The sequence below is a fragment of the Amblyomma americanum genome, chromosome 2, assembly GCF_052857255.1.
Source record: "Amblyomma americanum isolate KBUSLIRL-KWMA chromosome 2, ASM5285725v1, whole genome shotgun sequence".
Lineage (NCBI taxonomy): Eukaryota > Metazoa > Arthropoda > Arachnida > Ixodida > Ixodidae > Amblyomma > Amblyomma americanum.
In genome coordinates, this window is record NC_135498.1 from 205,470,177 (window position 1) to 205,542,265 (window position 72,089).

Below are 72,089 nucleotides of genomic sequence, written 5' to 3' on the forward strand. Positions count from 1 at the left end.
CTTTCTGATAACGGCCGGAGATACGCTCAACGTGCACGATTCGACTGCCAGCCGCACCGTTCGGCGAGTTGCTCTTGCCCTCGTCCACCACAGCGCCGCTTGGATACGGTAAGCCTCGCTTTAACCCTTCGCAATTTTTTCTAGCGTTACTGCGGGCGTTCCGGCTCCCTGCAGCCTGCTTCTACGACGCCGTGTGCAGCGGCTTCCTCTGCTTCCTAGCCAGGCAGGCGCCTCTATGCAGGCGCTTTCGCAAGGAAATTGCGGCGCGGAAAAGTACGGAATTAACGCTGGATAGCAGTTATCGCTTTTGGTTGCAAGAAAACAAGCAGCGCACAGTGTAAAGAAACGGTGTAACATGACCACTTGCACAGTGCATTATTACGCGCTGCATAAAATTGTTAACGTTGCGATCGCAAGACGGAGGTCCGAAAATCGCGTTTTGGGCAGCAACTGCGCAGTTTATCGTGTTCCCAGCGGTGGGCTACTTTTCGCCTGCGGTGCCGTGGGATTTGTGCACTAGAGCTAGACGTTTTTGTGTAGCAAGGCTCGGAAGTGCCCTCAAGTGTGACAGTGTGATCCCGCATGACATCGATATAGAACAAAAGTTATTTGTGTTCTGTATTTTCCAGCTGGCTCTCGGCGAACGAACTGGCTGAGCTGCAGGGCAGCTTCTACGCTCTGGGCGGCTTCCCCTGCGTGGCGGGCGCAATAGACGGCACGCACGTGAGGATCCAGGCACCCGGGCTGAACGAGGAGGCGTACGTCAACAGGCATTTTTACCACTCCATCAACGTTCAGCTCGTAGTCGACGCTTACTGCCGGATCCTCGACGTCGTCGCCAAGTGGGCAGGTGGAACGCATGACGCGCGGGTGCTTGCCAACAGCACCCTTGCCGAACGCTTTGACAGGGGATTGTACACCGGCCTGCTGTTGGGAGACAGCGGGTACCCGTGTAAGCCATGGTTGATGACCCCATTCCGGACGCCAGACACTCCTGGGAAGAGGCGCTACAATGCAGCGCACGGCACTACGAGGGCAGTGGTGGAAAGGTTCGTCAACGCGCAGTCAGCATACGAGAAAGTCTTGCCTGTCGGTTTTGCCTTTCCCAGTGCACCGTGCGCAGAAGTGAAATAATGAGAAGACCGTGCCGAGACGTTGCTAGGCATTCTATGATTATATCGTTGTTAAAATCATGCAATGGTATGAGTGCGTTGGATGATTCACCAGAAAAAAATGTCCGCACAGTCATTTGTACAATTCAATTGCTCATAGCCTTCAGTTACCTCCCATGTTATTTTTCTGCTGTTTATGTACAGTGGTTGACATTCACCATTTTGTCACAGTGCAAGCAAGTGGCGACTTTTGAATTGGTGTAACTGTACTGCCGCAGTTTTTAAGGCTTTTGTTTAGTCATTTGATTCACATGACATTATAATTGCACATGATAAAACATGAATCAGTAAAGTACGGCGTGAGGTTATAGCCCGAAGCATTCACAAAGGCTTCATATTAGTACATCTTTTCATGAACATGAAAACTGTGCAGTCAGCACTAAGGCTGTGTTCCTCCTACTTGCTGTATGTGTTCATTCCAGTTTTGTCCTCATTCAAACTCATGGCAACCAACACAAAGGATGGGACAGGTGAACAAGAGAATGAGCGCCGACCCATCATTTTTTGCCTGTTCCATCCTCGGACACTCTGTCGTGATTCTGCACGAGCCTGCCCAATCAGTCACCTGACCTCTCAGAGTGCCCTCATTTTCTGCCGTGATATAAACAAGGAAAAATAAAACTCGGTATACCTTGATCTGCACAACAGATAATTGCACTTGATGTCCTTCATAAGGCTTCCATTCAATGACCGAAGTGGCCAGATTTATGTAGTGTCTGAGGACACGTCGCTCAATTAGCGGTGGTACAAGAGCACTGCCGCAATCTTCTGTTACAGGACAATAGGGCAGCTGAAAAGTAGATTCCACTGCCTGCATGCAGAGCTGCGGATGGCTTCAGACCGATGCCCTGCCATCATTGTGGCGTGCTGTGTGCTGCACAATGTGGCAAAAAGTATGCATGCCACTGTGACGAAGCGTGCCAGGTGTCACCAGAAGTTGCGGCTGTGCCAAACTGTCAAAACGACGATGGCAGTGCAGTCCGCAGTGCTCTTGTGCAACAGCCCTTTTCTCACTGTGAGTGCAACTTAATTCATTGAAATCCTGAGGTGAAAGGCGTGGTGAAAGCATCTCAACATGCATATCTAGGCAAACTGACAACGCTACCTAATCTACATTCCTCCTAAATTAGCTGCTCTCCCGTGGCTGCAACGCATATTCTATGCAGATATCATTTTATGATCGAAAACTGGCAGCAATGGTCAGATAGAGGACACACTGCAACGAGCTGTAGAAATTTATTTATTTATTTATTTTCACATAGTGCAACCTTTATTGGGGCTATTGCAGGAGTTCGGTTAACAATTCGTGTAAAAACGGCTACATACAAAAAAAACTACGCACGCACGCACGCGCACACACACAAAAGATTGCACCTAACATGTTTGAATACATAGTGCAAACAATGTGAGAAACTGTAACTAATAAATTGATACAATGCGCAATGAACACAACACAAAAGGAAACGTCATGTGGCACCGATCGCTGTTAAAAATGGCTTCAATGGAAGAGACCGCGTTATGCCAGGAATTAAGTTCCAATGTTCAATGGTACCAGGAGAAAAGCTGTGTTTGAAATTATTAGTACGGGCAAAGCATGGCTCAACATTAAGGCTGTGATGACTACTCTGGGTGATCGGAGAATATCGGGTAAGATAAACGCTAGTTGTGACTTGATAAAGTGAATTGACGATGCAGTGCAAGAACTGCAGTGAATCCACATGACGGTGAACGGACAAGAGGGTTAGATTAAAAGCAGATTGACGGTATATGAACCTGATGGCTTTCCTGTGGACGGACTCAATTTGAATACTTTCACATTGTTAATGATTATTCCAGATGGGAGACGCGTATTCAGTTGCGGGAAGAATTAAGGATTTGTACATTAATAGCTTAGTTTGTTTTGGTGTGTTTTGGTGCATGAGGTAATGTTGTCCTCAAATAATAGAAGACCTGACTGGTAAAGCAGCGAATCAGAGACACACCACGAGGCCGTCGAGCCAGAAATTACAGAAATTACAAACATCCGTCTCAACATCTGGGAGTAAGGGCTTCCTGTAAAGCAAGTTCAAACTATAATAATCCTTGGACTCTTCCTTCAAACAGGAAGGACAAGAGACATTATAAAAAATAAAGACAACTGCAAACATGACAGTAAGACAAATAAGACAAATTTCTAACCAAAGGACACGAGTGAAGGAGAAAGAACTGTGCAGAACAGTACAAGCATTTGTACTAAGCAGGCTTCAGTGTGCACTCGCATACCTGAAATTAGTCAGCACTGATAAAGCCAAACTAGAGGGTATAATTAGACACGCATACAAGGTTGTGTTAAGGCTACCGAAGTAGACCTCCACCGACAGACTGCTGGGCCTAGGAGTACACAACACCCTAGATGAGATTAAGGAAGCACACTTAACAATGCAATGAGGTCAGCTTTCCCGCACCAAAGCAGGAAGGGCCATATTTCATCGCCTAAGAATAGGCATCAAGCTGCCACCACTAGACATCAGGACACAAATGCCTAAACGCATCGCTCAGGCAATACTAGTCGCGCCACTACCTAAGAATATCTGCTCACCACGATGAGAGAAGGAAAGCTACGGCAAAAGCTCTACACAGAATGTACAGCTAACATGAACAAGTGCTATATGCAGATGCCGCAGTAAACCCACAGAAACAAGCGTTCGCACCATCGGCGGTGAACACGCCAGGCAGACTGATAGTCTCCGGCACTACTAAAACGAGCCTCAGAAACGGCAGAACAGGCAGTCTGTCGCCCTTGCCATCATTATCATGAACGCGGGTACTATAATAAGTGATTCTAAATTTACCATACGCCATTACGCGAGGAGAATAATTTCTCGGGCGGCAATGAATACATGGGAGCAAACAAAAACTTAGAACTATCTTTCAGTGAAATATTTTATTTTATGTATGCACACTAGTAGTAATGGTCATTAAATATGGTAGTATTGACACATGCTTCCCACCCAACTCACTGCATATCTTTTCTTTAAAGGAAGCATATTTCATGGCAATGCTGGGCCAAGCAAGCTGTGATCCCTATTGCACGTAAGTAGCTTATTTTACTCTCACAACATATCAACAAGCCGCCGCGGTGGCTCAGTGGTTATAGCGCTCGGCTGCTGACCCGAAAGATGCGGGTTCAATCCCGGCGGCGGCAGTTGAATTTCAATGGAGGCGAAAATCTAGAGGCCCGTGTACTCTGCGATGTCAGTGCACGTTAAAAAACCCCAGGCGGTCGAAATTTCAGTCGCCTTTCACTGCAGCATCCCTCATAACCTGGGACGCTTTGGGACGTTAAACCCCCACAAGCCAAAGGAAAACATATCACAGTCAGAACACATCACAGTCAAAATGCATCACATTCAAAAATATCAGTCAAAACGTATCACAGAAACGTTATATCGCTGTCAAAACGCATCACACATACTGCGCATGAAATGCACAGTGGAAACTTGTCTACTCAAATCACAGAGCAACTAGAGAGGTACAAGGTACAAGTAAAACCGAAGCGGTGGCCTTGTGGTAGAGCATCTGCCTCGCATTCGGGAGGTGCTGGGCTCGATTCTCTTGGCCGCATGGTACCCACCGGTTTTCTAATAAGTACAATATTTCCCCCGGCCTGCTGCTCGGCTCCTTTGGGGTGAGATGCTTGGGAAAAGGGTCCTGGACCAAACCGTAAAAAAGGGCCACAAATGGGCTTTTACCGCACGAGGTGGATTAAGGGTTGCTTGACGGCGGAACTTATCTCTGATCCGTCAAGGCAACGGTTTGGTCCAGGACCCTTTTCCCAAGCATCTTACCCCTGAAGAGCCGAGCACCAGGCCGGGGGAAATCTTGTACCCATCAAAAAAGTGGTGGGTACCCGGCAGCGCAGGTGATCGAACCCAGCACCTCCCGAATGTGAGGTGGATACTCTACCACAAGGCCACCGCTTCGGTTGCACATGCTGTACAATAAAGATTATGCAGTACTTAAGAGAGTGCATTGTTGGGCGAGTCGGTCAGTCATGATGAACAGAGGGTGCTGCACACATATATACAAGTACATGCATAGGAGAGGTACAAGTAAAACATTATAGCTAAACACTTCAAAAGTAATGATGCTCGCCAAGGCACCCAGTGCCAAGTTTCTAAGTACAGAAAGTTTGTGAGCTCTGGCGCTCCCTGTGCTTTTGTTTGGCATTTTCTAAATCTATCTTCGCACGTTCTGTCTGGACCTGTGTCAGTTCTGTTAGTGCATCAGCTATGCAGCCAAACTTTTCAATTGTTTTAACAGCTGCGTCGTTAAACTTAATGAAATGTTCGGCTGCATGCACCATCTTAGTTACTACATCTGCTGCAGTCTGTGCTGTTGACTGGTCTCAGCTGCCCTTTTTTGTGCCTGTAGAGAAGCTGTCTCCAACTTAACATTCTCACGATTAAGTTGGATCACCTCCTGTAGGTGCCCAGCCTGCTGCCTTGACTGTGACTGCCGCCGGCACGGCTGCAGGCTGTCCTGTTGCTGCTGCTGATGGCCGCCGTGTGCTGCTGACTGGTGTGGTGTGTTGCTGCTAGTGACTGCTACTGCTGATAGGTGCAGCCTCGTTCATTGTCGGCTGGTCCTGCAGCTGGTGGCCGTTGTGTGTAGAAGCTTCTTCACCTGCTGCTGTGGCTGTCTGGCCATCCTCTGCATCTGACTGTGTGCTGTTGAAGGATAGTGGGCTTACTAGCACATAAGCAGCTGTGACGACAGTGCCTATGTCTTCTGCTAGTACCTCAGCAGCAGCGTAAAATGTGTCCTCGTCGACGGCATCAGGAACATGTCATATAATTGGTGTAGTACTCTGTGGAATCAGTGCCAGTGTTTGTGGTCTGCTGTCCAGATGGCCCTGGCTCAGCTGCATCACATGACAGCACCTGCTGGTTGCCTGTGGTGCCCCTGTGCAGATAAGACAAGCTTTCTTAGTGGTGACGTTAACTAATATGAATCCCAGCTGACTAAGTTGTCAGTATATATCTGTCATTAGAGAAAGCTGCCTGTCTGTTTGCAGAGCAGGGAATGGTAAACAATGCAATAACAGCCAGGAGAGAGCAGTTTCCTCATCTTTCCACTTCTTGTCTGCTGATTGTTGTTGCACTATTCGTCATTCTCTGCCATTAACCGACTATACTTTGTTTACTGAACTGTGTGACATAGCAAAATGAAGGAACATCAGCTTTTTTACAAAACTTAACTAATGTGAAGTAAAAGCTCATTAAATCAAGAACCACACATTGATGCCACCACATTTCAATTAACCGAAGTTCCAGTTGAATGTTCACCTTCTGCTTCTCTTTCCAGAAGGCAACAGTCATTACCTTTTGTTGTAATCAAACATGACGGAGGGCCAGGAAGGGTCAAGCAGTATGGTTCAAATTATCCAAAAGTTTGTTTACTTCCGTTAAAAATATCGAGCTTTCAAAGCATTAGTATGTACGTAGTGTGATGTACACCCTTTCTCACAAGTGCCTGGGGCACTGCAGCTGCGGCTGAGCCAAGTAAACCATCCTCCCAGTGATGATTTTGCTCCTGTTCACAGCGAAATTAGAGATTGTGAAATGGAGTCTGCTAGCTGCACTGTAGTGTCACCTCTACTGAAGCCTAGTATAATAAGCATCCGGACGACATCACCTCTACAAGAGCATGGCAATATCGTTGAGATCACAACATGTTTGCGCCACTAATTAACAGAAGCAGTGGCTGTGTACTTTGCAGAGACTTAGCTTGCAAGTGTGCTGCTTGCGGTTTCGTAAGGCATCACATGGAAGCATGTGGGCCTCGAATGTTTCTTCCACCTAGTGTTCTTTGCAAGCAAACTGCGAAGACTGCTATCATGACTGCTGGAATTTTGTGCTCTAAAGTGACTGCTTGATTATAACAATACACCCATGTTCACTGCTGCTTGGAGTAAACAAAGAATTCTCACTCGCTCAGGTCTATGCTGCATGACAGGCCCACAAGCACGGGGTTCTGAGGCCCGAGGACATCCCTGACTAATTCCAGCAGGGCTGGAATCTCGTGCTCATTCCGGCCGGCACCTGCAAACATTCATTCAGACAGTCATCAGTGCTTTTCCACCAAGAAAAGCAGTGCATAGTTGCTGTAATATCTTTTTGCATCACAAAATACTGCAGTGAGATTCAGTATAGAACATGCACATGAATGCACCTTTATAAAAAAATGCATTACTTTGAATGCAGCTGAAACACTGTCACGAAAAGTTAATTCAGTATGTACTCTTATCAGTATACTCTGTGCACCATGTAATTGATTGTCTCTGTGATGTGCCTGCAATGTCAAAATTGCAAATATTGATTTTCTGTGAATTATCAGATGCTTCATGTTGCTTTTGCATTCATTGCAGATACAAACATTGTATTACTGTTTTCTAATGTTTTCTTACCGACATATTTGGCAATGAATGCTTGATGAACTTGCTTCTGCGCAAAATAAATTTTACCTTCCCTGTTCTTGCTAAAGGTGTATTTATTATGCTCTGTTTTTTCGCATGAGGTATGTTATGGGAGTACGCATGATGCTACTGTACATGTGCTTGCAGAACAAGGCAAATAAAACGCAATCAAGTTGCTATCTGTATACATCACTGGCTGTCCGCGTGCAGCGTAAGCATTTGAATAGGAAACAGCAACATAACAAAATACGAAATGGTAGCAACCATGCTTTTCGGTGAAGTTATCACGCTTACTGCCTCTTTTTTTGCTGCACATTCCGCTAAAACATTGTACGCGCGACAGCCGGACACTCCACCCTCTTTCACGCCTTGTCCAAGCATCGCGCATATTTACGGCGCTGAAACCAAATTTGTCGTGGTTAACAGTGCATGTCCTCGTGGCAAGGGTGAAGGTGCGTGCTACAAAGGACGTGATGATCAAAGAAAGCATCGAGCATTTGATCTACCTAGTTGAGCGCTGTCTTTAAATGTCGCTGCGCCAAAAAAATATTGCGCCTGTTCACGGTTGCCATCGAGATATTCTGAGGTGGACAAAACTGATAACTACCTGAGTGCACAGTCCGATTGTTGTATGAAAGAAAAGAGTAGATAAACTTTTTACTTGCCAGTTTGCCGGTCGTGCTGGCGTGCCCACTGCAGTGCAGTCTTCAATTGCTGCTTCAGGTTTTGCCATTGTTTTTTACATTCTTTAACGTCTCTTCGGACTCGATGCCTGCAATTCAGTATATCAGTTAAACCTGCCCATGCCTGTTCGCGTTTTTTTTTCGAGTGATGGAGGAATTAAATTTGGCGAATAGTGGCGTTCTTTGCTCACCGACGAGACGAACTAGGTACAATTTCTCATCTTCTGACCAGTGTGTACTTTTCATGCGTTTGCTGGCTGGCTGTCCATGCTTGCTGACCGTTCACGTGCGCACAAAAGCGTCTCGAAAATCTCGAATGCTTGAAGTTCGTGCGTGGGTATCCCGACGTTTGAACCCGGCTCCGCTGCTTCTTCAAGGGCGACAGGGGGCAGTTTGGTTTGCAGCTTAAATTTAAAGGCCCAGTGGGGAGGAGGAGAAGCTTCGGGACGGAGAGCGGTGATACTGATACCAAGGGTAGGAAAAGGGTATGGACTTAATTCCTGCGACTGTGATTCAACCGGCTTCCGAGAGATATGCAGGGATTACTGCAGCATGCTGTTGCTTTTGGTTCTGCAAACTGCGGACCAAGTCCCTGTGCAGAGGTTACTTTCTGAGCGTTTTGCATTGTTCGCTGTAAGGGATCGGTGGATGCCCGCGGATTTGTTCGGACCATCCGTCTTTTTCTGACGGTCCCGCGTCCAGAAGCGGCGACTTCCTTGTTAATCCCCGTCGGTGTGTCGGGAAGAAGCGTGCATGCAGGCTGAGGCAGGCGGGCCAAGGCGACGGCAAAGCTAGAGAGGAGAGGGGACATTTTTCCCGTAACTCCCAGAGGTCCCCGTTTTGCGGCGACAGTTAATGCGGCTGAGCGTGGGAGACACGAGCAGTGACTCTGTCGAAACCGCCATACCCCGGCCGCCCCCCTTGTTCGTCTAGGTATGAGGGGTCATCACCGCCAGGCGAGACGGGTCTGGACGGTCGCGCTTGACTGAGAAGAATTAAGCGTAGTGTACGGTCAGCGCGGGCGCGGCTAGAAGACGCCGTGGCTGAGCCGCGGCTCCGAAGCCAGAGGACGGGGCATACCATCGGGTCCCGAAAAGCCGACCGCCTCAACGAAACGCATATAGATGTACTAAGGCGATGCCGACGCACTTTCAGAGACAGCAACGACAGGCTGGCACTGTTTTCCAGATTTTGTGGGAACGCCTGTCAACAATCCTCACGAAGACGAGTAGTTTGTTACTCTAGGCGGTAGCGGCTCGGTTGAGATTGATGGGCGCCGCCATAGTCACGGCTCAGCTATCAATGTTCAAAAAGCGCGGGAGTGTATCCGGATGTTGACATTAAATAGCGGTCATCTATCGGACAGCGCGAACGTCCGTCGCCCTCACAATCGACTTCCGGCCGATTCTCCATCTCGTTCCTTGTCGGCGGCTAAATTTCCGGCCTAGGTACTAAAAGTACCTACTGTCTGAAATAAGTCTGGACAGTAGTTCAGATTTTTCGGTTCGTGCAAGCACACTACGTCTGCAGGGAAGTCCAGGCTCATCTTAGGTTATAATAAGACGAGATTCGGACTTCAGTCTGGACTTAGAAACGTAAGTCGCCTTGCTTCACGGAGGGCTGCAGTGAAGAGAATTCTGAGCGTCCTTGCCGCTAACGACCTTTCAATAATGGAAGCAGACAAGGAGGGCGGCTTTGTTGACCTGCCACAAGGAATGTTTGCGGAAAAATCCCGGGAAGCTGTTTTGAAGAACTTCCATCCTATTGAATTCCAAGGTAAGATCCAAAGAAAGCAAGCTACCAGGCTTCTTAAGAAAATTAACCTTTGTTCTGTCGCGCTTTCGGTCTCAAAAACCGAGAGGGATTCTTTGGAGATGTTTATCGCCGGCAAAATGCACAAGACGGATTTCCCACTTCGCGCTATTTTTTCGGCGAGAGGGAGCTGGCAACATTTTGTGGGATCCTTCCTTAAACGACACCTCGACAAGCTTGCAGGCTGTGATCGTTACTTCATCCATAGCTCGAAGGATCTGGTTAAAGTTCTGGAAGAAGGAATCCCGCCAGCTTCTACGGACTTTTCTATCGATGTCGAGGACTTGTTTTACTCTGTGCCACATTACGGCTTGTTCAAAGCAATCAGAGACAAAATTGACGAACATGGTGTTGTGGACCTCCAGAACACCGCAGGCATTAGCACTGACCAGTTCCTAGAACTTTTACAGGTTTATCTAAACTCTACCGTTAGCCATCATGACGGGCATTTTATGTTCAGAAATCTGGCATTGGTATCGGATAACCTGTTGCTCCTAATCTGTTCGACATTTATGGCTTGTTTTGACAGGCCTCTGAAACAAGAGTTTTCAATGTAACTGGTGTTACATGTGTTTCTTTATGTTGATGACTATCTTGTGATATAAGATAACTGTTCTAAGCTTAATCTTGACGAAGCTGTTGCTAGCATTTTCATCACCTTCTCCTCTGAAGGGCAAGGACTGCGTTTTGCTCATAACGTGACAAGAAACACCAGCATCCAGTTTCTAGATCTAAAATTTCATTTTTCTGATGTTCATGTTTGCAGGTCTTGCAGTCCTTGGTCTAAAAAGTCTCTAACCTTACAAAAGTTACGAGCCCCTCGCTTCATTTGACTTGTCTGCTAATATATATATATGTGTGTGTGTGTGTGTGTGTGTGTGTGTGTGTGTGTGTGTGTGTGTGTGTGTGTGTGTGTGTGTGTGTGTGTGTGTGTGTGTGTGTGTGTGTGTGTGTGTGTGTGTGTGTGTGTGTGTGTGTGTGTGTGTGTGTGTGTGTGTGTGTGTGTGTGTGTGTGTGTTGCGACGATTACAACTGCAGCCCCACGCTGAGATTGTTTACATACCTGCGCACAAAATGTAATGCCCGGTTCCTTGGCATAAGACGCAAGGCACACTTTCCTTGCAGTAAATGTTGTCTACACTTGCTCATAAGTTGCATTTTTACTCGTTTATACAGTACGATAACGTTACAATAAGTGCTAATGATGCTATCGCCCGCTTGGGAAACGTTTCGCGTCAACCGGTGCTTCACACCAATTTTAACTGTTTTTTCTGATGTCACCAATGCTTTACTTTAAATATATTTACTTAAATATACGCTTGGACACTACTTGTAATATTGAAAACAGCCATATTTGTTGTCCACAGTCGATGCCAATGATTGCTGTCGGCTGCCAAGCTTCAGCACGTAAACTTTGCAGATAGGGTCACCTCGACAATGCTCCATTAATTAATAGTGCACGAATCCAGCGATCTAGGCGGTAGTCGCTTTGACGTCACTCTAGCCAAAACTACGCTCTACGGCTCTTTGTATGCGCTAAAACTTGTGAATTCGCCGTAAGAAATCACCGAAGTTGCGCATACGAATCTGCGCCGACTCCCTAGGCCTCGTCAAAAAAGGGGCCGGCGATTCGCCGTCAAACGAAATTTAAGAATCTGGGAAAAGTTCACCGCTGTATAATGCTAAGGTGTGAAGATATGAAATGGAGGAACTCGCCCCGCTTTTTTAGTTGCGGGTAAAGTAGACAGAAGCGCCTTTTTTCAGGCCGTCGTCTCATTGTGTAGCTTTCGCTCTGCCGCTCAAGCCCAGGCAACTGTGGCGAGCGACGAGCGGCATCGTCGTGCGGTGTTTCTTGCCCGTGTGGCTTTCCCCGCCATTCGGTCCTATGCGCAGGCACCGACTTAAAGCATATCTTTGCTGACGGATGTTACGTATGTCAGCGTGGCTGTCTCAACTTTGCAGGCGTGTGGAGTACGGTCAGTGCAGCGCCGCTTGCACCACTCAGCACGAGTACCAGTACGTGCATTGCTCCACTGTTGTGGGGTACCAGTTTCCGCTGCAATGTGGCAGAGTTTACGTTTGCCAAACTGGCCAATGTATCAATGACAGGCTATGGCAGCATTTCCGGTATCTGAAGGGTGAAATATGCGCTAATCTCCCCCTCCAGATAGCAGGTAAAGCAATGGTTTTCACCCGAAGCTTAATCAAACAATTATCGTAGGAAGGGGAAAGTCTAGAATTTCACGCGATATTTTAGAAGCAGCACACATGCGCAAACTTGGCCTTGACACCTGTGTAAGTAAGCCTTCTCTGGCTCTCCTAGAAAAGGAGACCCGGTTTGTCATTAACGAGTGATTGTTGTGTCACCCCTTTGCAGTCGTTTTTGCATTGTCATCTGTGATTTTACCATGTGTTATTCGTGTGTTTTTTATTATTTCTTGGCATTTCACGAGCAGACGCAATGTTTTGCTGCTATGCGTTTCTTCATAATAAACGTCAGTTGCTAGTTACCGCTTCTTCTGTCCACCTCGTCTTACGTCCTGTCTTGAAGTCGCGGAAAGGAGGGTCGTTGAGACTAACCGTGTAATTAGGATAATGAGTCGACGACTAGGATACGGGGTGATGGAAGTTAACAGGGAAGTGTACGAGGTCAGCCCCACCCTTTTGCACAGGATGGCATTCATTACGGTGGTGTCTCTGGCAAAAGGGTGGGTAGGAGGATAGGTCGCCAGGCAACAGCTTTTTTGGGGGGGACATAGAGCACTGAGGGAACCAGTGTAGAGATGGAAGAACCAAGATGAAAGGGACGATGGAACCATAGGAGAAGAAATAGACACAAGCTCCAGGGCCAGGTTAATTATGATATAGGTTTCATTAACATGCAAGGCGCCAGGAATAGACAGAAATGGGAGGAAATAGAAGAACAGTTAAGGCAGGAGGAATTAATGGTATATGCTTTAGTGGAAACAAATCTTAGAGACATGAAGCAACCACCCTGTAACCCAGACCACGCATGGGAATATTGCAATAGACAAAGAGGGCAGCAGAAAGGGGGGTTGAATCCGGGTATTCATTCATAAAAGTATGAAATTTCAAAGGGTTAAACTGGGATGCAAGAAACATTTATGGCTAAAAGGAGAACAAGGTGGGGGAGCAAACACTCCTTGGCTTTGTATGCCTGTGGACAGGACCTAATGCCAAAGAGGAAAACAGGAAAATGTTAGAATGTATTGCAAGCGACATTGATGAGCTAATAGTACAGGGCGAGATAACTGTTAGGCGGCATGAACGCACATATAGAAGACCTGGATGGCTACACAGATTCGACAGGAAGCATGCTGCTGGATATGTGTGACAGGCATGATTTAACTGTATGAAACAGTACCGAGAAGTGTGAAAGGATCATAACATGGGAGGCAGGGAGTCTGCATTCAACGATAGAATATACACTAATGTCACAGAGGATGTATAATAGATTAGGGGTAATTAGCATAGATGAACGTGGTTCCAAATGTCTAGGTAGTGACCACAAACGTATGAAGTTGAGTTTCAGAGGGGAAACCAATGTAGGACTGAAGCGAGATGAACAATCAGAAAGGAATATTTACTCAGAAAAGCAATTGGAAGCAGCAGCCAAACAAATTGAGAAAGTAATTTTTGTGGACCCAACCGCGGCTGCTGCGTTTTTATGGAGGAAAAGCGCTAAGGCGCCCGTGTGCTGTGCGATGTCAGTGCACGTTAAAGATCCCCAGGTGGTCGAAATTATTCCGGAGCCCTCCACTACGGCACCTCTCTCTTCCTTTCTCCTTTCACTCCCTCCTTTACCCTTCCCTTACGGCGCGGTTCAGGTGTCCAACGATATATGGACAGATACTGCGCCATTTCCTTTCCCCCCAAAACCAATTATTATTATTATAATTAAACAGAATGCACTTATACCAAATTAACTCGATTACTTCAGCTAGAGCTAGCTAAGGTGTGAGTAAAGCCAAAAGGAAAAAGACGCAAACCCAAGAGTTGGTGGGATGAGGAGGTGAAGAGGGCGATAGAGAAACGTCAGGAAGCGTCCAGGGAACATAGATATTCCAAGAAGACGGGGGAACCAGAAGCTGATGTAGACAGAAAATGGGATACCTTCATAAAGTGTAGAAGGGAAGCATCCTATTTGATTAATGAGAAAATTAGAAGAAAAGTTGCCCAACGAATGTCAAAAGTAAATAAAAAGGATAGAAGAGCAGCTCAAAAATTCTGTAAACATCTAAATGCAATTAGTAATAAGTCTAGGCTAGAGCAAAGGTTTATTGTTACAGATGGGATGAAGCCATGAAACACGTAGCAACAAGGATTACAGAAAAATTTAAAGAAATGTTGCGCATAATTTATCGAAGGAGGATGGACCGGTTGCTGCAATTGCAAACAGAGTGGGAAAGCGCAGAGAAGAAGGTTCTTAGCGGCACGTCAACAGGACCAGATGGTATTCCGATTATGTTAATAAAGAAGCTTGGACCAAAATCAAAGTAAACATTAATAAAGGTAGTGAATAAAATGATAGTGGATGGGAAAGTCCCCGAAAAATAGCGACTAAGTAGAATGATCATGATATATGAAAAGGGGACAAAGCTGACGTAACTACCGTATCATAACAGTGACGTCTGTGGTTTACAGGGTGGCGATGCAGATAATAAAGGACAGATTGCAGGCCTTGGTGTAGAACGAGGAGGTGCTAGTGGAGCTACAAAATGGGTTTCGTAAACAAAGGAGGTTGAAGGACAATCTGTTTTCATTGACCCAGTGTATAGAGATTGCTGAAAAGGAACACAGGCTTATATTGCTAGCAGTTCTGGATATTAAGAGAGCCTACGACAACGTCATTGATGAGTATTTGTGGGAAACACTGGGCACCTTGGATGTGGAAGATAGAGTAATTAATCTTTTAAAAGATATAATGATACGTGGCGGCTAGAAGCAGCAGTAGAAAGAGCAGAGGTAACCTGCTACGCAAGGAACCGATAGCTTGGAGTAGACTCTCAGCACACAAGCGCGCACCTCAGCGTCGTCTTCGTTACCAACCACTTCGTCGTCCTCCCAGCGTCCGTAGCATGACCCCCCTCGCGGCAAAAGCACCGTCCCGGTGCGCACTACACAGGCTAGCTGGACGGCGAGTTGTAAGGTTTGAGGCGGGACACATGGACGATGTCGGTGCGGGGTGCAGCGGCCGGAGATGGCGGATGTAGCGGGGTGATCTCGTACGTCACCGCGGTCACCGGACGTACGACCCGATAAAGGCCTGTATATCGGGGGAGCAGTTTTTCACAAAGGCCCACTCGGCGGGAAGGGATCCAGAGTAACACAAGGGAGCCAGGAGAGTAGGTGACTTCACGACGGCGACAGTCATGACGTCGTTTCCGATTGACTTGGGAGGCCGACAGCCGCTGGCGGGCGACAAGACGGGCAGCGTCGGCGCGAGCGATGGCGTCCCGAGCGTAAGGACTCGTGGAGGCGGTGGCGGGCAGTACACTGTCGAAGGGCAGCAAAGGATCGCGGCCAAAGAGAAGGTAAAAAGGGGAGAAACCGGCTGTATCGTGACGCGTAGAATTGTAGGCGAATGTAACAAATGGGAGGCTAATATCCCAGTCGCGGTGATGGTCGGAGACGTACATGGAAATCATGTAGGTGAAGGTACGGTTCAGACGTTCAGTGAGGCCGTTCGTCTGCGGATGGTAGGCCGTGGCGAATTGATGACGGATGGAGCGGGAGCGGAGGAGTTCGGCGACAGAAGGATGTAGACAGCAGTTTGTGGCGGGAGACGAGCAAACTCGGTGGATTGAAGGCGAAGTGATCTGGTGGAGTCGTCATTGCACAGGGGCAGATCCAATCGAAGAAGTCCTGGGGAACAGTCAATAAGAGCTGAATGGGCGGTTAAAAAGTCAAGGCCAAGGATTATGTCCTGAGGGCACCGGGTCAGGACGGTGAACAGAATGGGTATATGACGCCCGGCAATGCTGACTCTCGCAGTGCACATTCCAATCACGGCAGCGGGGCTGCCATCGGCGACGCGAACCGTTGACATGGCGGCAGGCGTTAAAACTTTCTTCAGACGGCGGCGCAAAGAAGAGCTCAGGACAGACACTTGGGCGCCAGTATCAATGAGGGCAAGGACCGGGACACCATCCACGAGAACATTCAAGAGATTACGTTGGGCAGCGGGGGTCAAGAGAGGATTTTCAGGCCGGGTCAATGATGCAGCGTCACCTCCGGGGGCTGCATCGGCTAGTTTTCCGAGAAATGGCGGGAGGTCGAAGGAGAAGGGCTGCGGCGTGTGGAGGGAGAACGGGAGCGGCGGCCTAATAGGGAAGGTGAGCGGCTGGACCCACGAGCGTGCGGAGCGGGCTCGTCAGGGAGCGGATCGGGTCGTGGTGTGAAGCGGTGCGGGCCGTAGTTGTTGCGGCGGTCGACGAAGGAGTAGGGGCGAGGTGGCGGGGACCAACGGCTGCGGCAGTGACGGGAGATATGTCCGACGCGAGAGCAGGTAAAACAGATCGGCCTGTCATCAGAGGTACGCCATTCGGCAGGATTGCGATATCAGTACCGAGGCGAGAAGCTACGACTGTAAGTGGCAGCTGCGATCACTGGAGGGTCCGGGCTCGCATGAGCGTTGTCCACGACGCGAGGAGAAGGGACGGCCAAGTTCGCAACCTCCTGGCGAAGGACGGCTTGGATGAGGGCCAAGGTGTTGTCCGGCAGTGGCAAGGAAGAAACAGCGGGCGTCATCGCCTCCAGTCCGCGGCGCACGATACGGGTTAAGTTAGCCGGGTCGGAAGGCTGCCGCAATGTTGGCAGATCTTCACAGGAGGAGCTAGCAGCAGTGTTCGGCAGCCGGTCAAAACGGTGAGAAATGCGCCGGTGTTTGGCTTGCTCGAAACGGCGGCACACCTCAAGAACAGAAGCGACCGTGGAACAGTCTTTGCATAGAAGCAGATTAAAGGCATCGTCGGCAATGCCTTTCAGTATGTGGCCAACTCGATCTGCTTCGGACATGTCTTTATTAACTTTACGGCACAAGGCGAGGACGTCTAGTGTGTAGGCTATGTATGGCTCGGAGGAAGTTTTGGAGTAGGACGCGAGGGCCTCCTTGGCGGCGAGTTGGCGGCCGATGGGTTTTCCGAAGAGGTCGCGGAGCTTCTGCTTACATATGTCCCATGAGGTCAAGTCATCTTCGTGGGTTTCGAACCACACTCTCGTGGTGCCGGTCAGGTAAAATATCACATTAGCGGGCATCAGCGTTGGATCCCACCTGTTGTGCGTGCTGACGCGTTCGTAAAGGGCCAGCCAGTCGTCCACATCAACGTCGTCTGTGCCGCAGAACGTGCCCGGTTCGCGGTGGTGGGCGACGACGACCGCTGGCGGTGTTGACGGAGAGGGAGATGGCTCGGACTCGGTAGACATGTTGGCGAGACGGCGGCCACGACGGAGAGCCAGCTTGAGGTCGGGGATCGAATTTAGCACCTCCACCAAATGATACGTGGCGGCTAGAAGCAGCAGTAGAAAGAGCAGAGGTAACCTACTACGCACGGAACCGATGGCTTGGAGTAGACTCTCAGCACACAAGCGCGCACCTCAGCGTCGTCTTCGTTACCAACCACTGCGTCGTCCTCCCAGCGTCCGTAGCAATATATAAACGTAAAAGAGTGCTCACAAATTGGGAAAAATGTGTATCAGGGCCTGTAGAGATACAGTGCGGGCTTAGGCAAGGATGTCCTCTGTCTCCTTTGTTGTTCATGTTGTACCGGCACGGGTTGGAGACCAAGCTAGAGAGGGCCGGACTAGCCTTCAATCTTTCTTTTTTCAATCAATGGGAATGGATTAAACAGTCATTAGCGGGACTATATACGCGAATGATACAGTGCTAATGGCTGAAAAAAAGGAAGACTTGCAGACTTTGATAGATATATGTGGTACAGAGGGAGATAGATTACGTTTCAAGTTTAGTAACGAAAAATCTGCAGTCATGATATTTAATGATGAGGGCGGCGAGCATAGAATACAGGGGTTCACGCGAGAAGTAGTTGATGAGTAAGTGTATCTTGGGGTGTGGATAAATAACAGTGCTGAGTATCTGACAGAGCATGAAAAATATGTAATGAATAAAGCCAGTAGGAATGCAGCTGTCATGGAAAATAGGAAACTGTAGAATTACATTAGGTATGAAGTGGTAAGAGGGATCTGGAAAGGTGTGATGGTTCCTAGCCTGACTTTCGGTAATACGGTCCTGTGCATGAGACCAGATGTTCAAGCAAGGTTCAAAATCAAACAATGCGGCGTAGGAGGCCAGTTTTGGGAGCACATGGCAATGCACCAAATCAGGGGTACAGGGTGATATGGGGTGGGCGTTGTTCGAGAGTAGAGAAGCTAGCATTAAGATAGCATTTGAGGAGCGATTGAGAAAAATGGGGTAAAAGCAGTGGGCTAGGAAAGTTTTCAGATAGATATACATAAGGAACGTTGAACTAGAAAATTGAAAATTGAAAGCGAACTAGAAAACTGAAAAGCAAATATTTGGACAGCAGTAGGGGGCAAATCAGCATCTATCGGTTAAGAAAAAGGTTAACGAAACAGACAGAGCTCTGTGGGAAACAGGGATGCTGACGAAATGGGCGCTGCGAACATATATATGTTCCCAGGTGTTCACTTCACTTCACTTCACTTCACTTCACTTTATTACCTTAAAGACCCCACTTTGGGGGTGTTACATAAGGGGTGGGAGTACAAATATGGGTTGAATATGGTTGCTTACATGATATTTATGAAATGCATATTTAAATTGTTCACAAAACTTGATTGGCAGGTGATGGCATCAACGTCGTGGGGAAGGCCATTCCAGTCTTTAGCAGTGCGAAGAAAAAAGGATGCGGAAAAAGTGACGGTGCGGGAGCGTTGGCATGACACTTGCAGTGGATGGCCGGTGCGATGAGATATGCGAGCGGGCGGTGTGATGTAGGGTGGTTGTCCGAGGGAACTGTAAAAAAACTTATGAAACAGACTAAGAGAAGCAATGCGACGACGATGGGCAAGAGTTGATAAACCTGATTGTCGTTTAAGTGACGATACACTGATGTCGTATGAATAGGCAGAATGAATGAACCTCGTGGCGCGATTTTGGACAGATTCTAGTGAACTGATGAGATATACTTGTTGCGGGCTCCAGATAGCAGATGCGTATTCTAGTTTTGGTCGAATTAGTGATTGGTAGGCGAGAAGTTTAATACTTTGAGGGGCGTGCCGTAGGTGACGTTTCAAAAAACCCAATCACCGGTTAGCTGATGCGACGATGTTCGTTACATGAGAGCGCCAGGAGAGATCCTGGCACAAGGTGACACCTAGGTACTTGTATGAGTATACAGATTCTAGTGGAACGTTAGCAACGGAGTAAGAGAAAATATGGGGGTTACGCCGGCGGTGAAAAGATACGAGTTTACATTTATTAGGATTAAGCGACATTAGCCAGTCATCGCACCAGGCATGCACTGTGTCAATGTCGTTTTGCAGCTGTGATTGGTCAAAGGTGTTGGAAATCGTGTGGTAAATAACGCAGTCGTCTGCAAACAGACGAACATTGCAAACCAGGTTTGAGGGTAAGTCGTTTATGTAGATTAAGAATAGGAGGGGAGCAAGTACAGAACCTTGGGGTACGCCCGATGTTACTGGAAGAGGGTTGGAGCTCTGGCTATTAACGAGAACAAACTGGGAGCGATTAGAAAGGAATTCTTCGATCCACAATAAGACGTTAGGATGCAGTTTTAGCATGGTTAGTTTTAGCAGTAAACGCCTGTGGGGAACTTTATCAAATGCTTTAGCAAAGTCTAGAAAAATAGCGTCAGTTTGTAAATTTAGGTCGAGGTTAGAGTGAACGTCATGAAGAAAGACGGCCAGTTGAGTTTCACATGACAAACCCTTGCGAAACCCGTGTTGTGAGGGATGAAAGAAGTTGATAGCGTCAAGAAAGTCCATGATTTGAGAATAGATGACGTGTTCCATGATTTTGCAAGGTATGCTGGTTAATGATATCGGACGGTAATTTAAAGGAGAATCTTTGTTACCGGACTTAAAGACGGGAATGACCTTTCCCACCTTCCAGTCATCCGGAATGGAACCTGTAGAAAGCGACTGTGAAAACAATAACAATAAGTACATTGCAGAAATATTATTAGTGTTGCGCAGTATTTTGGAGTTAATTTCGTCGACGCCGGCCGATGATGAAGTTTTAAGGTGTTCGATGAGCGAGGTAATGCCGGCTTCAGAAAACGCGATAGCAGGCATGCTGGACTCTATATCGACGGCGAAAGTTGCAGTTGGTGGGTGAATTTCATTAGTGAACACAGATGAAAAGGCGTTATTAAAAATGTCAGCGCACTCAATGTCATCAGCTTCCTCTCCAGACTCTTTAGTTAGAGTGATGGTATGTGCCGGGTGCTCACTTATGACCTGCCAAAACTTTCTGGGATTGGAAGTCAACAATTTGGGGAGGTCGTTGTGAAGGAAAGAGTATTTTGCGTAGCGAATTTCTGATAGGTAGGTGCGTTCGGCTGTATAGTATTTTTCCCATGCGCACTCGTTGTATTGCTTTAATTTTGCCGCACGGAAAAGGCGCTTCTTTTTATTGTCGAGTCTTTTTATCGTTTTGGTATACCATGGTTTCTGGCGGTCCGAGTGGAAGCTTATTTTGGGGATGTATCTATCGGTTAGTTCGCTAACCTTTTTCTTAAAACGGGACCAATTGTCATTTACTGAATTATCGTGAAAAGATGCTTCAAATGTTGTGAGATATTGGTTTAATTCAAGACTAAAGGCTTCATAGTTTCCTTTGTCGTAGAGGCGAATAGTTTTGTTTTGATTCTGGCGTCGTGATGGGTGGAACTCAAATGTGGCGTGGATTACTTTATGGTCGCTGATTTCGCGTAGATAAGTGATAGATGAGAGGGCTTCCGGGTGGGTAGTCAGGATTAGATCTAGGATGTTTGCACCGCGGGTCGGTTCAGATACCACTTGAGTTAAGTTGAAGTTTAGGCAGACCTCGATAAAATCATTCGCTTCCCTGTTGCCGACAGCTGTCTGTGTCTGCCAGTTGATTTCTGGAAAATTGAAGTCTCCAAAAAGAATGATATGCGCTTTTGGGTATTTCCTCGTTAATTGGCTGATCACGTCGTTAAGAATTCGAGAGAAATCGGAGCTGGTATTTGGCGCTCTATAACAAACGCCCAGCAGTACGGTTTGGGGCGCAGCGCGACAAAGTAGCCATACTATCTCAAGGTCTGATGGAATATTAATAGCTGTACACGAGAACTGATTGCTAACTGCGATGAAAACGCCTCCACCTCGAGCGGATGTGCGATCTTTGCGAAGAAGGTTAAAATTCGGTAAGTCAGCAAGAACTTTGGCAGTAAAATGCCAAAGAAAGTATCTATGATAATTGTACGGGAAGCTCTTTGTTGTTTGAGGCCAGGACGGGAGTTTTGCGAACTAGACATAGAGTCAGGTACCACGAGATGACACGTTGTGCGTTGCGTTTGGAGAGGACGAGGAAACGGCAGTACACTTGATACTTTCCTGTAAAGGTCTACACCCTACAGTGGAAAGCAGCGGGGTTGATTTACCCAAGGCATTGGGGTTTAAGGACAGTGAAGGGAAAGTAGATTTTAAGCGGTAGAAGCAACCATGCGAAGGTTATCTGATTGATAGCTAAAATCAAGACAAGAGTATAATTTCATAAGTCATCGCTTGGCGGCTTGAGCCACCGCCCAAATTAAAGGGTTCAGCCTCCATCCATCCATCCATCCATCCATCAGCCAGCCAGCCACCCACCCACTCAGCCATCCGTTCATCCGTCCTTCCGTCCGTCCGTCCGTCCAACCATCCATCCATCCATCCATCTATCCGTCCATCCGTCCGTCCGTCCGTCCGTCCGTCCGCCCATCCATCCATCCATCCATCCATCCATCCATCCATCCATCCATCCATCCATCCATCCATCCATCCATCCATCCATCCATCCATCCATCCATCCATCCCGCTCGTCTCGTTCGAGCGCAGTGGGGCTTTGCGGACACGCAGGAATCACGCGGTGAGCGGCGAACAACGCAGCGCAGTTCCAAAGCGCCTTCAGCACGAAGCTTGCAGCTTGCTGCCCGTTCGTTCGGCGCGGAAGCTATGCTGGCGTACGTGGCATCCGGTTTGTCGAGAACGATGTGCCGACAAACTACGACTGCAACTTTAGTCCTGCGCGTACCGGCAAGGCGCCTGGCAGCGATTCAACGTGGTTTGCCGCTCCGCACGTCCGTTTCACCGTACGTAGGAGAGCGATTTGTCTAACGGTCAGGGCGTCGCGCCGAACGGATGGTGGCGTTCCGTGTACCCCTTGGCAGTGCTGCAACACGCTTTCGCGTTCCACTGCTGAAGGCGAAGCTTAAACGTCCTTCAATTTTTTTTATGTCGCGCAGGCCAGTGGATGACACAACGGCCGCAGCAACTTTCCATACGTTCGCTCTGTATTTCCCCAAGTCCAGACCACTTCTTGGTCTTATAATTGCCACGACATCTCCCCTCTCCAGCACTGGGGATCTCGGAAGGCCTTTACTTTGACCTGGGCTCACCTTGGCATGTTCCATGTCATCATAGCGGTCCGACAGCTGCCGGTCCCGCTCGGCTTTTCGCACCGCATTCCTGGATTGTGTCTCAATCCACTGAAGCGAAGTTTGATCAAGAGTTTGCTTTCCTTCCGCATCTGCTTCTTGAAGACTCAAAACTTGCATCTCATATGGATCGTATCCTGCGTCCCCCTCCCCTCCAGTGGGAAAGGCCGCGGCAACGGCAAGAACATGCTTCAACCAACCAATTTTTCACACTGCAGTTGCTGCTCTCCGCCATTGGTGACAACGGCAAGTTCTCGGTGACAAGGACACACCCTCCTCAAAATAGCGGCCATGGAATTCACTACTTGCCAGATCTTCACTATAACCGGCACGAATCCTGGTTTGATAACCTATATCATCCATCGCCGGGGACATAACATGACATTCTACAAAACGTTCAGCATAAAAGGCCCCATCCGTACCGTTTTCACTTCAGTGGGAAAGGCAGCGGCAACGGCACCAATATGCTTCTAACAAGGAAATTTTTCACACTGCAGTTGCTGCTCTCCGCCATTGGTGACAGCGACATGATTTCGGTGACTAGGACACACCCTACGCAGGATAGCGGCCATGGAATTCACCGCCTGGCAGATCTTCATTATTACCGGCACGAATCATGGTTTGATTACCCATACCACCCATCGATGGAGACATCACTTGATAAGAAGTTCAGCATAAAAGGCCCCATTCGTACTGTTTTTACTTCAGTGTGAAAAGCAGCGGCATTGGCACGAACATGATTCTAACCAGGCAATTTTTCACACTGCAGATGCTGCTCTCCGCCAGTGGTGACAGCGACATGTTTTCGGTGACAAGGATAAACCCTCCTCAGAATAGCGGCCAGGAATTCACCGCCTCGCAGATCTTCATTATAACCGCACGAGTCCTGGTTTGGTTACCCATATCATCCATCGATGAAGACATCACATGACAAGACGTTCAGAATAAAAGGCCCAATCCGTACCGTTTTTACTTCAGTGGGAAAGGCAGCGGCCACAACACGAACATTATTCTAACCAGGCAATCTTTCAAACTGCAGTTCCTGCTCTTATTTTCGGTGACAAGGACAAACCCCCCTCAGTATAGCGGCCATGGAATTCAACGCCTTGCAGATCTTTTTTATAACCGGCACAAATCCTGGTTTGGTTACCCATATCATCCAAGAATGGAGACATAACATGACGTTCAGCATAAAAGGCCCCATCCGTACCGCTTTTACTTCAGTGGGAAAGGCAGGGCCAACCGCACGAACATGATTCTAACCAGGCAATTTTCACACTGCTGTTGCTGCTCTCCGCCATTGGTGACAGCGACATGTTTTCACTGACAAGAACACACCCTCCTCAAGATAGCGGCCATGGAATTCACCGCTTGGCAGATCTTCAATATAACCGGCAAGAATCCTGGTATGATTACCCATGTGATCCATTGACGGGGACATCACATGACATTCTACGAGACGTTCAGAAAAAAAGGCCTTCGCCAAAAAAGGTCTCCGCTATTCGTGACAGCGACGTGTTTTCAGTGACAAGGAGACACCATGCTCAAGATAGCGGCCAAGGAATTCACCGCCTGGCAGATCTTCATATTGTCACCGAAAAACGGGTGACGTAAGCAGGACTGGTTTGCTTGCGTTACTCATATGCGCAAGACGTTGCTGTGACGCGCAAGGCAGCAGGCAGCACGAGAGATGAAGACGACAAAGCATCCAGCCCCGAGATGGCTCAAGGCTTGCCAAATGCCAGGAAACGAAGTTTAGCCGCGGTATGGCGCCACTAGAGGAGTTACTAGTGTGGCATTGCTCCTCCTCTCTGAAAGACACCGACTCGGAGTGGCAGCAGTGGGAGGCAGAACCACAAGGGTAGTCGCACGTGTGTGGCGTATGGTGTATACACGCGCGAGGAGCTAGCGGGCATTGTACGGCTTCATCCGGGCGAAGTGGACAACTTCGGAGGTCGCCCGTCTAGGAGAGCGAACTGTTCCCAGGGGAAGAACTTCGTTGGTAACTTGACTGAGCTGGCGGAACACCTCGTAGGGGCCAAAGTATCTGCGTAGAAGTTTCTCAGGGCGTCCTCGAATGCGGATTAGGCTCCACACCCCGACTTGTTCGCCGGGTAGGTAACGCACAATTCGCTGGCGGAGGTTATAGCGTCGAGCGTCGTGAACTTGCTGGTACCGGATGCGCTGTCGAGCGAGTTGGCGGGCAGTCTCAACGTGACGGACAAATTGGGTAGCACCCATAACAGAGGGAGTAGAACTGCATGCAGCATGGTTGTGGCTTCGCGACCATGTACTAAACGAAATGGAGTAAAGCGTGTCGTTTCCTGGACCGCAGTGTTATATGCAAAGGTGACATAAGAGAGTATGGCGTCTCAGTTCCGGTGGTCCGCGTCGACATACATGGAAATCATGTCGGTGATCGTCTTGTTGAGCCGTTCGTTGAGGCTGTTCGTTTGAAGGTGGTAAGCGATTGTTTCGCGGTCACTGGTGCCGCTCAGGTGCATAACCTCTTGCGTAAGGGCCGAGGTGAACGCTGTTTCCCTGTCAGTTAAAACGATGGTAGGTGAACCGTGACGAATCACAATGTTTTGAATGAAAAAGTTCGCAATTTCGTCAGCAGTACCACGGCGAAAGGGTTTAGTCTTACAATATCGGCTGAGGTAGTCGGTGGCGACCACAATGTAGCGGTTACCCAGCGAGGACTCCGGAAATGGGCCGAGTAAGTCCATGCCGACTGGATGAAAGGGGCCCTGAGGTGGATCAATAGGCTGGGGTAGGCCAGCTGGCTTAGTCGGCAGCGTCTTGCGACGCTGGCACTAGCGGCAATTTATTACGTAACGCTTCACAACTGCAGCAACCTTGGGCCAGTTGTATTTTTGCCGTATTCGTGCCAAAGTTCGACAAAAACCCAGGTGGCCAGAAGATGGGTGATCATGGCTTGCCTGCAAGACTTCGTAGCGAAGGGCCGTAGGCACGACGAGTAGATAGACCGCTTCTGTTTGACTGTAGTTTTTCTTATACAGGACGCCGTCACGTAAACAGAACAACGACAGCCCGCGCAAAAAGATTCGCGGGGGAGACTGAGCGCTTCCTTCTAGATACTCAATGAGGGGCCGTAGTTCACTGTTGTCTCTTTGCTGTTGAATAAGAATGGACGTGGAGATGGCGCCAAGAAAAACAGAATCGTCGTTGGGGTCAGCTCGGTTGTCCTCGATAGAAGCACGAGACAAACAGTCGGCATCACTGTGCTTCCTACCAGATTTATAGACGATGGTGACATTGAATTCTTGAAGTTGAAGGCTCCAGCGTGCAAGCCGTCCCGAGGGATCTTTGAGGTTCGCCAGCCAACACAGCGAGTGGTGGTCACTGACGACACTGAAAGGGCGGCCATATAGGTACGGGCGAAATTTGGTTACTGTCCACACAATGGCCAGGCATTCTTTTTCGGTGGTGGAATAGTTCGCCTCAGATCGTGACAATGTGCGGCTCGCGTATGCGATTACGCGTTCGAGACCATATCGCCTCTGCACAAGGACCGCACCGAGTCCGATGTTGCTGGCGTCTGTGTGTAGTTTAGTGTCGGCTGACTCGTCGAATTGTCCAAGGATGGGCGTACTTTGGAGATGAGTGCGGAGGTCTGCAAAGGCTTGCTGTTGCTCCAGGCCCCAGAAGAACGGTTTGGAATCTTTCGTGAGTCGGGAGAGGGGATCAGCGATCTGGGAGAAGTTCAGCACAAAACGCCGATAATAGGCGCAGAGACCCAGAAAGCGGCGCACACTGCGCTTATCGGCGGGCACGGGAAAAGCAGCCACGGCAGCAGTCTTATCAGGGTCTGTGCTAACCCCTTTAGCGCTCACGATGTGGCCCAGAAATTCAACTCTTCGAAAGCGAAGTGACACTTTTTCGGGCTTCAGGGAAAGACAGGCCGACCGAATTTCTTCGAACACAGCGCACAGGCGTCTCAGGTGCTCTTCGAACGCGTCAGAGAAGGTGGCAACGTCATCTAAGTACACGAGAAAGGACTGCCATTTGAGATCGGCAAGAACGGTGATCATCATCCTCTGGAAGGTTGCAGGAGCCGAGCACAGGCCGAAAAGGAGCACCCGGAATTCGTACAGACCGTCCGGTGTAATAAAGGCGGTCTTTTACCGGTCGCGTTCGTCCACCTGGATTTTCCAATAGCCGCTTCGTAAATCTAGTGATGAGAAGCACTTGGCGTGGCGCAGCCGGTTCAGGGAGTCATCAATACGCGGGAGAGGATAAACATCATTTTTTGTGACCTTGATTAAACGTCTGTAATCAACGCAGAACCGTAGCGTTCCATCTTTCTTTGCTACTAGAACAACAGGCGACGCCCACGGGCTCGTTGACGGCTGTATCACGTCGTCCTGGAGCATTTCTTCAACTTGGCGCCGAATGGCATCACGCTCATTTGAAGAGATCCGGTAAAGTGGCTGACATAACGGCCGCTGGTTGGCATCAACTATAATTCAGGGCTTTGTGAGCGGTGTCTGCGTAACCTAGGAGGTCGAGGCAAAGCAGTCGCAGAAAGACTGGACAACGCTTTCCAGACACCGTTTCTGATTAGATGCCAGGTTTGGGTTCACGTCAGTTTTATGGGAGTGGTCGGTTCCTCCACTCATGCCGGGGCTCCGGACAAAGCGTGCTGTCATGCGAATTCGCCGAGTTCCTCGAAATACGCAACAGCGGTTTAGCCAGAAAAGCATTGAGGTTCACAGCCAAAATTGGTCACCAAGAGTTCGGTTCGGCCATTGTTCAGCTCAAGCATTCCTCGAGAAACACAGACTTGCTGACCAATGAGCAGCGACATGTTGGTTTCAGCGATGCCACGAATTCCGGTGCTGTTTTCGAAATCTACGGTAACAGACAAGGTGGATCTTGACGGGATCAAAACGTAGTCGTCATAGACGCGTAACTTAGCCCTGCGTGTCTCGGGATCACCGCTAACAGAGGGTTTACTGGAAAATGACACGACCAGCTCCTAAAGGTTGATAGCGGCATCGTATTCCCGAAGGAAATCCAAACCGAGTATCAGGTCTTTGGAGAACCCGGGCAGCATAGCAAAGCAACCAGGAAAAGTAGCACCGCGGATCTGTATTCGTGACGTGAAGACGCCAATCGACGTGGCCCCATGGCCGCCGGCGGTGCGGATTTGCGGTCCGGACCAAGGAGTCAGAACCTTTCTGAGGACCGTCGCTAACCGACTGCTCATTACAGAAAAATCAGCGCCGGTATCCACAAGGGCGGTCACTTCGCGGTTATCAGCGGTTACTGGGATTTCGGCAGACACCAGTCAGTCACAGCTCGTCGTTGTCGTTTAGGGCGTCGGGTGAGGTCGTCTGTGAGATCGTAGCAGGGAATCGTCGATTTCGGCAGAAACCAGTCGGTCACAGCGTGCCGTCGTTGAAGTCGTGAGGTCAAGTAGTCATCGGTCGGATCGTGGCCGCTGATCATCGGGTGGAGGCTCTTCACTTGGTCCAATAGCGGTGGGCCGATCCCCGGAGGACGCCGTCTTCAGTTTCCGCGATGTGGGGACGTGCCTCTGAACTGGCCAGAAGACGACGGGCGGCTTGGTGAAGAAAACCGCCTCGGGGATGGCCACCGGCACTGGCATCACTGCGAGGTCGATGGCTGCACTTTATCGGACAGATATTGCTCGATATCCCGCGGCCGTTCTCCGTAGCGCGGTCGAGGTGCGTCAGGGGGAAAACCCCCAAAACCCATTCCGCGGTAGGGGCAGTGGCAGAGGATGTGGCCGGGCTCCCTGCGGAGTGTTCCAAAGGCGCATGCAAATTGCTAAAGTGACTGCTTTGTATAAGAAAGGAGATAAGCTTTGTGTTTGAAATTACAGGCCAGTTTCCGTGGTTCCAAGCTTTTCTAAAGGACTGGGAAAATTTATCCACTCGCGAATATCATGCATTTGTGACAAACACCAAATAATAACAGATTCGCAGTTTGGTTTTATCAAACATAAATCTACCGAGACAGCATTACTAAGCCAAAAAGAGTATATCTTACAGTGTTTCGAGGAAAGAAAACTTGCCCTTGGTGTTTTTATAGATTTTTCGCGGGCTTTCGACTGCAACAGTCATAATTTAATTTTGGCAAAACTGTTCGACTACGGCTTTAGGGGTCGTGTTCATGCGCTTCTTTCGTCATATCTTGCACACCGCTTTCAATTTGTAAGTATTAATATCTGTCAATCCCCAGTAAAAAATGTAACTGCTGGCGTACCTCAGGGAAGTATCCTTGGACCGCTTCTCTTTAACCTATATATAAATGATATCGTTAATCAATGCCTGCATGCGAAGTGTGTTATGTATGCAGATGATGTCTCAATGTTTTTCTCATCAAGCGTATGTGGAGATATAATAAACGAGGCAAATAAGACACTAAGTGCACTCCATCTATGGTCCCTTAATAATCAGTTGAAAATTAATGTAACTTAAACTAAGGCTGTTATATTCAAACCAACAAATAAAAACATATTCTACCATGCGATCTTAACCTAGGTCTGGAAAAGATAGAAATTGTAGACAATAATAAAATATTAGGGGTATATTTCAACGGCCAGCTAAGCTGGGATAATAATGTTAACGTTGTCGTCAGTAAGCTTTCTCTTGTCACAGGTATCATTAACTGGCATCGTTACTTACTTCCATGCAAAGTTTAACTTCTCCTGTATAATTCGCTGTTTATGTCCCAAGTAAACTATGCGCGCGTAGTTTGTGGAACAACTACAGGTACCAATAAAAATAAGATTTACGTTTTACAGAAGAAGGCTCTACGTGCAATACTCAACGTCGGTTAAGATATAAACACATGCGACTTATTCCGCCAGTTCAATGCCGTAAAATATCTGAAATGTGTAATGTTAGGATGGCTGAAAGATATAAGAAGGACCTAAGACAAAATGTGAATTACTTGCGTGACACGGCACACCTTTCGCTAAATGTACAAGTTTACCCTAGCAGACACAGCGAACTGTAGCATATTCCAACATGCCGCACAATATATGGTACATATAGCCTAGCAAACACGCTGCCCAGTCTTTCAAATAAGTTTCATGCCGCAAAAGTGTATGTATCACGAGCAAGCCGCAAAAATATACAGGACGTATGTGCTACTTTGTAGATTTCATCATGCTTTCACTGCTTCCTTATCTCTTTTGTTCCATGAAGTGTTGATCCGATTTGAATAACCAATGAAAATTTTTTCGGCGCAGTATATTTTTCTGTTGCTTTTTTGTTATCATTTTTTGTGTACGCTTCATTTTCTCATTGTCTTTTCTAATGATTTTTGTGTATGTATGTTGCCTGCTGCCCTGCAATGTAGGGGCCGAGGGGCATGTCAAGCCAAATTTTCTGGCTTTTTCCCTCGACCCTCACCATGTATACATGGGAAAATAAAATTGAATTGAATTGAATTGGTACCAGAGTGGCCTATTGTTTGGCATACGCCAAACATGCGCTTTTCTCATGGCAGACCGGGACTCCTGCGGTACGGCGGGTACAGCTGCAATTGGATACCGCAGTGAAGGCAAAGGAGTGACGATGAAAAAGGCTTGCGCCACTCGCCCAGGACGGCTTTGTAGTGCTTCACTGTATGTCATCACGTAGGGCGCCGGCTGCGGAGATGGTGGCGGCTGAACAACTCGCAGGACTTCATCCCGGACCACGTCCGGTATGGCTGCGACGCTGATCTATGGAGCTTCGAAGCGAAGCTTCTCGAGTTCTTCGCGTACCAGGCTCCTCACAAGCTCTCGAAGCGGCTCAGAGGGTAGCGACGTAGGCATACAGTGGTGAGCGGCTGCTACACTCGCCTGACGACAGTAGCGCGCGCCACGTTCCTGCAGAGAACGCTCTATGCTTGTTGCCTCCTTGGCAAAATTGGACACTGTTCTTAGCGGGTCACGTACCAGTACGGCAAACAATTGCTCCTTTACGCAGAGCATTAAGTGGCGTACCTTCTTGGCCTCGGGCATACCAGGGTCGGCGCGATTGAAAAGTCGCGTCATGTCCTCAATGAACATGGAGACGCTCTCGTTCGGCTGCTGCGACCTAGATTGCAAGGCGATTTCAGCCTTCTTTCGTTCGCTCGTGTTGAACGTGGCTAAGAGTTCACGGCGGAATACCTCCCAGTTAGTGAAGGAAGCCTCGTGGCTCTCATACCACATCTTGGCCGAGTCCTGTAGTGCAAAGTAGACATTCCGCAATTTGCGTTCTCCGTCCAGATCGTTGAAACACGCCACACGGTCAAAGCTGGCCAACCAGCTTTCGACGTGCTCGAACTTCTCACCGTGAAACGATGGGGGCGACCCAGGTGTGTGGAGGACGAACGGTGGGGCATTCCCGGAATGCTGAGTTGAGTTATCTGGGTAGCCTTAGTGGACGTCATGGCCCTTGCCAATGTTGTGAGTTGGCGGAACTCGGGGTGTAGGCCTCGCAGGCGGCGGCTCGCCTTGTGGACTTGTGTTGTAGCCACGCGTTGAGAACTGACGTCAAAGGTGTCATCGAGGTCAGCGTACATGGGCCGTTACCCAGCTGCCCCACCAAATATATCACCGAGAAACGGTTGACGTAAGCAGGGCTGGTTTACTTGCGTTACTTATACACGCAAGACGTTGTTTGGACGCGCAAGGTAGCAGGCAGCACGAGAGATGACAACCAAACATCTAGCCCCGAGATGGCCCAAGGCTTGCCAACTGCCAGGAAATGCAGTTTAGCCGCGGTATGGCGCCACTAGAGGAGTCAATAGTGTGGCAATATTGACCGGCACGAATTCTGGTTTGATCACCCATATCATCCATCGACGGGGACATCAAATGACAATCTACAAGACGTTCAGCATAAAAGGCCCCATCCGTACCGTTTTTACTTCGGTGAGAAAGGCAGCGGCAACGGAACGGACATTATTCTAACCAGGCAATTTTTCACACTGCATTTGCTGCTCTCCGCTAATGGTGACAGCGACATGTTTTCGGTGACAAGCACAAACCCTCCTCAGGATAGCAGCCATGGAAATAACCGTCTGGCAGATCTTCATTATTACCGGCACGAATCCTGGTGTGATTACCCCTATCATCCATCGACGGGGACATCACATGACATTCTATAAGACATTCAGCATAAAAAGCCCAATCCGTTCCGTTTTTACTTCAGTGAGAAAGGCAGCGGCAACGGTACGAACATTATTCCAACCAGGCAATTTTTCACACTACAGTTGCTGCTCTCCGCCATTGATGACAGCGACATGTTTTCGGTGACAAGGACAAACCCTCCTAAGGATAGCGGCCATGGAACTCACCGCCTGGCAGATCTTCATTATAATCGTCAAGAATCCTGGTTTGATTACCTTTATTATACATCGACGGGGACATCACATGGCATTCTTCAAGACGTTCAGCATAAAAGGCACCATCCGAACCGCTTTTGCTTCAGTGGGAAAGGCAGCAACAACGGCATGATAATTACTCTAACCGGGCAATTTCTCACACTTCAGTTGGTGCTCTCCGCCACTGGTGACAGCGACATATTTTCAGTGACAACGACACACCATCCTCAAGATAGCGGCCAAGAAATTCACCGCGTGGCAGATCTTCAAATAAACCGGCAAGAATCCTGGTTTGATCACCCATATCAACTATCGACGGGGACCACTTATGACATTCTACAAGACGTACAGCGTAAAAGGCCCCGTCCGTACCGTTCTTACTTCATTGGAAAAGGTAGCGGCAACAGCACGAGCGTGATTCTAAACAGGCAATTTTCACACTGCAGTTGCTGCTGCCCGCCTTAGGTGACAGCGACACGTTTTCGGTGACAGGGACAAACCCTCCTCAGGATATCGGCCATGGAATTCTCCGCCTGTCAGATCATTATAACCGGCACGATTCCTGGTTTGATCACCCATATAATCTATCGACAGGGACATCAGATGACATTCCACAAGACGTTCAGAATAAAAGGCTCCATCCGAACCGCCTTTACTTCAGTGAGAGAGGCAGCGGCAACGGCATCAATATGCTTCTAACCAGATAATTTCTCACACTGCAGTTGCTGCTCTCCGCCATTGGAGACAGCGACATGTTTTCGGTGAGAATCCCTCCTCAGGAAAGCGACGAAGGATTTCGCCGCCTGGCAGATATTCATTATAACCGGCACGAATACCGCTTTGATTACCCATATCATCCATCGACGGGGACATCATATAATATTCTACAAGGCGATCATCATAAAAGGCCCCGTCCGTACCGTCTTCACTTCAGCGGGAAAGGCAGCGGCAATGGCACAAACCTTACTCTAACCAGACAATTTTTCACACTGAAGTTGCTGCCCTCTGCCATTGGTGACAGCGACATGTTTTGGTGACAAGGACAAACGCTCCTCAGAATGGCGGCCGTAGAATTCACCGCCTGGTAGATCTTCATTACAAACGGCACGAATACTGCTTTGTTTACCTATATCATCTATTGAAGGGGACATCAGCAGACATTATACAAGACGTTCAGCCTAAAAGGCCCCATTCGTACTGTTTTACTTTAGAGGTAAAGCGCAGCGGCAACGGCATGAACATTGTTCTATCCAGGCAATTTTTCACATTGCAGTTGCTGCTCTCCGCCATTGGTGACAGCGACCTGGTTTCGGAGACAAGGACAAACCCTCGTCAGGATAGCGGCCATCGAATTCACCGCCTGACAGCACTTCATTATAACCGGCATGATGCCTGGTTTGATCACCCAAATCATCCATCAACGGAGACTCCACATGTCATTCGATCTGCTAGACGTTAAGCATATAGGCCCCATCCGTACCGTTTTTACTTCAGTGTGAAAGGCAGCGGCATCGGCACAAACATGCTTATAACCAGGTAATATTTCACACTGCAGTTGCTGCTCTCCGTTATTGGTCACAGCGACATGTTTTCGGTGACAAGGACACACCCTCCTCAAGATTGCGGCCATGGAAATCACTGCCTGGCAGATCTTCATTATAATCGTCAAGAATCCTGGTTTGATTGCCCTTATCACACATCGACGGGGACATCACATGGCATTCTACAAGACGTTCAGCATAAAAGGCCCCATCCGTTCCATTTTTACTTCAGTGGGAAAGCCAGCGACAACGACACGATAATTATTTTAAGGAGGCAATTGTTCACACTGCAGTTTTTGCTGTCCGCCTTTAGTGACAGCGACATGTTTTCGGTGACAAGGACAAACCCTCCTCAGGATAGCGGTCATAGAATTCTCCGCCTGGCAGATCATTATAACCGGCACGATTCCTGGTTTGATCACCCATATAATTCATCGACAGGGACATCACATGACATTCCACAATACATTCAGAATAAAAGGCTCCATCCGTGCCGCTTTTACTTCAGTGAGAAAGGCAGCGGCAAAGGCACCAATATGCTTCTAACCAGATAATTTCTCACACTGCAGCTGCTGCTCTCTGCCATTGGTGACAGCGATATGTTTTCGGTGACAATCACTCCTCAGGAAAGCGGCCATGGATTTCGCCGCCTGGCAGATCTTCATTACAACCGGCATGAATACCGGTTTGATTACTCTTATCATCCATCGACGGGGACATCATATAGTATTCTACAAGGCGACCAGCTTAAAAGGCCCCATCCGTACCGTTTTCACTTCAGCGTAAAGGCAGCGGCAACGGCGCGAACATTACTCTAACATTTAGAAGTACGGAAAGCTGAGCAAGTTGGTTACTGTTATCCATGGTAAAACAGCGCGGAAAAAACACAAGGACGGAACAGCGCTCGTGTCGCCGTGTTTGTTGCGTCCTTGTGTTTTTTCCGCGCTGTTTTACCATGAATTACTCTAACCAAGCAATTTTTCACACTGCAGTTGCTGCTCTCTGCCATTGGTGACAGCGACATATTTTCGGGGACAAGGACAAACACTCCTCAGAATGGCGGCCATGGAATTCACCTCCTGGTAGATATTCATTATAACCGTACGAATCCTGGTTTGATTACCCATATCATCCATCGATGGAGGAGACTCCACATGACATTCGATCTGCAAGACGTTCAACATAAAAGCCCCAACCGTACTGTTTTTACTTCAGTGGGAAAGGCAGCGTCAACGGCAAGAACATGCTTCTTACAAGGCAATTTTTCACACTGCAGTTGCTGCTCTCCGCCATTGATGACCGCGACTTGTTTTAGGTGACAAGGACACACCCTCCTCAAGATAGCGGCCATGGAATCCACATCCTGGCAGATCTTCATTATAATCGTCAAATATCCTGGTCTGATTACCAATACCATACAAGACGTTCGGAATAAAGGCCCCATACGTACCGTTTTTACCTCAGTGTGAAAGGCAGCGGCATCGGCACAAACATGCTTCTAACCAGGGAATTTTTCAACTGCAGTTGCTGCTGTGTGTTATTGGTCACAGCGACATGTTTTAGGTGACAAGGACACACCTCCTCAAGATAGCGGCCATGGAATTCACCGCCTTGCAGATCTGCATTATATTCTTCAAGAATCCTGGTTTGATTACCCATATCGCGGCCGCTCAATGGCAACGCACATGGTGCGGCCCGTCGCGTCGGCCGAGAGAGGCCTGACGCGCCTAGTTCCCATCGCCACCGCAGCAGCGCCACTGCTCCGGGACAGTTGCGGGCGCCTGCAGCGGTCGCGCGTTCAGCGCTTGATTTGTTGCAAAAAAAGAGCTGCGTAGCGGTATTTCACAAAATATGAATGGTAATGCCAACTGGCGGTTTGCTACTGATAGCAGTACGTCAGCATCGCTGCGCTTGTCAGCGACAGTTTGCCTCGGAATGCACCTATGTTGGGTGCGCTTCTTCGAGCATTCTCCTGTTCAGTAACTCGCGTTCTACACACTGGAAGCCGGTTATTCGCTATATTAACTTGTTGCATATATTAGCTCGATAGCATAAAAATGCTTGTTTTAAGAAGTCCGAACTCTGATCAGTCTGGTTCACAATTAGAGCCGATGATCGACGCTGTTTTACATTTCTGGACACGCAGTATTCTACAGCATTACAGTTCAGCCGGATCACGGGTATACGCGGGAAATATTTTGCAAATGGGCACTACTAGTCTACATCAATGGTCGAAAAGAAAACACGACAACCAGAAGTCAGTAAGTTGAGTCCAGTTCTTTTCATTTCAAAGTTCATGTACACAGAATCTGAAAGCTTTACAAGCGCAGAACTTTCCTCGAGAGAGGTTTATGTGTAAGCAAAGTTTTTTCCACTGTCGAATTCAGGTTGCTAGCCCAGTTCGTCAACAATGGTCTTATCGGCCTGCTCAAAAATACTTTGCAGAGGTCCTCAGCGTGGTTGCGACCCTCTTTTTCACAAGTCAACGCCGGACATTGTGTGAAATGAGGAAGTATTGCGGACGTCAAGGTGTTGCATAGTCTGCTGGTTCCTCTCACGTCCGAGCACTTCATGACCTTGGTGACAAAGGTGCATACAAGCTTACACAGGCCACCTGCTTCCATTGTTGGGTACCTTAGCCGTCCATCGTCAACGTTGCGTATCAATCCATAAATTGCTCCAGCTGGCCTCGCTGCTTGAAGAAGGAGTTTGCAGGAATCACAAGCCACCTGAAAACGAGCATAACAATGAAAAACGGTACTAAAAGAGTTCAGGCATATTTCAGTTTATATATGTATATGAATTAGTCATCTAAACAAAGGACAAATAAATGCAAGCCTAATCCAATTTTTTAAACTTGTAAACCAACTGCACATTTTCCTCACATGCACGTGCAACGTAACCGGCCAGGTATACAATTGGTGCCAACTCTATGTCAGCTACCGGCTCACTCCACATAGTGATGAATTCAAGCTCACTCGAGAGCTCCTTGGCTGCAGATGAGATGGCAGCTGACAAGTCATAAGTTTTACCATCCTGGATGGGAAGTTTAACAGCTGCTTTCGCCTCGGAGTTCATGGGAGCATTTGCTGTCTTTGCTGCTTGCAGGATTCCAACCTGCATAAAGAATGGCAAAATATATAACTCCTCACCTGCCTAATTGTTTTTTTTACAGATGGTACCTTCAGCAGTTTTCCTGATGTGAACACTGCCGCCCGTGCGTCGACCCTGTCGTTTCCACCATTGAATTGTCTCAGGCTGCTGAAGAGCGATTCAACAGGATCGCTGTTAAGAGCTTGTGTCAGGACATAGCGGAAGCTGAAATACAAGAGATTCAGTTAAATGAAATGCAATAGTATGGGCGTGAAAGACTCCACTGAGAAGACACTTACTTGACGTGATCCAGGAGGTACTCAATTAGTGCCACTGTTGATCTTGTTGTCAAGAGCGTAGCTTCGTATGTCTCCTTGGTGAGTTTTCGTTTGGACCTGCCGCCTTGTATCTGAATGTCCTCAACATAGCACATGGAGTCCAACTCTAACCAAGACAGTCTTTCGTCGTCAGATACAGTGAATGATTCTTCCTGCTGTTTCCATGGCTTCACTGAAGCGATGTTGTGTAGAGCGTACCACTTTGCTATCATCCTCATAAAGGTGATTGTTGCAGAGCAGTCTTGAAATTCAGACGCATCCGGGTGGCACTTTGAGTTTTCTTGAAGGTACTGGAGAGTGGCAATAACAGGCGGAGAAAATATTTGCATGGCCCGGCGCACTTTCATTTTTTCGAGGTTGTTTGGTTCAACATGAGCCCGTGTAAGGAACCTTACGGGCTTAAGGAGGAGTTGACTTTGAATTTCAAAAAGTTTCCTTAGGTAGAATCCACCTCGAATGGCTTGCCCTTCATCTACCATTTCCCTTTCTAGGAAGTTGTGGCGGAGATTCTTGATTAAATGGTTTGGATCAAAGGACAAGAAGAGTGGATCACCTTCCCTAAAAGGGTGAGGTACAGCGTGGGCAAGTGCACCATCCTCTGAAAGGCGTTTGAATAGGGCAACATTAGTTTGATGGTTGTCCGTCACAATTCTAGCCACACGAAAACCAAGTTCTTCCACTGTTTTCATTATTTCCATAGTCATAGAATGAAGCTTGTCATTTTTCAGGCAGCGGGTGAAAAAATAGCCGACTGGTATAACGTAAGGTGTCGACAATCCTCTCAAAACAAAGCACAGCAAGCGATTTGCCACCTGAGGGACTGTTGTAGTATGCTCTGTAGAGCCGACGTCTACGAGGCCAAAAACCTTGTCAACATCCCGGTCATAGAATACTTTTTGTGCAATCGCCATTTCATCGATGATGAGTGAACAGAAAGCCTCTTGCGGCACACTCAGGCTTTCGTACTCAACACGAAGACGTTCTCTGATGACGGATGTGACTCCAACTTCTCCTGTTCAATGATCCACATATTTCTGTAGTGTGTAGTGTGGTACGACACGGTAGCTTGAAAAGGCTTCTCGAGCGAACATTCTCATAGCCCTTGCTTGAGCACGCTTTCCATAACACACACTCTCTCATGACAGGTTCATTGTACACTGATTTTTGCTTGCAGCAATTAGAAACCTGATTTTTGATGAAGAGAGCTGTTTTGTCCTCGGCTTCGGATGATTTTATTACCTTCTTGAAATCTTGAATCTCCTTGTTTACTTCGTACCATTTCAAACGTTCTTTCAATTTGTCGTGCTCGCTTGCAGCTTTTGTAGGGCTTTACACTGACGAGCTATTTTCATTTTCAGCCTGCGCTCAATCTTCTTTGCATCATCTACCACTCTCGCAATATCGAATGTTGTCTGACAAGCTTCATCAACCAGCCCAGAATTATCGCAGCCGGCTTTTAATGTGAGCTGGTATACATTCTTGACTAACAAGGCACTTTCACTAGAAACTCCTGTGCATGCCTCTGCAAAAAGTTCATTTCCACTCACATTTGGGCTCTTTTTTTTAGCCGTGCAGTCAGCAGAGCAGTCAATTCGTGGCCTCTTCTTTCTTCTTTGTTCACTTTCTTTTTGCATGTCATTTGGGTAGTTCGGAAACACAGTCGGAACCGCTGTCGGAAGTAGAATCTTCAGTTTCGTTTCTTTCTTGTAGTCCGCGTCCGTAAAGTGCAGTGAGCATACCATCGATTTATCACTCGGCTCCCACTTGGTGCCTCTTCAACCCGGGCCCTCCCGGGAAATGTTCTTCAACCATGCTGCCCGCCGCTGAGGATCGCACGGAAATTCATGATATCGGATCGTCGGATCTTTCCATGCGTTGGTGCTGCACAGCGGCACACAGCAGTTGCGCGGCATGGCACTGCATGTGCTAAAACATCTGTTTACACCGTACACGATCACACACGTGCGCACGTACAATACAGCAGTAGTGAATGGGAAAAAAACACGCTGCGACACGTGATACCCACTGGTTCTGCGGCGCTCGGGCGCTCTCCCCACTGCAAAGTGTCCCGGAGTAGTGGCGCCCCGACGGCGGAAACTGTAAACTCTCGCGTCACGCTCTCGCTCAGCAGAATCGGCGCGACGCGACGGGCCGCACCAAGTGCGTTGCCATTGAGCTGCCGTGCCCATATTATCTATCGACGGGGACATCATATGACATTCATTAAGACGTTGAGCATAAAAGGCCCCATCTGTATCGTTTTTACTTCAGTGGGAAAGGCTGAGGCAACGGCACAAACATGCTTCTAACCAGGCAATTTTTCACACTGCATTTGCTGCTCTCCGCCATTGCTGACAGCGACATGTTTTCGGTGCCAAATACACACCCTCCTCAAAATAGCGGCCATGGAATTCACCACCTGCCAGATCTTCATTATAACCCGCACGAATCCTGGTGTGATTGCCCATATCATCCATCGACAGGGACATCACATGACATTCTTCAAGACGTTCAGCATAAAAGGCCCCATCCGTACCGTTTTTACCTCAGTGGGATAGGCAGCGGCAACGGCACGAACATGCTTCTAAACAGGCAATTTTTCACACTGCAGGTAAGGCTTGCGTTCTTATGCTAAAGAAGTGACGATCGCTTTTTGCTGCCCCTGCCTTTCCCACAAAGGATATGCGATGTAGTTATGTCAATAAAGCCGTTCGGCGCCAAACTTTTGTTGCTGTATTTTGACATTGAACAAATCCCCGGTCCTCAAATGCCTATTATCCGTCAAAGTTTGCAATAGGGTCAGGAAACAATTCTTAATAGGCTAAGTGACATAATAGAAAGACAAAGCAAGCTTGAAAACATAATGGGTGACTTAAGGTAAGGTTAGATTCAGTCAGAATAACAACATACAGGGGTGATGTGGTGCATGATAAAATGAACGGCGGCGCAAACAAGGAGGCTAACAAAGAAGAGACAAGAAATAAGGGCATGTTTTGTCTCTTTCTCGTTAGTGTCCTTGTTTTTGCCGCCGTTCATTTCATCAGATAGAATGGAATCAAGGATAGCCGTTCTCGAAGCCAAAGACCGCGAGACATTTATTATATATAGCGGTACGCAAATACGTTCGGAAAAAGTCGACATGGCAGCCAAGAAAATAGATCACTTAGAAAATAACAGCAAAAGGATGAACCTATTTTCCTATGGCGTCGAAGACAAGGAACCACGCGAAAGCTTGCAAAGGTTGAGGTTGAGGTGTTGAATGCTACAGGTTGTGTTAGCCTCGCTTTATCTGCCGCAATTGCTCTACCGTAACGCCCCTACTATATTAAGAATGTCCTAAAGGCTGTCGCATCTACCCCGCTATGCGCAGTCTTATAATAGCACACATTCTCTCCCGCAGTCACCATCTATGCACACAGTCAATCTACAAAGTCCACATCACAGTCCACTCCAGAAGTCACCACCTATGCACATATTCAGTCACAGTAGAACATAGGTAATTGTAGTGCCACAATCCATACACACATTCACTCACAGTATAACGTAGTCCACACCGGAAGACGCCAGCTACGCACACATTCAATCAGAGTAGGCCATAGTCCGTTCCTGCTGTCACCATTTATAAACAAGATCCGTGTCCTGCAGAAATGTTAAAAGAAGGCGTGCAGCCTACCTTCTGCATGGCTGGTTTCCACTAGGGTAGACAATTTCCTGAACTGTACTGTGATGGGTTCCTGTCTTCTTGAAGGAATCGAACATCACATGCCTTTCCGCGTTGTAATCGGGGCAGTACATAATATAATGTTCGATATCCCCGCACACACCATAAAAAGAGCAGAGTGGAGGCGATGCTACGCCCGTCTTATGCATCCATGCAGGAGTGCGAGCTGCCATCACATTCACAGCGCACGTCGACGCTACGTTCTCTACTCAAACGAGAGTCCATTTTCGATTGGACACCGAATCACGGAAACGAGTGACAAGCTATATGTCAAGAGTTGAGCGAAGCACCAGTGCTTGCCATATTTGACCCATGCTTGCAGACAAAATGGACTGCAGATGCTTCTCAAAGTTGTGTTGGCTCGGCGCTCCTACAACGTCACGGGGACTGCTGGCAACCGGTAGCGTACGCGTCAAGAGCTCTGACCGAATCGGAACAAAGATATTCACTGATTGAAAAAGAGGCCTTGGCTTTGGTGTTCGGTTGCGAAAAGATCAATCATTTTGTTTATGGCCGCCCACTCATCCTCGAGAGTGGCCACAGTCCACTGATAAACATATGAAAGAAAGGCATAGCTGACATGCCGCCCCGAGTGCAACGTTTTTTTTTCCTTCGATTGCTCAAATACGATTACACCTTCACCTTTGTTCCCGGCAAACAGATGGCACTGGTTGATATGCTGTCCCGGTCTCCTGCTCCTGACCACAAGGCATCTGCACACACGTGCGACGTCGAAGTTCATGCAGTGACGGTTGTGTCACTCGTGAGTGACACTTGTGTCACTCACGAGCACTCGTGAGTGAACAGAGAGCCGCGAAACTTTCACGAGAAACCGCTAACCATCCGCACCTTGGCGTAGTGTTGCGGAAGCTAGCGAGGTGAGAGACTGTGGACGGTGCACTGAAACCGGTGGCTGCCGAACTTTCCTTGGTAAACCGTATACTCCTGAAAGGATCGAAAGTAGTAATTCCGACAAGCATGCGCAGAGATATACTAAAGCGGGTTCACGCAGGTCATCTTGGTCAGGTGAAGTGCATAGCTAGGGCTAAGCAGATGGTCTATTGGCGGAGCATAAACTCTGACATTTCGTCTCTGATCGAAAGTTGTCCAACGTGCAAGAACATACGCTTATAAGCAACCATCAGAGCCTTTGATTCTTCAGGATATGCCTATTCAACCATGGCACCGTGTCGGGGTCGATGTCTTTCAATAATTGTGCGCCTACGACTCGATGTCCAATTTCCCAGAGGTGGAGCTGCTGCCCGACACGACAGCCAGTTCTGTCATCGATAAGCTCGGTGCAGTATTTTCACGGTACGGCATCCCTGACGAGGTTTGCACAGATAACGGCCCGCAGTTCGGCAGCCACAAGTCCGCTCTTTTTGCGCAGCTTTATGATTTCATACATGTGACATCAAGCCTGGATTATCCTCAATCTAACGGGCTCGCGGAAAAGGGTGTACAAATCGTGAAGCGCATTCTAAAGAAAATGAAAGCTGCTAGCGAGTGTTTTTGGCTGGGCATGTTGAATTGCAGGGCAAGTCCTACTGAAGATGGCCGATCTCCAGGCGAGCTGCTCCAAGAAAGGCGGCTGCGCACACCCGTGGCGGATTTCAATCCCCTGCCTGCTGTACGGGTAAAAAAACACCGACAGATAAGCCACGACGAGCGAGCTCTACCACGCCTGAGCAACAACGACGTGGTACGTGTTAACGGAAAGTCGGTCACGAAAAGCCAAGGTGGTTGGATCGGCCGGTCCGCGGGCCTTTCACGTGCGCACAGAGGACAATACCGTTCTTTGGCGCAACCGTCGACATCCTTTGGCAACGAAGGAACAATTGGATGATGACTCATCAGACGACGAAGATTTCGGCGACAACAGGGCATCGTCACAAGGTGTGGGGTCAACTGCCCCTGTGGCTCCACCGACGACAGCTCAGCAGTCAGCGCTTCAGCCACTGCGAAAGACAACACGACAGATACGACAACCAGAGCGTCTGGGTTACGCAGACGAGACAGCGGTGTTGAGTTTGGCGGTGAACAGCTGTTGAGAAGGAGGATGTATCATAGCAGATGAAAGCACGCAAGCTATCTCTGTACGGTCCCTTACCACTTGGTTATGCCTCGCCCTCCGTTTGCACTAACCCCTTTCCACATTCGGATATAAATATCAGCACTGAATAAACAAATAAGTTCTTTGTTCTCCGGACACCCTGTCTGTCCATTCTCGTCGTCCCGCTCGAGGACGATACATTCGTCAGAAGTTCTGGGCTCTTGGTAAGCCAATAAAGCTTAGCGGTAAGGACAAGGTGCCCCTGGCATATGACAAACTAATTATAAATGGAGAGGATTTTGGGTGGGTTGAGAATACCCAGTCTGTAAATAAACTAAATAAGGAGTGGCCAATTTTAAGTAATAGGAAGTCCCAAAATTTTGAATGCTCTGTTCTCTTAATAAACTGTCAAAACATTAAAAACAAAATCGATGAGTTTTATGGTTTGGCACAGATGGTCAACCCGAACATCGTTTTTGCTACGGAATCACGGCTAGACGACTCAGTGAGAAACGGTGACGTGATTTTTTCGGTTTATCAGATCTTCAGAAAAGACGAACTCCAGAGGCGGTGGAGTATTTATCTTAGTTAACTAAATATTAATTGCAGTGTACTGCAACTGACATGCAAAACAGCAATCACGAATCTCTTTTGTGTAGGCTCCTCACTCCTGATAAATGAACGGTGGCGTTGGGCGTAGTTTACCGTCCACCCAGCGCGGGACGAGAAATTATCACATCACTAGGTGACACACTGGCTTCACATCCTGATAATCGCATTGTGTTAGCAGGAGACCAACTTTCCAAACTTAAGCAGGGACGATAGCATGCGCTCAGACAGAGCCTGTTCAGCATTTTTGTAGCGTAAGCTACACTGGCCGAGGTTGAGCAGTTTCGCGTGGCTCTTGGAGAGCCGTGCTGTGCATGCGCGAGGAGCAGTGACGTCACACGGCGCGCAGCTGGCGCGCCGGCTTGCGCATCCTCTGGAAGCCACACCACGTGACCAACCTTGTGACCAGCCACGGCGCCGCGCGGCCAGCAGCTTCTCCGTACTACATGACTTCCCACGCTGTCAACCCCAAATGTTACCAGGTACCATTTACTAAATCTAAAACCACTGGTGAACCCATCTACAAACTGGGCCATTCCATACTCAGAAAGGTAAATGAAGTTAAGTATTTAGGTGTTGTTTTAACGGCAGATCTGTCCTTCTCTTGCCGTATTCACACTACTCTCAAGAAAGCAGGGAAAATGCATTGCCTACTTACACGAACCCTTAGGACTGCCATTCACATTCTTAAATTTAGAGCATATAAACTTCATTAAAACTTCCTGTTGGGCGAGTTGGTTGTTCATCTTGATCTAGAAATGTTCTTTTGCGCAAATAAAACGACACACGAGAAAGGCGACACACACACATACATTGCGCTTGTGTGTGTGTGTGTGTCGCCTTTCTGGTGTGTCGTTTTATTTGCGCAAAAGAACATTTCTATATCAAGAGCATATAAGTCGCTCGTGTGGCCTCAATTAGAATATTCGGCGAAAATAACGAGGCGCCGACCAAAAGGTGTTGTCAAGATGGAAGGACGTTTCGACTTCCACACGGAAGTCTTGTTCACTGATGGAAAAATTTCGCACACAAAGCTTAAGTACGTTGTGCTAATCGTCGCAGGCATCCAGCGTACGAGGGCGGTAGATTGCCGATGTTACGGTTGAGCGTCTGATCTGTTGTCTGGATAAACAAAGACTCCAGATATTGGCGTGACATCCAGTTTTTCTCACGGCCGATAATTGCCGCTTCTTCCCAAGCGATATCATGCCTCTTGTTTTCAACGTGTTCAGCCAGTGCGTTGGAACAAGCCTTCTTTTTCTTGACATCATTCTTGTGCTCATTCAGGCGTCTTTCAGCCGTCTTCCTTAATTAGAATATTCGTCCGCATTATGTGATCTCAGCCAGCGGTACCTAGATGATAAAACAGAAGCCGTATAAAACCGCGCAGCAAGGTTCATATCAAGGCAGTACTCCCGACACTCAACTGTTACATAAATAAACACATCGGACTAGGACCGCTACACATAAGACGCCAGAAGCACCGGCTGAAACTACTTCATGCTATATACACTGACTCGACAGGCATTGACAAGCTTACATACCTCAGACCACCCTATTATGTTTCAAACAGAAGAGAACACAGTTTCGAAATACGCGAAATAACCTGCAAAACAAACTACATGTATTCTTTTTTTCCCCGTAGTATTTCTAAATGGAATAAGTTCCCGGTTGAAGTTGTGGGTGCTCCCTGAGATGTATATTTAAGTCTAATCAGTGATTTGTAATTGCACTCTTCTTTTAAACCATTGGCTTTGTCCTAAAGAGCATGCAGGTTTTTTTGTTTGTTCTTTTCTGTTCTACTGATCTTGACGCATTGCTCCTTTGTGATCCCTCCCATTTGGTGTGGTTATATTCAAGTACTCCTCACTTTACGCTGTACACACTACCTTGCTAAAATGCTTCGGCGCTGCAGGGTATACTGTAAATAAATAAATGTTGTCCGGCCGAGAGCCTCTGCCCACTGTCGTAGAATTCCAGTTTCAGCCCTCACATCTTAGTGGTTGATATCCGCGTACTAGAGAAAACTTCTTGTATCCTACCGCTCTAAATCTTTTATTAGCAGCCGCCGAGTTGACGACGAAAGCGAGGCTTTGTCAGAGCGCCCCAGAACAGCTTCCGAGCAGGGCCCGTATTCCGAGTTTGTGTCATAATAAAGAGCGTCATAATTTGCCGCAGCGACCACACCTGATTTGTCGAAACGCTGGAAACGAATGTGGTGGTTCGGATGCAGCGAAAAGGGTCGAAGAAATTGGATGATGACGTCAAACACATATCGTACGCAGCCCATGCTCGACAGCCAACATGGCGGCGCACTCTGAAGTGTAGCCTCTCGCTTCGAAGTCAACTCCTCGATGTTACTTCGTTTTTCGGCCCGGGAACTGGATATAAACTGGGTACGGGACTTTGGCTTCATCTTTTCTTGCCTATCACAAATTGGAATGAGGATAAATTTTGCCTGTTTTTTACTTCGTTGGATGATTCTGTAGCTCCTAGGCCTGACGAGCAGCGGTTTGTTGCAGATATTGTTCTCTTCATTCAAACCGAATGGCGCCACTGCCACCGAACTTATCTCGTCTGTGTATGATAAATGATGTAACATAAATCATAATGTCCCGCAAAATGTTTGCGTTTACGGCGCGAGTTATGTATTTCATATTCGAAAACTCTCTATTAGGTGTTGAAGCGTCCTGAATCATGGCCGTCTGTAATATCTTGGCAGCGTGAAACCACCCGCACGGATGGTAAGTCGCCAAGGACGCCCTACTACACCGCCATGTTTAGCATGCCAGAGGCGGTTTTTAGGCGTTTCTTACGATCTTCGATAACCGCGGTGGTGTCGCTCTGCATTGAGCTCGCGAGTTAGTTTGCAAGTTAGTTTTCAGGCGTCATTGGGCATGCGTGGGCTTCGCACCATGGCGATCCGATGGAAAACTTCGTCTGCGAAGTCTACCGAAGCATGTATGAAGAGAAACACAGCAAGAAGTTTTTTAGCTCATCCCTTTTATTTGTTTGCTGCAGAAAGACTAAACCGAACAACGGCATCTCGCGGTTGTTGCAATGCCTGCATAAAAGGAATGAAAAACGTAAATTACCGCCTGCACAACCGTGCGATCACAGCACCAACTTATATCCAGCGATGTTGCAGACGGCAAGTCGTCACGGCATCTTCGTTCAGCACGGCACGATGCTCGCATTGTGCAGCGAGTGAGTGCATGCTACAAATCTTCCTCTCCGTTCCCTTTTCCTCGAGACAAATGTAAAATTCTGTATTGTACGAACAAGCTAACTGCCTTTTATTTACCATAGGCGATCACGCCTGAAGGGGCCGCCTTCTATAACTGAAAAGCCATGCGTTGCAGAATAGTGTCTGAACTATTGTTTAATTTCTTGAAGTCCATTGGGCAAATAAAGCAACTTTGATATTACCCCTTTACAGCCGAATCCGATGCGCAACCAAACTTATGGCTGAATGTTTCTCCTGTCGCATTGGTCGCGTTTCATTTCTCACGAAAGAGCTAAAGCACTGCTGGACGTTTCGCTGCGGCAACGGCAACGCGGTGACATCCTACCGCCGCTCACAGTCGCAACCGAACCGATATCCCCTTCCGGCGTTTCGACCAGTCAGGTGCGGCCGCTGTGGTAGACTATCACGCTTTTTATTATGACACAAACTCGAAATACGGCCCCAGATTCACTTCGTCTTCTCTTCTACAATGAACGACTTTGCGGGGGCCAAAGCCGCCGGTTAATTAATTGCAGAGATATGGGAGGGGCCTTTATCAGGACACATAGCCAGGATGATAAACATCCTGACTATACCGAAGAAGTGATGCGTAATATAGAGATTCAGACTATAAATCAGATATACAGAGTGTTTAAAGGTATGCTTTCAGGAATTTATTTTAGGTAAAAAGAGCACTGCAGAAAAGTCGTTTTGATACTTCTGATTTGCGGCTAGATTGACGCAAACTGTGAGGATAATTTTCGTTGTAATAGCATTATCTACCTAAATGCAGTAATTAATTATTAACTCTTTCTTCACTGCAGTTATCTCGCTGTAGATACCATGCATCTTTATATTAAAAATTTAGAGATATCCACATTTGATGACTCTTATATTTTCTAGAGTTTTATTAATGGGCCTGAGTCCTGAGATACGCATTTATAATTTCACCCCAATCCGTCTAATCACGTATGCGAGCCAGCTGCACTCGGCATGAAGCTCCTCCTTGGTTGGTGTGGCGCAGCTGTGATATCACTGGCGACCGTGATTACTTTTCGCTCTTGGCCAGCAGTGCGGTAGAGCTGCGGTTGAGTGCATGCCAAGTGCAAAGAGGCACCCACTCTAATAGCAATAAAATGCAGTGCTTGCCTCACTTTGCCTGCACTTTTATTCTTTGGTTTCGCTGCCCAAGAACGCAAAGTAATCATCGTCGCCTGCCAGACGGAGCGCCATAGGCGACGACTGCATCACACCAGGGAGGAGTTTCATGCTGGGTGCCACGCTCTCGCATGCGTAATTAGACGGATTGGACTCCAATTTTGCACGTGCATATCTCGGGACACTGACGCGCAACTAAAACTGTAAAAAAATAGAGGGCTCATCAAATGCCAGTATCTCTAAGCTTTCAACATAAACTGCAGTGAGTAAAAACCTAATTATTGCATTTATTTTTTTACAGGCATTAAGATTACAATTATCCTCACAGTTTGCGTCCGCCAGGTTACATATCCCATATCCAAAAAAAACTTTTGTGTAGTGCTCTTTGTGTTTGATTAAAAATATCTAAAGTGTAATTTGGAAAACCCTGACTTTTGAACACCCAGTCCCAATGTTTCTTCGCCGGTAGATAAGAAATGTGTGCGCCGATTGCTGGGGCTGTGCGTGTATTACCGGCCATTTGTAAACAACTTCTCGCGCATTGCCGGAACCTTGACGCAGCTAAGTCCGATGTGCCATTAAAGTGGAAAGCTGCGCAACATGAAGCATTATAGGAACATCAGTGTCGCTTACTGACGCCGCCCGTGCCTAGACATTTCGACAACAACGCCGATACCGAAATTTATACAGACGCAAGAATTGTAGGGCTAAGCACCATACTCGTTCAGAAGCAGCAAGGCCGCCGGAGGGCACTAGCGTACGCCAGACGCCCTTTCAAATTGGCAGAGGACAACTCTATCTACCGAGGAGGCCGTTGGGATAGTGTGGGCAACGTCGAGATTCCGCCCGCACTCGTTATGCGGGCCTTGCAAAGTAGTACCTGACCATCATGCACTGCGCTGGCTCACCAACTTGATTACCCGTCTGGCCTCTTCACTCGATGGAGCTTGTGACCCCAAGAGTCGGACGTCACCGTCCTCTACATGTCCGGACGCAAGCACTCTCACGCCGATTGCCTGTCACGAGCCCCTGTAGATGCACCGCCGCAGGTCGACGATAACGACGTCTTTATAGGGCCTATCACCTCCAGCTCGTTTGAACATTTGCATTGGAGAAAAAATAGCGCCAAACCATGCACTCCACAAGAAAGAACGAAAACAAGACACACAAGCGCTACCTTCATTCTTTGTTGTGGTGCGCATGGTGTGGCGCTATATTATCTCCAATTCAAGTATGCACCAACTGGAACAAAAAGAGGTGTTAATTCTCCTTTGCACAGCAGAAAAATTCGCTACCCGACCAACAACTACATCATCGAGTACTTGAATGGCAAGATTTTTTCATCCCTGGCTTAGTTCAAGCGGGGTTTTTCTGAGTTCTGCGTACTGAATAATGCCATCGTGAAGAATTTCGAACCGAACAAAACAGCTTACCTCCTGGCTGTACCTGCGATTTTCCGCGAAGAAGTTCTACAGGTTTGACACGACGAGTCAACAGCTGAGCATCTCGGAATTTCTCATACCCTCCGCCGCATTCATATTAAAGAACAGAGCAGAGCAGAACATATTTTGTTTCAAACAAAAAATGAAAAGGAAGGGTGGGGGAAAAGCTGTTTGAACAGCGCTCCATCCACCAAAGGCAGAAGTAACAGCAGTAACAACAAAAGGAACAGCCATATTTCCCTTACATGGTTACAGTAAAGCCTATAGATTTCAAAAGTTAAATCCTGCATACACGACTACAAGTTGCAAAGTTTAGAAGTTGCAAATGTACAAGGCAAAGAAAGGACCGTAAGAGTTTACAGGAAAAAAAAATCTTCTTTCTCTAAAAATGAATATCGGACAAATATACGTTGAATAGAGACATACAGACGCAACGCATTTGAATAAAGCGAAAACAATAATAATTAAAATGAAGTGGAAACTTACCCACATTGATTAATTCCATTGACATCGAAAACAAACTTTCACTATCACTTTAGAATATCTGCAAAATGAGCTTGTTTTTAAGCCTTTCCTCACACAGCCCTTCCTAGTCGAAGCGGTTAAGAATGCTTCGCAACGTGTGCGCAATTCTTTGTTGACCATAGTATGTACGCGTAAAAGGAATGTTCCAGGGTACCTGATGACGATAGGGGTAGACGCTATGTGTGTTCTCTAAGTTTGCCTGTGTTAGGAATGCCTCAAATTGCCTCTTAATTTCTCGCTTGTATCATCTAATTAAATTTTATATTTATATATTGACACGAGGATTGGAAGTAGAAGAAGAAAGAGATCGCAGCCTCTAGAAGTAGACAACGCTGAAGTGTAGGTCCGTTTCTCTGGGGCCCTCGTTCAGCCGCTGCAGTTCCTTTTCAGTGTAACAACTGTTACACATCTGGTGGAGCAGGGCAGGGTACGCTTCCCGACCTGCGTACGCCTACGAGATAAAGACGGCACTCACACCGGTCCATGAGCGCCCAAGCCGCCGCCTCCGCGGTGAGACACCTGAGTTCGGGCCTCTTGACAACCCGACGAGGAAGACGCAGCCTCGACCGACGGTCCCACCGGAAATGGCCACAGACAGTAGGTTCCCGGCGCCCATCCTCTACCACACGTCGCGAACACCGCCATCTTTTCACGGCGACGTGTACGAAGATGCGGAAGACTTGGCTGGACACCTTCAAGCGGGTCGCCCGCTACAACGGTTGGAGCGACGACCGTAAGCTCCATAATGTGTATTTTGCGCTCGAGGACTCCGCTAGGACATGGTACGAGAACCACGAGAGCAACCTGTCCACCTGGGAGATATTTCGCCAAAATCTCATAGCTACATTCCCCAACGCAGACCGCCGGGAGAAAGCTGAAGCTGCGCTTCGCTCCCGTAACCAGCGGACTAACGAAAGCGTCCGCATGTATGTAGAGGACATGACGCGCCTCTTCAAGCGTGCTGACCCATCCATGGCGGAGGAGACGAAGCTTCGCCACCTCATGCGCGGGGTCAGGCAGGAACTTTTCGCCGGTCTCGTGCGCAGTCCACCGCGTACTGTTGCCGAATTCCTCACGGAAGCGACTACCATGGAGACGACGCTCCTGCAACGAGCCCGGCAATACAATCGGGATGTAAGCAAGCTTGGGCCCGCTGTTTCTTCGATGCCGCAAGGGAGTGATGCGGCCGTTTTACGGGACCTAATCAGGTCGATCGTCAGGGAGGAATTACAAGCCCTCCAGCTGCCTCCCAGAGCGCCGTCTGTTACATCGCTGTCTGAAGTCGTCCGGGACGAGGTGCGCCTAGCAGCACAGCAGCAACAACTGCCTGAGATTCCAAGACAGACTGAGGTCAGACCAACCTATGCATCTGTCCTCTGCCGGGCCCCAACGCCAGGCTACGACGTGAATACCGCGACTCACGCAGCGCAGCAGTCTGGTCTTTCCCGTGTGCCTGCTCGACCAGCTTATCAGCGGCCACGGAAGTGTGAAGTGTGGCGTGCACCGGACCGGCGGCCCCTTTGCTACCACTGTGGTGAGGCGGGACATCTTTACAGGGCCTGCCCGTACCGCCGAGTGGGTCTGCGTGGTTTCGCGCCCGACGATCCTTGCCCCCGAAATGGCGAACGACCATTCGAAATTGAAGCTCATCTGTCGGCCCGTCAGAGGCCTGGGACATACGGTCACTACGATCCTAGGTCGTCATCTCCGCTGCGTTACCGTTCCCCAAGCCCTCGCCAAGACGCCGGCTACCCTGAGCGGCGTTCTCCCAGTCCACGCCGGGAAAACTAATTCCAGCGGTCTCCGGAGGCATGGCCGCTGCTGTCGGGAAAACTGAAGATCCTTCGCCGCCGATATACCGATACGCTGATTCCTCACCGGGGCAGGGTAGCGACAGCATCCGACGCGCTACTTCTGATTTGCGTGTGATGATTGACGGAACTGACACCATCGCTTTACTTGATACTGGGGCTGACTATTTTGTGATGAGCCACACCCTCGCCCAGGAATTGAGCAAAGTTTTGACACCATGGTTGGGCCCTAGCATTCGCACGGCTGGAGGTCACCTCATTAGCCCAGTCGGAAGGTGCACAGCCCGAGTCGGCATCCGCGGTTTCGTCTACGTGGGTGAATTCGTCGTGTTGAGCGAGTGTTCGAGAGATATGATCCTGGGCCTCGACTTTCTACAGGCAAACGGTGCTGTGATCGATCTACACGAGGCGCGAGTCACATTTTCGACGAAGCAAGCCGTAGCGCACAGTAACACAGAAGGCCCAGGAGTCAACGCTCTGCGTATAGTCGAAGACGACGTAATGCTGCCACCACGGTCCAGTGTGCTGGTGTTAGTGAGGAACGACGCGTTTCACGACTACGAAGGTATTGCGGACAGTCACTCTTCGCTGTTTCTCGAGAAGGGTGTGGCTATCGCGCGCGGTCTTGTTGAACTGAATGACGGCTGTGCGACAGTTTTTCTGACGAATTTCACGAACGAAATTCAGTACCTCGCCAAGGGAACGGCCGTCGCCTTCCTCGACGACGTGGATAGGTTGCCGAATCTGTGCCCCGTACAGGTGAATCTTCACGACGATGCCGCACCAAGTAACGCCCTTCAGAAGGTTGATATCAACCCGGAGTTGTCACCTCATCAGACGAACCTTCTGTCGTCGCTGCTACTTGATTTTAAAGATTGCTTCGCGGTGAGCTCCAAGGTCGGACGTACGCCGGTAGCCAAGCATCGCATTGTCACCGATTCGGCCACGCCACCAGTTTGTCACCGTCCATACCGCGTTTCGCCTAAAGAGCACGAAGCTATTAGGACGCAAGTCGATGAAATGCTTGCAGACGACGTTATACAGCCGTCAACAAGTCCGTGGGCGTCGCCGGTGGTCCTGGTGAAAAAAAAAGGTAACACGTTGCGATTCTGTGTTGATTACAGGAAACTGAATAATGTTACCAAAAAGGACGTATACCCACTCCCGAGGATCGATGATGCCCTTGACCGACTCCGGGACGCCAGATTCTTCTCTTCCTTAGATCTGAAAAGCGGATATTGGCAGATCGAGGTGGACGAGCGAGACAGCGAGAAAACGGCTTTCGTGACACCTGACGGTCTGTACGAATTTAAGGTGCTCCCGTTTGGACTTTCCTCCGCTCCGGCCGCTCTGGACACTGTTTTAGCTGGTTTGAAGTGGCAGACGTGCCTTGTGTACCTGGACGACGTGGTCATCTTTTCGTCTAGCTTCGAACAACACTTGCAGCGATTGCGCATTGTCTTTCAAGCTCTTCAGTCTGCACAACTAACGATCAAGCCAGAGAAATGCCATTTCGCCTTCGAGGAGCTTAGTTTCTTAGGACATGTTGTCAGCGCACAAGGTGTTCTCCCAGACCTCAACAAGACTTCCGCCGTCTCCAGTTTCCCACGCCCAACCGACAAGAAGGCCCTCCGACGTTTTTTGGGCCTCTGCTCGTATTACCGCCGCTTTCTTAAAGATTTTTCTCGCCTAGCTCAGCCATTGACTGCCTTGACTCGAGATGACACACCCTTCGTATGCGGAAGTGCCCAAGACGCAGCCTTCGAGGAACTCCGCTGCCACCTTCAAAGTCCACCAATACTAGCTCATTTTAACGAGAATGCAGAGACTGATGTCCACACTGACGCCAGCAGTGTCGACCTCGGAGCGATCCTCGTACAGTGGCAGGACGGCGCAGAGCGAGTAATCGCCTACGCGAGCCGCACACTTTCTCGATCGGAACGGAACTATTCGACGACCGAAAAAGAGTGCCTTGCCGTCGTCTGGGCGCTGAGTAAGTTTCAACCTTACATCTTCGGCCGACCGTTTCGTGTTGTCAGCGATCATCACTCGCTATGCTGGCTGGCCAGCATTCAAGACCCTTCTGGCCGGTTGGCCAGATGGAGCCTCCGTTTACAGGAGTACGACGTTACGGTCGTCTATAAATCGGGTCGGCAGCACCAGGACGCAGACTGTATCACGAGCGCCCGTGGAACCTGCTACGCAAGACATCCCCGAAGATTGCCCTGTTCTTTGTGCCATTAGCATCTCCCGTATGGCGCAGCTTCAACGAGCAAATTCATAGTTGGCGCCACTCGTTAAGTATCTGGAGGGTTTGAATTCTCATGTACCTCGTGTGTTTCGCCGTGGACTACAGACCTTCATTCTGCGGCGTGGAGTCCTCTACAAGCGCAACTTTGACAGCAACAAAGGGACTTTTCTGCTTGTTGTGCCATCCCAGTTAAGCTCCGAAATCTTAAGCGCTTATCATGATGAACCATCCGCCGGCCATTTGGGGGTTAGTCGCACACTGGCAAAGATTCGGCTTAAGTATTACTGGCCCAATTTACTCCCATCCGTGCGTAGATACGTAACAACATGCCGGGATTGCCAACGGCGCAAATCTCCTCCTCTGAAGCCAGCCGGCTTTCTGCAGCCCATAGCACCACCAAAGACCCCTTTTCAGCAAATTGGCATAGACCTCCTCGGCCCTTTTCCGACGTCGACCAGAGGAAACCGGTGGATTGCGGTCGCGACAGATTATTTGACCCGATACGCTGAGACCACGTCACTTGCAAACGGTACTGCTGCTGAAGTCGCCGACTTCTTCGTCCACAACATCGTCGTGCGTCATGGCGCTCCTGCAGCTATCATTACTGACCGTGGAGCTGCATTTACGGCCCGCTTCACTCAGGCTGTACTCAAGCTCACGCACACCAGCCATAGACGTACAACAGCCTACCACCCGCAGACAAATGGCTTGGTAGAACGCCTCAACAGGACCTTGACCGACATGCTTTCCATGTATATTGATATCGAGCACAAGACATGGGACGAAATTCTCCCATACGCAACATTCGCGTATAATACCGCGCAGCAAGAGACGACGCAGTTCACTCCGTTCGAATTAGTCTTCGGTCGACAGGTTACCACCCCCCTCGATGCTATGCTACCCGTGGACCCCCCTGACAGTGAGAGTGAACTTGTTGTCGACGTCGCCACCTATGTTCAGCGCTCGGAAGAAGCACGGCAACTGGCCAGACACCGCATTCACCGTCAGCAGCAGATCGATGCTGACCGCTACAACCTTGGAAGCCGCTACGTTACCTACCACCCAGGCGACTATGTGTGGGTTTGGACGCCCGTTCGTCGTCGCGGGCTGTCCGAAAAGTTACTGCGCCGCTACTTCGGCCCTTACCTTGTTGTCCGCCGCCTCAGCGACGTAACGTACGAAGTTGCACCAGCCTCGCCAGCTCGTTCATCGCACAACGGCAAGCGCAGCGACGTTGTGCATGTGGTGCGAATGAAGCCGTACTACGAGCGACCCCCCGAGTGACTTTCCGGCTGCATGTAGTCATATTCCGTGATGTCAGACTCGTGGTGTACCGCTTGAACACTTTTTCTCCCCGCTATTCGGACTGACGGTAACACCGCATCGGGGCGATGCTCCTGAAGAGGGGGCAGTGACACGAGGATTGGAAGTAGAAGAAGAAAGAGATCGCAGCCTCTAGAAGTAGACGACGCTGATGTGTAGGTCCGTTTCTCTGGTGCCCTCGTTCAGCCGCTGCAGTTCTTTTCAGTGTAACAACGGTTACAATATATATATATATATATATATATATATATATATATATATATATATATATATATATATATATATATATATATATATATATATATATATATATATATATATACAAAGTTGAAAACGCTTCATTTAGCCATAGATTTATTTTGAGTCGACGTTTCGGACAGAGCCTGTCCTTTCTCAAGACAGCAGTCTTGAGAAAGGACAGGCTCTGTCCGAAACGTCGACTCAAAATAAATCTATGGCTAAATGAAGCGTTTTCAACTTTGAATTTTTGCCTCTAGCAACCAAATACGTTTATCTTTCTATACTGCAATATATATATATATATATATATATATATATATATATATATATATATATATATATATATATATATATATATATATATATATATATATATATATATATATATATAAGTAGCTTTTAATATACTGTTTTCGAAGAAATCTGGTTCAATGTGTTCCAATCAAGAAACATTCTCAATTCCTCGTATTGCTTTCTTCTGCAATAGAAATAAGCTATGCATTTTCTTTAATTTCGTGTTCTCCTAAATCAGTGTGCAATTGTCTAGCAGCGAATGGATTAAAGAATTGTAAATGAGTTTTTATGCCAGTTGGAGATGAGTGATGGGACGTTTTTAAAATACCAAAAGCTTTTTGCACTCTTGCGCGAAGAGTCTTGACATGCTCGTTCCAAGTCATGTCGTCTGAGAAGGTCGCCCCCAGTGTCTTCGCCCTTCTTACGCAGGATATACCAAATGGTCCTAATCTGATAGGATTTGTCATCTTTATGCAAGTCCCTCGAGCTGTGAAAAGATCGCATTTGGTTTTTGCTTTGCGTATTAGCAGGTTGGTTTTTTGCGACCATTCTTGAAGCGTATTTCGAATGGAGTTTACAAGGTTACACGTGCGGGCTAGTTAGTGGTTCATACTTATTTCAAACAGCGCAAAAGTCGCGGAAGCAGGAGAATTGAAGTTTGCTTCGCGAAGCATAGATAATATGATTTATTCACAAATGAAAATTGGGTCACTGACCAAGTCGAAAGATGAAAAATGACGTTTCGGGTCCCATACGGGGCCCTTGTTCACAATGAGGCTGTCACAGAAGAAGGAATGGTTATGTACGCTTCAGAATCTTCTGCAATCTTTTCACGTAGATAGGATGTAGCGTGCCCTGATTCTTGTTTAGCGTGTTGGCCGTTGTCTGGATGATTAGGGATTCTAGATGAAGTCTTGCAGATAGGTTTCTTTCCGTCGCCAAGATTTCCACCTCATCCCAGCCAATCTCGTGGCCAGTGGACAGCACGTGCTCTGCAACTGCATTTTTTGCTGCGCGCTTGTTTCTGACGTCGCCCTGGTGCTCCTTCATGCGCCGCTGGAAGTTCCCGGTTTCCCCAATGTAGACGGAGGGGCAGTCGCTGCAAGGGATCCTATAAACAACGCCAGGGAACTTGGCACGTGGTAGCGGGTCCTTCACGTTGACCACATCGGCTCGCAGTTTGCTAGTTGGCACGTGTGCAATGTGCACTTCGTGTTTACGGAAAATCCTAGAAAGGGCCTCGCTGATCTGACACACGTAGGGAATCGCAGCACGTTTTATCTTTTTTTGTCAGCTGTTGTGCTCCTCGTGTGTAGGTGGCTTTCTTGGTGACTTTGCTGGTAAAATTTCTAGGGTAGCCGTTTCGCTCAAGATCGTGCTGTATAAGCTTCATCTCGTTGCCAAGGCTGACCGGGTCGGAACAGATGTTTTTAGCACGGTTGACAAGTGACGCAACCACTGAACGCTTGTGAGCCGTAGGATGAGCGGAATCAAAATCCAGGTATCTCCCCGTGTGCGTTGCTTTTCGGAAGACGCTGAAGGCTAACCGATGCGCATCACGTTTGACGAGCACATCCAAGAACGGGATCATGCCGTTCGCTTCCTCTTCCAAAGTGAAGTTTATGGATGGCTCTACGGCATTCAGGTGTTCAAGGAAGCTGTGAATGTGCTGCTTGTTTAAAATGCAAAAGCATTTTTCATCTTTCATCGAAACGTCATTTTTCATCTTTCGACTTGGTCAGTGACCCAATTTTCATTTGTGAATAAATCATGCTTCGCCCTGACCAGACGGTGTTCCGTCGAACCTTGGACTACATAGATAATAGCCACCCGATTCTTGGCCGATCCCCCAGTGTGGGTATGTGCCATCTTTTGATAGGCTAACAACAACAACAACAGCTATCGCCCCGCAGCATACACACTACAGTCATCGGCGTAGATTACGAATTGATATCTGGGGTTTGTTTGAACAATCTCTTTTACATAGCACAAAAACAGTATGGGGCCTAAGATACTGTCTTTTTGAAGGCCCGTTTTTATTTGTCGAGGGCTTGATTTGTGTTCGATAATTGCTACACATTGGCTTTGTTATTGAAGGTAAGATTTTAGAAGCTGGAGCGAAAGTCCTCGGATACCATATCTTCCGAATTTTCTGACCAACAAGTCGTGTGTTAACGCGGTCAAAAGCTTTGTTGTAGTCAAGGTAAATACCAAGCGTCATTATTTATTTTAAAGGTCATCTAATATTACATCTTTTTCAACTAGTAAGGCAGTTTCTGTAGGGCCATTTTGTCTGAAACCATGCTATCTGTTACTCAATTACATTTGCGAGAGAAACTATCCACTCGGGCATTATAGCTTTTCATGTCCTTTAGAAAAAATTGGCAGTATAGAGACTGGACGACAATTACTCACATCGTTCCTATCTCCTCCCTTGAATATAACTAACTTCCGCGACGTTCATGCTCTGGTGGAAAACGCCTGTTGGCAATGCACTGCTGAAAATATGAGTTAATACAAATGCACTAAGCTCCACTACATATGTAACTGCTCTGATTTCGATGCTATCCGCGCCTTTGCTGCGGCTGTTCTGAGGCTCTGGATAAGCGTCATTACTTCTGAGGTGCAAGTGGGCTGCAAAAATAATGTATTTGAATCCACTTGAATGATTATAGGGGCGTAATCAACGTTGCTGCTGGCTCCTATATCAGTAAAAAAATGTGTTGAAATCGTCTGCGAGCTCTTTTTCTGTGAGAACCCTATTGTTTATTGACCGGCTGTCAATGCAGCTGCACTCTATTTTTCTGTTTATTGCACTGTTTATCCTTTTCTGCAAGATGTCGCTCCTTTTGTAGGAAAACTTCATTTTTTGCTTTATTCTTTTCTTTATTTAGTTTATTTCGAAAAGCTTTAAATTCTAACCATTTGCTCGTGTCTCTAGAATGGATAAACCATTTTATAAAGCTAATTTTTCTTTTTAATTTGCTTAAGAATGCGTTCTGTGATCCATAGCCTGCGTGCTCATTTTGCTTGACGGTGCATCTTTAACGGAAAAGGTTTAAAGTAATAATAATAATAATAATTGGTTTTTGGTGGAATGGAAATGGCGCAGTATCTGTCTCATATATCGTTGGACACCTGAACCACGCCGTAAGGGAAGGGATAAAGGAGGGAGTGAAAGAAGATAGGAACGAATAGGTCCGTAGTGGAGGGCTCCGGAATAATTTCGACCACCTGGGGATCTTTAACGTGCACTGACATCGCACAGCACACGGGCACCTTAGCGTTTTTCCTCCATAAAAACGCAGCCGCCGCGGTCGGGTTCGAACCCGGGAACTCCGGATCAGTAGTCGAGCGCCCTAACCACTGAGCCACCGCGGCGGGGCAAGGTTTACCTTACAAAAATGCTCAGGAATTTGTTAAAAGAAGTATTAGCGTCTGTGAGCTGAAGCATATAGACCCAATAATACCGGAGCAGTTTCTGTCTGACGCTTTCTAATGCAGCCGGCGATATATCGGGATAAGCGATTACATCTTCTTCCTTGGGCCTACGAACGCTACAGTGCTTTGTAATCAAAACTACAGGCATGTGGTCGCTTATGTCCGCATATAATGCTCCAGACAGTGTGGCTTCTGACGGCCCGTTCGTAAAGAACATGTCCAGCAGTGAACATATAAATGCAGTGATACGCTTTGGGGATGTAATCACATCGCGCAAGTTGTTGTATTCGAAGTCGGATGAAAACTGTGCCACTTTTTAGATACGACCACATTACAATCACCTCCATTGGTTAGCTCATATCTGTTGTCATTTGCATATGACAGAAGACAACCATGATCATCATCATCAGCCTGACTGCGCCCACTGCAGGGCAAAGGCCTCTCTTATGTCTCTCCAATTAACCCTGTCCTTTGCCAGGTGCGCCCACCCTATGCCTCCAGCACCCACCGCTGCGTCGCAGGTGTGAACGACGCCTTGGTCAGTTGCTACGCAGCCGCTAGGAACTGAGTTGAGGGCTGAGGGTCAATTGGTTTACTCATAGAATTCCAAAAACGCTGATAGGCTACCACAAGGTAGACGGTATACTGCCGCACACAAATTTGTGCCCGTCCGTATGAATAGGACCTCGAAATTGTCATTTATAACTCAGAATTTTTCTACCTTCTAGCTGTCCGGGAACACTGTCTGTATTGTGATGCCTCCTCATCATATGTTTTGCCGATTTAAGTAGTGATGTTGATAACCGGGCAGAACTAGAAAAACAGAATAGTTTGTGTACCACGTTTCGCTGAACATTATGACATCAAAGTGGAAACCACATGATTCTAGCAGTACACTTGTATCGTCGCGAATTGACGAAACAGATCAGGTGTTTAAGCGGAACAATTTGATGCACTTTGCTCAGTTAGCCCCAATGAGATCCTTTATATCATCGCGGAGAATACAATCCATGATATCGGGCACTTATACTTCCGACGGTGTATAGACACGATCTTGCCGATGTCACTTTCGCGAAGAATTTGTACAACCGGTGACGTTTCGGTTCGGCGCGCAAAAATGCTTCCGTTTCGGGTTCAGACAAATTTCCAGCTGCGCTCACGCTTTCGCGCGCTAGCCATATCAAGCAATTTTTTTTTTTTCAATAATGGGCAAAAGTGCTCATTTATTGCAAAATGGCATTTTTCTGGGCCAGTTGGTATGAATCCATGATTCCGTGTTCCGTGTGTTCCGTGTTCCATGTGTCTCTCTTCGTTTGTGTCCCAAAGTTCATGCTGGCCCAAATCATGCTCATTTATGTATACCGGAAAAATGTTTTCATGTTCACTTGAGAGTCCCGGCGTCTCAGTGGTTAGTCTTCTCTTTCGTGACTTCTCAAGAACCTTGCCTCGCTGCTCACGACGTTCAAACTGCACGATGATGCTTATTTTTGTCTTTCTATTTTGTTTGCACTTTGTGACACACGTCTACGTCGTCATTAGATATAACTTCCTCAATGATGTCACTAATCAAAATTTTCATTGGGCTTTTGCACTATTCCTTTGACTACATATTTTGATTTCTGGAGTACTGTTCTGTTTTCACCAAGTTTACCTGGCTTTCAGCCAGGTCGTTTTCAAGCGAGAGAACCTTCTTCCGAAGGCATTCGTATTCTTTCTTAACACTGCTGTTTTCTCATATAGTAGTCTCTAGGCATCGGTTGGTTAGCATCATGAAGTGTCTTGCGCATCTCATTCATACTCACCTTTATCTCCTCAAGTTCTGTACGTAGACCCCTTTCATGTTGTCTAAGATTTCGATCCAGTGCATCCCTTAGAACCTTCCATTAAGTGTCATTTCTTCTTTGAAACCATTTAGTAGCTTTGCCACTTATTTAGTCATATTTTTAGCAGTACACTTTCCACACTTCTTACAAACATGCGTAAAACACGTAAAAGCAGCAGGTACAACGGTGCAGGAACCCAAGAGAAAAAACGTGTACTAAAAAGAACTGTGGACTAACCTGCAAGATGCAGTGAAAACGAGTAAGGTGTCCGCGTCGCTGTCAGTGCTGCCTAATGCGCGACTCGAGGACACGATGCTGGCGCTATAGGTGCTAGAAGGGGGCATGGCTCTACCGTCGTATTTTTGGCGCCGCTTTTGGCCGGCGCCACGATGGCAGGGTACACGAAGACCTGTGCGCAGTAGTGCAGAGATGACCGGCAGCCGCAGATCTGCGCGTAGTCCAGTAGTGATTTGCCAGGGAATCGGCACAGTGGTGCCCCTTGACTTGCATAGAGGATGCCTGCAAGACGCACTAAACACGAGTAAGGTGTTGCCCTCAGCGTCACTGTCACTGCTGCCGAATGTGTGACTCGGCGACTCGATGCTGGCTTTATGGGTGCTTTAAGGAGGCGTGGCTGTACCGTCGTATTCTTTGCGCAGCTTGTGGCCGGCGCCTCAATAGCCGGGTACACGAAGACCGGTGCGCAGTAGTGCAGCGATGACCGGCAGCCGTACACCTGCGCGTAGTCCAGTAGTGATTCGCCAGGGAATCAGCACAGTGGTGCCCCTTGACTTGCATAGAGGATGCCTGCAAGATGCACTAAACACGAGTAAGGTGTTGCCCTCAGCGTCGCTGTCACTGCGGCCTAATCTCTTGGACCCATACTTTTTTAGTATTTATGACCCCGTCTATCCGCCAATGTCACCTTTTATGTGAAAACCTGCTGAGATTTTAAGCGGCAAAAGACGCCTCTCACGCAACCAAGATCGCTGAACCCTATTAAACCCCCGCCAAGGCCCTTCCAGCACATCGGCATGGACCTGTTTGGCCTTTTTCCTAAATCAACGTCTGGAAACGAGTGGATAATTGTAGCGATCTACTACCTGACCCGCCAAACTTATGCAAAAGCTCTGCCGAGCGGAACAGCTGCAGAAGCCGCCAAATCATGAGAAGAGCGGAATAGCCTTCCCGGCGGAGCTTACGCAAGCCATAGTGTGCTACCGTTAAAAAGCCACCGGAGGACGACTGAGTACCATCCGCAGACCAAGGGTTTTACGGATCGCTTGGACAAGGCCCTAGTAGGCATAGTTGCCATTTATATCACGCCGAACACAAGACCTGGGACGTCATAAAACCTTACGTCGTCTTTGTCTGCAACACCGCAGCGCAAGAGACAAAACAATGACTTCTTTTAGGCTAGTACATGGCAGGGAGGTGTCGACCATGCTCGACGCCGTGCTGCGAGCCGTTGCCGGTTAACATTACCTCGACGTCGCTGTCTACGTACAGCGCGCGGAAAAAGCAGAACGCCTGGCCTGGCAGTGCAGTAAAGACCAGCAGATAACCGAAACCCGACGCTACAACCTGCGCTGGCGTCAAGTGGGTTGCAAGCCACGTGACCTTGTCTGGGTGGCAGATTCCCATCCGCCACCACGGACTGTGCGAAAAGTTTCTGCGCCGCTACTTCGGCCCGTACAGTATCATTTGTAGCCTTAGAGCGCTTGACTACGAAGCGGCCCGCGGCAGAGCGACAGCATCATAGATGAGCCGCGCGGACCCTGAAGTTGTGCACGTTGTGCGCCAGAGGCCTCATTATGCAAGTTAATAGACAGTGTCTTTCCATTCTCGGTAACTGTTTTTTCAGTCTCTGTGTTTGTTTACGCCCTAATTTAGGTCTTTTAAAGCGCTGGGTCGATGCTTCTTTGAAGGGGAGTAATATCGCGAATATTTGTACTGTATGTTTCGTCACGCCCAACGCCTCAGGGAGCCGGGTTTATTAATGCGGGAGCATTAGTAGGCTATGTTGTGTCCGCAAAATGTGTCACCGGACGTGACGTCATGAGACGGGGACGTCATCAGTCAATATCTGAAGAGTGGTGTGGTGAAGCATATTAAGTCAGTGATTAAGCAATATCGAGTTACACTCACTATTTATCGGTAATTCACATATTCGTTAATTAATGACGCTAATAATGATCATAATTAATGACAATATATAGAAGTAAATTATGGCGGTAATTAATAAATGTCTAATTTGTTTGATGTGGCTAATTTGTAATTAGTTATAACATGTGGCGTCATACGTCTCATAACGTCACGTCTGCAACCAATCTGAGTACAGCAAAAAAAGACTACGCGCAGTCGAGCGGTAGCCTCGGAGATCGAAGAGTGGCGGTCGGATTTTAACGGACTGGGTAAGTAGGCGTATAAGGCGTCGACTAGGAGCCACCAACGTAGCGGCAAACGCTAATGCTCTCGCAGTTCCCAGTGCAGTATCTGCAGTGATCTGTTTTTTTTTTTTTGTTTGTTTGTGACCCGAGATACGACCACAGTGATCTCAAATGAACGCAGCCGCACGCAGCTCTTTCCACATTGTTCCAGATTGCCGTAGTTGTTTGGCGTATTAACTCGATCGTTCCTTGCCAGGTTTAAACTGAGCGTGGCCGGGCAGCACGCATTCTGTTCAACGTCCGCCGAGCTCGCTTGCTGCTCTTGCCGCCGCGAAGTAATTCACTTCTTCGTGGGCGCTGAGAAGTTTCTTTCACAAGACCTTTCCGCTGTCTTCCTGACCGCAAAACTGCTGTGACCACTACGTGACAATATTTCCATTATTCGCTCACCTTTTAGCGTTAAGGAGCTCGTCTCGCAGAAAAGCCGGTGTCGTCGGCGTCGGCCGTGAGCGAAAAATCCCTCCTCCTCCATATGAGCAAAAAGTCTCTCCTCCCCCTCCTGCTCCTCGCAATGTACGCCACTACCCCAACAGATGGCGCGCGACGGCAGCGCCTCCTAGCGCCTCCCGCTCGTCTCGTTCGGGCGTAGTAGGGTCGTGCAGGCACGCAGGAATCACGCGGTTAGCAGCGAGCAACGCAGCGCACATCCAAAGCGCGTTCACCACGAAGCTTGCGGGTTGCTGCCCGTTCGTTCGGCGCGCGGAAGCTATGCTGGCGTTCGTGGCTTCGGGTTTGTCGAGAACGATGTGCCGACGAACTACGACTGCAACTTGACGCCTTGCCGCGCGTTTCGTCAAGGCGCCTGGCAGCGCTTCTACATGGTTTGCCGCTCCGCGCGTTCGTTTCACCGTATGTTGCAGAGCGATTTGTCTAACCAGCAAGGCGTCGCGCCGAACGGGCGATGGCGTTCCGTCAACTCTCTGGCAGTGCTGCCACACGCTGCCGCGTTCCACTCTTAAAGCTAGATTGAGGAGAACTCTATCAGTTTTTTTTATTAGCAAAATCTGATAGTTCGGCGTTTCACGGCATTGTTGCCTCTTGTCCGGGAGCGGAAGATGCCTTTACTTCAAGGAAATTTGGATTCGAAGTTTCCGATTCAAACTCGTCGCCCTCCTATGACGTCATGCTTCCTCTAATGACGTCACAGGATGGAGTGACGTGAAACAGGACGTAAACCCTGGCTCCCTGATTTCTGGGGGCTAGCGGTGCGGTCTACTAGCAGCCGAAATGAAATCTAACGCCGCCGCACGTTGAAGGAATCTATCGGAGGTCGCTACGGTCGCTTCGTTTTCGTTTGCATCGGCGTCTTCCCACCGTTACGATGGATCCCGTTCCCGAACGCGCCAACGAAATTCTCGCAAAAACTCTGGCCTGCATTTCAGTGACCTCAGCCCCACAGAGCGTGCGATGCTTTTGAGGGAGCACGGTTAGGTTAGGCGCCGGCGGGTCGTTTCCTCCTTCCTCAGTGAGCAGCCGTTGCTAATTAAATATCTCAACCCCAGTGCGGCGAGTCGCTAGGGGTGAGTACACGGTCGGCACGTCGCGGCCATCGAAGGCTGGCCGAGGCCTTGGGGCCAGTGGAGTTTGATTCCATGAAAGGCGCTGTTTTACGGGGCAGCAGGCGGCGTTGAGGAGGTTTCTAGCGGTTGCAAGGGCCAGGTTACTTTTTTTGCCACAAAAAACGAATGGGTGCTCAAGAGCGCTCTCGTGTGAAGTTGGCGGCTTCAAAGTAAAACCGATGCGCGACGCTCAACCGGTTCCGCGCGTTTCCGGAGGTACAGGGTCCACTGGATCTGGTTCTCTCGCCCACTTGCATGTACATTCAGATGCGTACTGCGAATGGATTAAATTAGCCCAGAGCATGAAGAGAACAGCTCCGCCCAACTGCCGAAGCTATTGAATGGAACCGCAAACAAAGGAGTTCAAAGTGAGCGGAGTGACGTTCGCTGCAGGTTCTAAATCTCTTTTATAGCGATAGCTTTACTGGCCGCGAACTTGCCATTTCGCATTGGCGGTGCTCCGAGGAGGCACATGTGGTCACAACGTGCGCCTCGCCGCGGAGCCGAACCGGTCTGGCCAGGCCGGCGGCGGCTAGCGCACTCGGCGCGAAATTGAGACGTGCTGCAAGTCTCCGCCTATGCGGTCAGAGTGCGCCGAAGGCGCCGAACGCTTCGGCGGTCAAGCGCAGTTGGAGTACAGAGGGTCTCGTTTTGGCCGACGTCACGTCGCCGTGCGGCGCGCGCGCGCGTTACGCCGAAATAAAAACGCGCCTTAACACATCCTGCGCTTAACCGCTAACCAACGTGTTCGGTGGCGGCATCTAATGGAGCCACTGAAACCCCCGCACACTCACTGAATAAAAAAAGAAACTTTGCCGAGGCTCGGAATCGAACTAGGGCCTTTGGAGTTTGAGGCGAAGACGCCACTCCGCCATGACGGCTTATTGTTAACTATGAATAAATGCGCATCTAGTGAATGGATTCTCCCGATGCAGAAGTTGCCGCGCTTTTGCTGCGTATATCCTGGCGTAACACAGCTTGGCCATTAGCGATTTTAGTTATTTCTTAACTGCCTTTTATCTTGTCTCCTGTCCCTAATAAATGATTTCCGTTATGCAGTTCGAAGTTCTTTGGCACAGCCGGGAACATTTCGCCGGGCAAGCGTACGAAGACACAAGTGCTCGTTATACTGCTAACTGCCTTGTACAATCACCAACCATCGTGGCATCAGTTTTCCATCGACCGTGGTGACCATACGAGCAGCCTTAACAGGCTACTTCAAATGTTAACTAGCACTTGAAGCGGCACTTGAAGTTCCTCTGCTGTTCGGCGCTTGTAAATCGAGGCGCGTCAAAAACAAAACCACAGGGCACGAAAAGCTCATAGACGCGAAGCGCCGTAACAAACCGGAACTCTCCTGGCCGCCTATGGCGCCACCAAACATCAGTTTTCTTTGCTTCCAACATTCAGGTTGTCTTTTGTCTGTCTTCCTTGTGTGATGAAAAGTGCATTATCGGTTTCAAACCAAAACTTACTTCAATATTTAACCGCGTAACCTTCCTTTGTCAGCCTTAGTGATTCGTGGTGTCGATGGAGTAAGGAAAATTGCTCCAAGGGGGCGTCCCTTGTCCTATGACATCATCACGCTTGTACTTGCGAGATTGGCAGGTGGCGGCAATACCTGTATTTTGCTTCTTGCTATTTTCTGCCCTACAAGAGCTTTGTTTGAAGTAAGAGTGTATTCTAACGATACAAGCCAACTTCTATTTATCCTCAGTGTCCCTTTAAAGACGAAGCTTAACCGTCCTCTAATTTTGTGCTTTTATTTGCCTTTGTTGATATACCTAAAATATTTGTAGGGATTTGAACATTATTAATTTGTTTTATCTGGGGCCAAAATAACATTTAAAGAAATTGGCACCAGGTATTTTTATTTCCGTTCGGGATTTCAGTCATGTATTGTGTATCTTGATGCTAGCTTTCTGGCTTCCATGCTCCTAGATAGATGCTCCTAGGTAAAAAGAAAACTCTAAGGCGCCTGTGTGCTGTGCGATGTCGGTGCACGTTAAATATCCCCAGGTGGTCGAAACTATTCCGGAGCCCTCCACTACGGCACTTAAAAAACGTTGGCCATTCTGATATTTCAGATGAGCTGGTTGATGCGGACCCCTGTGCAGAACATGTTCGACTATTATTCTTTATTCAGCTGTTGGAATAGTCCTAAAATATTTTGTCTTGTTTAATGACCGTTCTCTTTCCTTGATGTGATATCTGTGCTATCTGGCTGTTTTTATTCTGTGAAATCCTATAGCGCCACGAATCTCTACTCTTTCTTTGTTATCCTTCAATGTTGCTAGCACGCGACTTTATCACTTTCTTTGTGATGCCAGACTCTACCATAATTATCTCGACTGATCACATGCAGGCAGAGCCGATTCTACGTTGTTCCTGACTACTGCGGTACGTCATATCAGAAATAAATTGACTACTGCCGAGGCCGGCGGTCATTCTATTCGACGACCGCCGAGCTCGTTCCTTCTCTTCTTTTGGCCACGTGCAGTTGCGCTGTGGCACTAAAAGTCATGTCTAACCAATTTATATACCAGTACATGTCGAGCTCTCTTGTGGCTACGCCTCCGGCGAGTCATTCAGTTCTTTGGGGGCGCAAGGGATGCCAAAAAACTTAAAAGTCACTGCAGAGACTGGATTGGAGAACTGCGAAAGGAGGTAGCGCTTGACACGATGTTGGTGGCTCCTAGTCGACGCCTTTCTACACCAATTTCTAGCCACTCCGTTAATGTCCGACCGCCAGTCTCTGATCTCCGATGCTATCACTCGACTACGAGCACTTTTTTTGTTGCTCTACTCTGATTGTTTGTAGGCGTGACGTCATTAGACGTACGGATGACATCACACACTTATGACATCACATGGTCTCATTAACTAATCTCATTAACAAAACCAATTGCCGTAATTTCCATCAATAATTATTGTTTTTGATTATAATAAATAATTCCGATGGTTTATAATGATCGTTGTAGTGTTATTATTTATTGCATAATGTTATTTACTTATGACTCGTGGAGTTTATAAATTTCACCATAGCACTTCTTAAGATCATTACTCATGACGTCACATCGCGACACATTTTGCAGACACAACATAACCCATTAATGCTTTCGCAATAGTAAATAGTTTCGTTTCAAAGCTCTTTCCACTGTCTTCCCGACTGCCTGCACGCCCGTCACCACTACGTACATCTGGTGACGGTGATGGGTACCGTCGACCTGGCATGGTCCTGAACATGGAGGAATACGCTGGTTCTTCAGCAGCCACTTTATCCTCTTTTATTCAGCAGTCTACCCCAGAAAGACGTCGAGGAATGGTTAGTGCAGCTCGGGCGTGAGGCGACATTCAACGGATCGGACGACCAAGCAAAACTATGGTACGCCTTCGTCGTCCTGAATGGCCCAGCATCTAGTACGAGAATCACGAGGCTTTCCTGCGAACTTTGAAGGCATTTAGAAAAGATCTCGTGTAAACATCCACAAGCCTTGCCCGCAATGAAAAGACCAAATTGTTGCTCGAGACGCGCATCCAAACTCGAAATGAGACCATCCTTGCATACGTCGAATAGATGTGCCGTCCGTTCCGACGCGCTGACCCTCACATGACAGAGAAGAAGAAGGTGCGCTTCTTGATGCGGGGCATCAGAGAAGAATTTTTTTGTTTCAGAGAAGAAATATTTGCTGGATTGGTCCGAAACTCACCCAATACCGTTTCCGAGTTCACAACGAAAACATCTACAATCGAGAACACCTTCGACATCCGGGATCGGCTGCACGACCGGACACCACCAGCCTTTTCCATGAGCCACGCGGATTCCTCAGCGATCACTAGTGACAACCCGCGGAACATCATTCGTGAGATTGTCCACGAGGATCTGCGACGACTGTTGCCATTTCCCCACCCAGCCGCAAGTACCGACTCTCGATGACGTGCTACGGGAATAAGTGCAACAGGCACTTGACACCCGGACTCCAACGGCCACAGAACCCCGGGTCATCGCTTACGTCGCCACGGTGCGCAGCCAAAGACACCCTCCCACTCTACGCCAGAATCCCTATGCCCCACACAAACTCCACCAGTGGAGCCTGTCCTGCTGTGTTCTTGTGACTCTCTGGTCCTTGTTCCTTATGCCCCATCCTGACGTCAACTACAGCCATCTATCACCCGCCCGCACGTGTATGCTGCAAGCTGAACCAAGAAATGCAGACCTGTGAAGAACCCCGTATCAGCGCCTCCTGCTCTGCTTCCTTTGCGGCAAACCCGGCGACGCTCTTAGGCACTGCTCCTACAGAAGAATGGGCCTGCGTGGCTTCTCAATTGATCCCTCTCGACACTACCCCGGCCAACGACCACGGGAGATTGAGGAGTATCTGCGCCGAGACGATTAAGTGTCATCGATCCGCCTGTCCTGCTCCCCGTCGCCATCCACAACCCACCACGTTTTGCGTCGCCAGGCCGCAGATACGCAACGGCAGTTCCTGGAACTCCGCAAACAACGTACCTCTCTGTCTGCGCCGAGAAAGGATGGAATGTTCCAGTCCCAGTACAACAATTATCGAACATTTCCAGGCTGTAGAGGCAGGACACAGAAACATAAGCAAAAGGGCAGTGTGCCCACTAATGGTCTAGAAACATTTTTCCGACGATGTTAAGCAGAAACAAAAACAAATCATAGCATTTTGCTCCCAGAAAGGTAACTGGGGAGAACGTTTTTGCGACCAATTCTTGTCAACAAGATATACAAATTGACTCCTCGCAACCTTTTCTTTCTCCCTCGCGCCAAAAGCTGCGGGGAGAGAAGGTTTTGCTTTTGCACTCGCCGTTTTGAGAGATCAAACAGTTTCGTTCGAACAGCCGAAGGAAGCGCAGTTAACCCCGCATCTCTCGCGTGGGCCGTCGGCTCCATGCTGAAGGCAGGCAGGCGACGGCGGTCTGCCTTTTGTCGCGCCGACGGAAGCGGCGGTCACCAACGTGCCCGTCTTCTATAGTGTTTCCAACTTTAACCCGGTGCGGCGGTCCCTGCAGGCATCTCCAACTACCAGCAGTCCTCGCTGCGCCGCTGTCTGGCAGAGGCGCAGTAATGGCCTCCCGTCGCTCGCCCGGCTTCCTCGATGGACGAAGCCATCTTGCGCACACGTATTGGATCAGCCTCTAGCCGCTCGCGCGACGGCCCCAGCGCGCGGCAGCTCTTGCACTCATCACTGGGCTGTCGTGGACCTCGTAGCTACGGGTTCACAGCAGCTTTCCCGCGCACCTCGGCGTGCCCACATAATTCCTTTTGGAACTGATGCAGCGGCGCGCGGCGCATCGCAAGTCCTTTACGCAGCTTCACAGCCCTACGCCATATAGGCGCTCTTCCAGGCGTCGTTAGCGGCAGCGGATTCCAAGGCAATGGGCGACACCTAGAACGCACCCTGCATTCTTCAGCATCTCCGACGACTGTGGTGTGTTCGTGGCAGCGTGGCCGTCCGCTGCAGTCATAGGCGGGAGAGATCTTCGGAGGCCCACCACACTCTTGCTGCGAGTGTCCATGGATTAGCCTGCTCTACCTACAATGCCGTCCTGTCGCAGCGGTATAGTTTGTTTTGTGTTCGCGTCGCTGACTCCCAACCCACCCCCACCGGATTACTTGTGCCTTGATGACCTTGATCTCACCTCCCACGCCGTATTGTGCCGCACGCGCCGTCTGCTGTACCGTGGGTGCGGCGCGCCAGGGCTCCTACCTCAAGAAGTCCCCTCTTCCCCTCTGGCTCCAAACAGTCTTATCTACACACTTAGTCCCAAGAAAATAAAACAGGGATCTAACGAGGATGTAACGCGTATGTTTGAGAGTTTGCTGTGCCGTGAGAAGGCGCAGAACAGAAGGCTGCGTTGAATTCATATATATAGTTGCAGCTGTTACAGCACTGTATTGCATCTCCGGGTTCCCGTCGGCAACATCGTCAAGGTATGTTGGTTTATGCTCATTTTTTTTTATTTTCGCCTAGTAGAATTAATATTTTTCTTCCTGTTTTGATAACACGGCGGTGAAGCTTACTCCGAGGCTCGTGAGACAGGCAAAGCGAGAGGGAGGTTCAGAAAATCCGTTACTTGAAACCGCGTATCTGTATCGTACGCCCATCTGGACTTTTCTTTTGGCACCGCGGTTGCTCTTTACATGCGTTTGTTTTTGCGTGTCCATATATGCTTTTGTACCCTTCAGATGTTTGTTTAAGGTGCATCAACTTTCAGCCTGTATTCTGTTATTATTTCTTCATTTTTCAGATTTCCCAGAGCTAGAGAAAAAGTTGGCCATTATCATATGCTGGTGCCGTAGTGCTACGTACATTGTGTGTTAAATGGTGCCTACATATACGTCTCATGTTTGTATTCATTTAAATCCAAAGATCACATCTAATCAACTGAAATTACATCTGTATTGCACTGCTATTTCCTTTTATATGGGCGGGATCGGGCGACATTTTGAATTAATATTTCCTTTGTGGTGTAAAATTCTAACACATTTCATGCTCTTGTGGCGGAAGCAGCGCTGCATGGTACAAAGAAGAGAGAGGCTAGAATCGACGCTGACTAAAAATTTTTAATGCCCTTTCGTCGAATATATGCATCTCGCTCGTGCAAAAAGGAAAGGACCGAAGCATGACAAACGCATAAGATGTACACGTGATAAAAGATTAGGACAACGCACGCAGATAATGAATTTCGCTGTCACGAAGCGCTATCGAAGGTATGCAGACGAATGCGTCGCTTTTTTATCGGATGTTGAAGGCTTATTCAATCTCCCTGGTCCGTTGATCAAAATATGACATGATGACGATTGTGTTGCTAAGGTGCAGGTCACATTCATCCTATCTGCAATGTTTTGCTAGTTCACTGCCGATGGTGCCCTTTAAGGATCTTTTGTGCTCTCGAAGCCGTTCATTAAAAGAGCGCCCTGTTTGACCAATGTAGGTGCGTCCGCGTGACAGAGGTATTTCATAAACCCCACTTTTCACACATTTCACATCTTTTGCCTGCA

At 48.3% G+C, this 72,089-nt stretch overlaps 1 protein-coding gene across 1 annotated transcript; it reads right to left on the reverse strand.

The window, feature by feature from the left end:
* Positions 1-5,748: 5,748 nt before the first annotated feature.
* On the reverse strand, positions 5,749-38,047 carry LOC144120337 (uncharacterized). Its single transcript, XM_077652710.1, has 8 exons — positions 37,098-38,047; positions 36,888-37,023; positions 36,580-36,822; positions 36,144-36,434; positions 34,829-34,871; positions 7,144-7,255; positions 6,021-6,116; positions 5,749-5,881 (listed from the first exon to the last, which is right to left on the reverse strand). Exons 1-8 carry the CDS (start codon positions 38,045-38,047, stop codon positions 5,749-5,751), a joined length of 2,004 nt encoding a protein of 667 aa, XP_077508836.1.
* Between the last annotated feature and the right edge of the window lie 34,042 nt (positions 38,048-72,089).

Excerpts from the sequence above, each read along its gene's own strand:
- LOC144120337 (XM_077652710.1), bottom strand. The coding sequence starts at position 38,047 with ATGGCGATTGCACAAAAAGTATTCTATGACCGGGATGTTGACAAGGTT. Across the intron at positions 36,823-36,887 it reads CATCAGGAAAACTGCTGAAG|GTTGGAATCCTGCAAGCAGC; the intron begins GTACCATCTGTA and ends TTCTTTATGCAG. Across the intron at positions 6,117-7,143 it reads TGCAGCATAGACCTGAGCGA|GGGCACCACAGGCAACCAGC; the intron begins GTGAGAATTCTT and ends TTATCTGCACAG.